Source organism: Clytia hemisphaerica, unplaced genomic scaffold, assembly GCF_902728285.1.
Source record: "Clytia hemisphaerica strain Z4C2 unplaced genomic scaffold, Clytia hemisphaerica genome assembly, whole genome shotgun sequence".
NCBI lineage: Eukaryota > Metazoa > Cnidaria > Hydrozoa > Leptothecata > Clytiidae > Clytia > Clytia hemisphaerica.
In genome coordinates, this window is record NW_027104390.1 from 2,695,438 (window position 1) to 2,767,526 (window position 72,089).

The 72,089-nt window shown below is 34.1% G+C and overlaps 5 protein-coding genes and 2 long non-coding RNA genes across 7 annotated transcripts; 2 read left to right on the forward strand and 5 right to left on the reverse strand.

The window, feature by feature from the left end:
- Nucleotides 1-7,303: 7,303 nt before the first annotated feature.
- LOC136819786 (uncharacterized) lies at nucleotides 7,304-9,035 on the reverse strand. The gene is made up of 3 exons (XR_010848484.1): nucleotides 9,007-9,035; nucleotides 8,703-8,802; nucleotides 7,304-7,621 (listed from the first exon to the last, which is right to left on the reverse strand). It is a non-coding gene; the product is annotated as an uncharacterized lncRNA (long non-coding RNA).
- Nucleotides 9,036-9,227: 192 nt separating this feature from the next.
- LOC136819787 (uncharacterized) lies at nucleotides 9,228-10,704 on the reverse strand. Its single transcript, XM_067076028.1, has 2 exons — nucleotides 9,938-10,704; nucleotides 9,228-9,674 (listed from the first exon to the last, which is right to left on the reverse strand). The coding sequence occupies exons 1-2, from the start codon at nucleotides 10,636-10,638 to the stop codon at nucleotides 9,245-9,247; spliced, it is 1,131 nt and encodes a 376-aa protein (XP_066932129.1). The 5' UTR covers nucleotides 10,639-10,704; the 3' UTR covers nucleotides 9,228-9,244.
- A 25,057-nt stretch (nucleotides 10,705-35,761) lies between these two features.
- Nucleotides 35,762-36,265, reverse strand: LOC136819830 (ATP-dependent DNA helicase RecQ-like). The gene has a single exon (XM_067076071.1). The coding sequence runs from the start codon at nucleotides 36,263-36,265 to the stop codon at nucleotides 35,762-35,764; it is 504 nt and encodes a 167-aa protein (XP_066932172.1).
- Nucleotides 36,266-36,580: 315 nt separating this feature from the next.
- Nucleotides 36,581-37,934, forward strand: LOC136819743 (uncharacterized). Its single transcript, XM_067075987.1, has 4 exons — nucleotides 36,581-36,719; nucleotides 36,951-37,026; nucleotides 37,215-37,477; nucleotides 37,663-37,934. The coding sequence occupies exons 1-4, from the start codon at nucleotides 36,597-36,599 to the stop codon at nucleotides 37,675-37,677; spliced, it is 477 nt and encodes a 158-aa protein (XP_066932088.1). The 5' UTR covers nucleotides 36,581-36,596; the 3' UTR covers nucleotides 37,678-37,934.
- A 664-nt stretch (nucleotides 37,935-38,598) lies between these two features.
- Nucleotides 38,599-39,458, forward strand: LOC136819766 (uncharacterized). Its single transcript, XR_010848482.1, has 3 exons — nucleotides 38,599-38,675; nucleotides 38,969-39,079; nucleotides 39,267-39,458. It is a non-coding gene; the product is annotated as an uncharacterized lncRNA (long non-coding RNA).
- Nucleotides 39,459-54,993: 15,535 nt separating this feature from the next.
- On the reverse strand, nucleotides 54,994-56,369 carry LOC136819845 (uncharacterized). Its single transcript, XM_067076089.1, has 2 exons — nucleotides 56,276-56,369; nucleotides 54,994-56,081 (listed from the first exon to the last, which is right to left on the reverse strand). The coding sequence occupies exons 1-2, from the start codon at nucleotides 56,353-56,355 to the stop codon at nucleotides 55,046-55,048; spliced, it is 1,116 nt and encodes a 371-aa protein (XP_066932190.1). The 5' UTR covers nucleotides 56,356-56,369; the 3' UTR covers nucleotides 54,994-55,045.
- Nucleotides 56,370-56,849: 480 nt separating this feature from the next.
- Nucleotides 56,850-58,801, reverse strand: LOC136819765 (uncharacterized). The gene is made up of 4 exons (XM_067076008.1): nucleotides 58,672-58,801; nucleotides 58,174-58,373; nucleotides 57,764-57,952; nucleotides 56,850-57,490 (listed from the first exon to the last, which is right to left on the reverse strand). The coding sequence occupies exons 1-4, from the start codon at nucleotides 58,771-58,773 to the stop codon at nucleotides 57,016-57,018; spliced, it is 966 nt and encodes a 321-aa protein (XP_066932109.1). The 5' UTR covers nucleotides 58,774-58,801; the 3' UTR covers nucleotides 56,850-57,015.
- Between the last annotated feature and the right edge of the window lie 13,288 nt (nucleotides 58,802-72,089).

Genomic DNA, 72,089 nt, shown 5'->3' on the forward strand with positions numbered 1-72,089 from the left:
GGGGAAGTCGATGTCATTTGTTAAGCCAAATTTGAAAAACTGGGCTCCTTTCATGAGGTTGAGGTCCTTTCATTAAGGTTGACGGGGGAAAGTTCAAAAAACCTTTTACGAAACTTTAGGTTCACTCGGGAGGTTGGCTTACTTTTTCATGCTTACATGGTATTATGTATTATGTAAAGTTTCTCATCAGGGCTGAAAGCTGTAGGGATTACATTGACGGGATTCTTTCCTTCAAACACGTGCCGAATGTGATTGTTATTGATATGGCTCATATATTAGCCCGTCATGCTAATGGAGCTCGACGAGAAGATACTATACGATATGGAAAAGGAGACGAGGAAGGTAATTTATTTCACCCATTTGATGGCATGGTTGAAGATCCAGATGATCGTGATATGGTGGATGCTGCAACTAGTGGCGACTTAAAACGATCTTTTACGTGGATGAAGAAAGAAAACATCTACAGTGTCATGCAAACATCGAACCAGGTTGTCACCCTGTGACTGGTAGCGAAAGACGCTTTTGTTTATTTGACAGGTTTCACGAACGTAACACAAATTCGGAAATTGAAATCTTGAGAAGAATTGCCCTTATTCCTGAACTTGATGGATTAATAAACAGTCAAGTAGAGGAACAGCTACACCGGAAATTCAAAGAGTCAAATCATTTTTTGAATATGTGTCACCCAGTGAATCACATTTTTTTGCTCCGCTCAATGCTTGGTCATACCAACAAGCAAAGAGACCAAGAGAAACTAAGAAAAGTTTCGATTCGTTTGGAAGGGTTCATTGCGGAGAACCGGAAGCCCCTGCAAGTCCACGTTCTCCGAGTCTACAGTCTCAAAGTTCCCCGCCCTGGAGTCCACAACCTTCGAGTTTCCAGCACCAAAGTTTTCCACCTTGGAGTCCACAATCTTTGAGTTCCCAACCTGCAAGCTACAAGCCTTGCAGTCCACAATCTCAGACCTCCCAACCTCTGAGCCCAAATCCACAATCCTCTTCAGCAGGTGAAATACCTATGATTGTGAATGATCCAGATTGCAATGCCTTAGAAATACGCAAAAACCCGAAGAGGAATAAGCGTAAACGATTCACTGACTTTGTACTTTAATCGTATAAATTTTAGCGAGACTAATTTTAGCGTTTTAGCGAGTTTTCCCTATTTTCACTAAAATTAATCTCGCTAAAACACGCCTTATCGACAGATCGCTAAAATTTATCCGCGCTAAATTTTTCCAAAACGCAATTCGCTAAAATAAATCCAGTTTTTTTCTTCTTTTTTTTTACGATTTTTGCGAAAACTAATAAAGATATTTATTTTTGTCGGTCCCTAGAGTTCTGGAAGAAAATGTAGGCTTAAAAACACACGCTTATCTCGAACCTCCGTTATATCTCGAACTTTCACCAAAATACATCTCAAAAAGTTATTTGGAAATGGCGATTCGCTAAAATTAATCCACGCGAAATTTTCTCAGACAAGTATTCGCTAAAATTTATCCACGCGAAATTTTTTGAAATCGTGATTCGCTAAAATAAATCCAAAAAAAATCAAGATTTTCCTGACTCGCTAATATACGCTAAAATTACTCTCGCTAAAATTTCTACGATTAAAGTAGTTGATGAACAGATAACAAAGCGGAATCGTGTATCGGTAACTGAACATCGTAAGAAACTCGATGACGTGTGGGAGCTTCGTGAAGATCGATATGGAGGCCAAGCCACATTATCTGTAAAAGATAAGTGTTGCATCCTTTCAGGTGATGAATTTTCTGCTGCGTTGATGAATGTTGTTTTCGACTTGTTCACACTTCCAAGAAGAACGGATCTTCAATCTATAGGGAAAGAAGGTGGTTTTTACGCAGCTGAGGATGGTTTCTTGCAAATGATTCATCTTTATTCTAGTCAATGGCTTGTTGTCTGTAGCAATTTTCCTGCAACTTTTGGTCGACAAGTTCCAACAGAGACAATACATATTTTTGACCCTTTTCGTTTTCCATCGGAGAGAAGAGAAGAAGGGTTAATACAATATCCATTTTCATTTGTTAAGGAGCTCCGCTCGTTGATAAAATACCCTAGACAAAGTATTCGGTTCGAAGTGATGGATGCACCCCAGGCACAGCAAAACTCAGCGGTATTTATTCCTTGTTTTTTGTATACCTTTTATCTGAGGGCAAGAATCCAGGCAGCTACATTTTTAGGAATGACGAACTGTTGAGTTCGTTTGTAAGATTTTTGGAAATGGGAGAAGGCCTTGACGATGCGATTTTATTGCAAACAATGGAAGAACATAGCTTTACTGAAAGTGTGATACTTTACGAGTGGGAAAATATATTGCACTGTATTTGCTCCCAACCGGAGCCTCGCACGACTGGGGTGCGTGAATGTAAGATATGCAATAAATCGTTCCATGAAAATTGCATTGTTAATGAGATTAGTAAGAGTAATCGTCTAAAGTGGGAAAATTGGGCTTTTAGATTATGTTCCAATCCGGACGGGTCAATGATCAATGGATTGCCAACCAAAATTCTTAAATATATTTTCGTAAAGGTTTGTTATCGAAAAGAGGCGATGCACAGTACTATTGCACGAGTTTGTAAAAAATGGAGAGAAATCGTCGATAATAATGTATTTCGAGCGATCGTTCAAAGGAAGTTTTTGGATATAGACTTTGGAGCAGCAAAATGGGACGAAGAGACAAGACGTAAATATTAATTCAGGTGTCATAGTAGATTTTTGTATGAAGTGTGGTGATTCTTTTAAATTCGAATCCGGTTTTCACCGGACCCCTGGGGGTTGCGTGAAAGTCTATACTAACCTAGAAGAGACGAATAAGTTCGTTGGTTATTGCTGGCACTGTGCTTTCAATTTAGAAAAGGGAGATTTTCAAACTGAATGAAATTTGTTATCTTAAATATGTTGTTCATAAAAAATTATACAACTCTTTGCCAGAATCTTCTATGGCGGTTTCCAGACCACCCTACTTGTTGTTGAACATTGTGGAAAAAAGTTATCATCTTAAGTGTTTCCATGATAATTATCTCGGAAGATAGAGTTACAATCCCACGCGGTTTTGTGAAATATTAAGGCACCTATTTTTGATGTTACATGTCTCACCACTACACCTCTGTTACACATCTCATATGAAAATTCTTTCAAATAATACCTGTTTATGGGACCTCATTTAAATTTGTCATTACGTATGTGTTTTATTAAAGCAACACCTTTCCTTGGTCAAAACTATCGAAATTTAAGAATTGATTGAGACCTATCCCTTATTTCACGGCAGATGAGCAATTTGCGATACAACCTTCGGAGCTATGTGTGATTCCTATTAGTTCTCGGTGTAAAACTCCAAAAAATGTTTGTTTCGAAACCTCTAATCGCTCAGAAACAAGCCAGTAAACATTTACGTTTTCCAAGTAAGAGCCATCACAACTCGTTGAAATTAAGGTCTTATTTCCCTATTTCAAAATAATTTTGAGATTGATTTCAAAATTTTCGTTTCCATAGTGATGCTATTGTTTAAGGCCGGTCTTGAGTTTATCAAATCTTCTAATTTGTCAAAGACCTATTGATTAGGAGTCTAATAAAAGAAAAACAAACAAGTCTCATAATAGCTTTTGATTCTATTGATTTGTTGATATAATGGATTTTCTAACCTATAGACAGCCTACAGCAAATAAAACGTAAAACATATGGGAAATAAAATATTTTTCCTTTTTCCTATCAAATTAGTAAACTATCGAATAAAGAACTGTACAGACAAAAGTAGTAAAAAAGCTCTTGGATTTGGCGGTAAAAGAGCGAAAATTAAAATTTTTGCTAATTTGCTAAAAGGCTTGGAGACACGAGAAGTTTTCTATTCGCGGTACAATGCAACATGCCCCATCCCACCAACCTAAAACACTTTCGTGGAGGCACCCCATTTTCCTTCTATCTATAAAAGGCAAAACTCACTTTTGTCCCTGGGTCAAAATCAGTATGTCTTTTGGGTATTTCCCTCACTTTTTGTCCCATGAAACAAAAAAAGAAACCATGGGACTTTTTTCTTGTGTTGGTAGGTGGGCTGGAAAATTGCACCAACAAGGAAGAACTTCCCATGTCACCAAGCTTTAAGATGACATAAGAGCTACTGAAGAAATGCTTTTCTTTTTACCCTGTATCTATGAGAGAAATACACGTTTTTTTATTAGAACCCAGTTTATGAGAAGGAATTTTACCAATTTTAAGTGCTCTTTATTTAAGAACGCACTTAAGAACATCTTAGGCTGAAAATTGCTGAAAAAATAAGCACATCCAAGCTTACGCTTTTTTCTATTTGAACAACTTCATAAGAATATGGGGCTGAAATTTACCAAATACTAAGAACAATCCGACCCTGAAACTTTAAAAACACCAATTTTTTTTCCAAATACCAAATATTTTGCCAATGATATTCGAATTATTGACGTTTTTGCAGCAAAAAAGTTACTTTTCAGGTTATTTCTCTTAACAAGTTTTGAAACTGATCAGGCTTATTGAAAGTAATAAAAGCTTAAGAACATTTAAACATGAAAAAATAAGAAGGATTGAAATGAGCCACAGCCAAATTTACTGGCTCTTATAAAAGAAGCGTGTCTACCGTCGTTTTTAATAGATAAAATAAAAAATGAATTGTGGTTAGTAAAATTCTGAAAAAATTAGCTAAAAATATGAACTATCGTTTTTAAGATTCCAAGTTTACGTGAAACCATTTCATGATAATTTTTGTTAGAGCCTTTAAGTGCACAGGATTTATAGTCACACTTTCTCAGTTCCTCGTGTTCGATTTTCTTCTTTCGTTCTTGAAGTCTAGATATTTCATTTTTCACCATTACCTCAAGTTTAGCACAAATACCCTGAAACTTTTCTTTGGTTAATGAACTGAATCTTTTACTTTTCACTGTAAGCCGTAATATATCATATTGATTAATGATGTCCACTTTTCCGAATACTGACTGTAGGAGCTTAGCGCTTTTACTTTTATATTCACTTCTATCGGTTGGCCTTTGAACAAAGGTTTTAACTGTAAAATGAATATCATCGACTTTTTGTAGTTTACTGACTGGCTTTGGTGATTTTTGTTTTGAGATCAGTGGTTTTTGAGGCGCTTCTGAATCAGATGATGATTTTTTGACCGTTAAAATGCTGGTAGAAGGAGTATATTTAGCTTTTTTGTAAGGTGGAAAAAGAGGCGTACTTTGAGAAATGGGAACGCCCAAATCTAGTGAAGATGACGGTGAATTTGCTTCATTAAGTAGTACAGTAGATGATAGTGATCGATTAGAAGTGACTGGTTCAACACGTGTCTCGGGTGAGCTAGGAATAGATTCTGATAAGGTTTTGAGGACGACCAATTTACCTTTGGTTTCGATGATGACTTTGAAAGCAGGAATCAAACGGTCTCTGTCTTTTAAACAGTTGGACCAGCATTCTTTCAAGTATTGGATTTCTTGTTTGATTGTAAAGCTACGAAAATGAATTTTGTTGAAGTTTTTTTGAATTGATCTTGGTGATGTCGAAAAACTTAATACCATTGTTTGTTTTAATCCAATAAAGGTTTCCAAAAAGTAAATAGTCAGCGATACGCTCTAAATGTGTCTGATAGTCACGCTCGTGTTTTTGTATCTCCTCAAAATAAAAAAATGAGTCAAGCTTTGGTGGAAGGTTGCGAGATCTTTTTGAGATTATGTTTCCTTTGTAGTTTGTTGGCTTTGGTTCTTGGCTTTTAGCTTGAGATCGGATAAAAGAATTGTAAATGATGTGATCTGCATGGTGATTTGACGTATGATTTGCAAAGGACTTTAGATCGTTGAAACTATGCTCTTCTTCTTCGGCGTTTGAGGAGATACCGTCAATGATTCGATATTGAAGAGGGGCGTGAATGATCAGAGAATGGTAATATTGGCCATAAAATTTTCGTGGTGTTAGTTTAGTTGGTTGTGGGAATTGCTCTTTTAAAAGGATATAATGGCGGAAACTAACGTTGTGTAGGCGTAAAATTGACTGGACTGTGCGTTTATCTTCATATTGATATAGAAGCTCGGTAATTTCACAAAGCGTCTCAAGCAATTCTATGTAAGGGAAACTTTTTGGAAGGGTTTGACATAAACTCACTATGCTCTCTCGATAGTCGCAACCTCTCTTTGCTTCCTTTCCGTTAAATGATATTTTCTTCAAATCTTTAAAATGTTTTTTAGCATTACGATCTAAATGTTCAGGAATCTCATCTAGAAGGTTCTTAATGTGTTCTTTAATTACATGGAGTGGTTCTACAGGTAGAACTTCGTAGGAATCCAAATTGTGATCAGAAAGAGGTTTAGTTGGATGGTTAAAAACAAGCGCCAGGACACGATGGTTTCCACACATTTTTCAGACAATTTCAACTTTAATTCTTTCATAGTAGGCTTTTTTGTCGATTCAGCGTCGCAGATAGGAATTTTTCTGCCTTGTAACTCGTTTTTAAGGTCTGCCATGCTAAGTTTTGAAAAATAATTGTTCTTTTTGGAACGAGCAGCTTGTTTAGAAGTTTTAGTTAAAGTCACGTTGTTTATGCGATCTTCAAGTGTGAGATAATCTAAGTTGTTTGAGTGTGTGAAGTCATTAGATCGTGATGCTAATATAGGACAAACCCAACAAAAATAGTTACCACCTTTTTGCTGCCCACACTCAGTCTGACAAGCTGGACCGTCACCTGAAAGATTTAAATATAATCTATAAGTAATCTATTGTGGGATAATTAGCTCAACTAGCTGAATTTGGCTGAGTTTAATGCAAGTGATATTGTAAATGAATGTAAAAGATGTAAAAGAATTAACTTTCAAAGGCTAAAAGACCTTCAAACAACAGGGAAAGTTTGTTTTTATTCATTGAGTAGTCTCATCAGAAAAATATATAAGTTTTATAATAAACACCATGGGTTTTTTTTAAACAAACCTTTAAAAAAGCGCATGACATCTTTAACTATTGTTCCATCTACTTCTAAGTCAAAGCTCAACGACTTGATGTCTTCCAAACGTGTTTCGCTATAGAAAAGTTCCTCTTCACTTGAAGGACATCTGGCTAGCAAATACATCTTTGGAGATTTAATTTTTGCTTGAACGTTCACGCTTTTATCTGAAATTATAAGAAAACATTTTATGCTTTCATTAACTGACTAGCGTAATTACCATAGCCGTAGACAAGACTGAGCTGATGTAATACGTTTTAAAAACGAGAAGTTAAGAAATAGAGGAATAGGAAATGCATGGGTATGTTTAGTTTAACTTAAAAATACATACGGAACTTTTCACGGTACTCTTCATTCGTATAAAACAAGGCCTTGTCGTAGGTAACGTTAAAAGTGATTTGAAGGTGACCATGATTCGATATCGATGAACCGTCGTGCCAGCATGTCAAGTGACGTTTACAGTGGAAATTTTTAAGACGTTCGATAAGTTTATCTTTTGGCAGGTCTCTTTCAAAAGGTTCATCAAGCCTCTCAAAGTCAAATTCAAGTTTTTCGATACTCATGGAGCTATAATCCTCGTCCGAAATCAAGCGTAAGTACTCCCGGTGATAGCGTAAAAATGACTCCCGTATTTCTTTAAGAGGAATCTTTCTTCCTAAAAATAATAAGATAATTAAAACTCAGTGATGGACCTCAAGGAGATTAACAAAAGCACAGCGAATAATCTTCCACAATGAAGTATCTCGCTGGACATTCATATTCCCATTAAAAATTTTATTCTGCAAACACAATTCAAAAAATACTTCAAACACCCCCTTCTCACTGGGAGCTCTTTCCACTGGAAGAATTGACAAAAATTTCGTCCCAACTAGACAATTATACTCAATTCTTTTCCCAAGTGAAAAATGATGTAACAAACATACCATCACTGCACACGGCGATTTGAGTTAGGAACTATGAATTTATTGGATTCATTTCTTTTTCTTCAATTAGCATAGCTAAAACCAAGTTAGTAATATGTTTTTATTTCTTAAACTAACTCCTTTTAACACTCCTAATGAGAATTTAGACCAGTTTGATTGATTTCCTTTATGTTTCAGGTAATATCTGAAAATTAGACTCAAATTTCCCCCGAAGGGATACACAAGTCCCCCGAAGGGATATACGGCATCGGAATTCAATTTAAGAAAAACGAGATGGAAGAAATGACCTGAAAATTGGTGTTATATTAGCATCTTCATGGTATTCAACGAATACAAAATAAAAAATTAAGTTGACAAAGCTTTTCTCGATGCTATGCCCCTTCAAAAAGCAAAATTGAATCCGATTGAATCCGATTCCAAATCGCCGTGGCAAAAAAAATGTGCTATTTTTCCATTCCCACAGAATGTTTAGCCCGAAAAAAACCCAAATCTCTAGCTATAAGAAACATAGATAGGAATATCAATCCTCACCGAGTTTAGTTGGTTTTTTGGTTTGGTTGGTCTGTTATTTTTACGGTGAAAAATCCAAGCAGGTCTGGGATAGGGGGTCATTAAACAAAGGAGATCAATAGTAAAACACCCTTTTCTCTGTGTCCCGATTGGAGTTTTTTTGAAGACCAGTTGGGCGATAGTAAGAAAATGTATTGTTATTTAGAATAAAGCGAGCTATTTAGAATATTGTCTAGAAGTATGAAGTGTGAATTGAATGACAAAAGAAATGGGCCACTGAGACAGGGGTGAAATAGATTTTACCTTGAACTGAGAAACTTTCGATAACAATCTCGCCATCTTTTAGAACCATATGTTTCTCGAACGTATGTGGCATCAATAACTCTCCAACTGAATAAACGCCCTAAATTTTAGTAGGAAAAGATTGGAAACAGAATGAACAGCAAGGGTTGATGCATTTTCTATTAGATTAGCTCTTACCTATTACTCAGCTCTTGTTGCCTGAACTGACCAATAATAATTACAGGGCCTAAAATAACGGTCGAACATCGCACGCTATATTTTAATTATATTGTAGCAAAAAAATAAAATACCAGGATATATATACCTTTGCAATTTCTTCACGTAAAACTTCAGGGAGAGTTTGAGATTGGTCATCTCAATTGGTACAGAAACGTTCGAATTGGGTAACCTGATGATGTAAAGAGAACATGCGTGGTTGGATACTTTCACAAGACCAGATCAGTACAGACATAGAACTAACAATTATTATTATTAACGCACTAATGAATCACGAAGGATTTCAGAGGTAGTCAGTGGTAATCTGCAATTCTAATTCTATAAATTTAGAACTCACGAGTTGAACTTATATCGAAATATACATACTTTAATCTAGCTTTTCTTGCTTTACTTGTACGGTTGATTTTTGCGGGACGAAATCTTGAAACGTCAATTTTGTTTTTGATCAAAAATTGTTTGACAAGTTGGCCTCGGTTTCTAGCAGATTTTCCATTTTTGTTCCTCAACCCATATGTTTTTCCAAGTACCGAATAGTTTATCACGTCCCCATCTTTCAATTTCTTAACCTCTCGTAAACATCCTTCTCTATTCCAATCGTAATTTCTTTCGTTACCATGGTTATTCGGCTTTTTCTTTCCAGATTTTATCTTCTCTTGTTCTTTTCGAAACCTGTTTTCGGCCTGCTCATCGGTTTCGAGTGATTCTTTCGAACGGACCCTCCCTCGTTTTCGGAACGATTGGTTGGTTGTCAGCACCCTAAAATGAATTATAATTATTTTAAACTTAAAGGAGCAGCATGATTGAGCCATTTTTACTTTATTGAGAAAAACAACTTTCAAATGTTTGCTCCAGTATGCTCCAGTCCGGGGGAGGCACTTTATTTGCCAACTGACGGCATGTGTGGCGAAAAAATTGCAACCCTTTCCACCGGGTACGAGTTTTTGGCCTATTTTTCCACCGGGGCGGGGGGTCTACCGGGTCTGTGACACAGGGGTGTATAAAAAATAAAAGAACCGTACCTGTTGATAGCAGAAGCATTTTTGATAGTTTCGCACTCTTTTATAACTTGTCTCTTTATTTTGTCCTGCTGTTGTTTGGTAAAATTGCTAATGTCAGCTAATGGTGTGCGTTTTGGTTCACGAATCAAGCCATTTTTCTTTGCTTTGGCATAATGAACTCTCGCCTTTTTACTGACTGGAAATAGGGAAAGCCCTGTCTTAAATGTTCGAAAGGAAAGGCAACCTTTACAGTCTTTTAACGAGTGTAGTTCTTTTTCACACTGTGACAACCTTTTCCAAATCTTTTCGGAAAATGTATTCAAAATTTCTTCTTTAGGTGGTCTTGCTACTGACGTCGACTTCCCAATATCAAGTAATATCTTTCTGATGCCAACTAAATTCTTTGCATAGTAAGCCGAATTTATATCAAAAGTTTCAACACCACAAAAATATTCTTTAATTTCTCGACAATGAATTTCATAAGTATTACTTTTGTCAACTGTACAAGCACTTAATTTGCCCAATTTATAACAATCTCGAACCAATAAATTAAAGACTTTCACTTTCAAAAATCCACAAGTCAGTGGGTCGTTCGCTGTCATTTTTTCTAATGAGAATGGAATAAGAAAAAGGGGAAAGGGATCTTTTCCCCGCCAAAATTTTTTCCCGCTCGAAATACAGCTGGAGGCTAGAAACAAAAGAGTAAATTCTAAAAGGGCCATGGGATCTCTATTGAGATAATGAAACCATTTAACAATTGGATAAAAACATTTCTTTATTGTATTGTGGACCATTTGTTTGCTTATTAACAAGAAAACTAATTGTAAAAGGGCCATTGGATCTTTTATCTATTGAGGTGATGAAGCAATTTAATGTATTTTAGCTATCGGAGTTAATTGAATATACATTTCTTTAATTTATTATGGGCCATTTGTTGCGTAAAAAATATTCTGGAAATTAGGTTTGTAAAATCTCTACAAGCAACGATCTACTAGTAAATTACCTTAAAATTGTTATAGCGGGATTAATTTCAAAACTTCGACGAAATTTTCTATTTCATTCAATTGAAATTATAATAAATATACGAAGTTTGTTCAGGAGGATATGGTTTCATATCTATACTTAGAGATATAAAGGCTTTTATCTATTGAAATGATTAAGAAATCGTCTTTTTCAACTTTTGACCGCCAAAAATTCAAAGAAAAAAAATCGAATATAAACCCCCTTGACAAAAACTGATAGAAAGAGTTCGGCTCAAGACATTGTCAAAAATTCAAGATGTAGAATTTAAAAATAGTCCCACAGCTTCAAAAATACTGAAATTTTTTTTATTAAGGACATATTTCCACAATTTGAATTTATAAAATTTCTTCAACATTAATTGTTATGGGTACCATTAAAAAGGAAAATTAATGTAGATTTTGAATATATCGCTTTAAAACGAAAAGTTGAAAATTTTTATGGTTAAAAATCGAATTAAAAATATCTCATGAAAAAAGATATTCACACCGGAAGATACGACCTTAATAGCATCGAGAATTCTTTTTTTTCTAAAAGGTTACAATCCTCAACCTAAGTATATTATATAATTACACTGCATTTTCCTTGTACAGTTAATGCTTCTTCAGCATTCTTTAAAATTTGATTGATCACGGTAAACGTATGATTTCTTTGCTAAAAAACTGATCTTAAAATTTTGTAGATATTTGTATTATATACGAGGTTTATATTTTTCTGAAAAAAATCATTACTTTGTAAAAACTACTTGTTTCCTTCTAATACCAACCATTAGATACCGTAGTACTTCGAAATCAAATAAACGCCCCCATGACTGAACGCCCCTCCTTAAACAAAAATTTGCAAATGAAAGTCTCATAAATTGCGCGAAATAGCTCCCTTTTTCAATGAAATTTCATAAAAGTTTAGAAGGAGCTTTGGTTGATCAAGATGAAAACCTATTTTCACTTTTCCATAATTTCGATAACATTCATCTGGAACTTAGACTCTTTAAGATGATCAAACCTTATTTTTACTTTGCCGTAATTTCGACATTTAGCAGCAAGCAGCTTTGGTTAATTAAGATAAACCTATTTTCACCTCGCCGTAATTTCGACAACGTTTAGCAGGGAATGGCAGGGAACTCTTGGACCCATTAAAAAATAAAACCTATTTTCACTTAGCCGTAATTTCGACAACATTCAGCAGGGAACTTAGGCTCGTTTAAAGATAAAACGCTTTTTTCACTTTTTCGTAATTCCGACAACTTTCAGCTGGATGAACTTCGGTTTGTTTAAAGATAGAAACTATTTTCGACAACATTCAGCTAGAACTTAGGCTCGTTTAAAGATAAAAACCTATTTTCACTTTGCCGTAATTTCGACAACATTTAGCAGGGAACTTGGGCTGGTTTAAAGATATAACCTATTTTCACTTTGTCGTAATTTCGACGTCATTCAGCTGGAACTTAGACCCATTAAAAAGATAAAACCTATTTTCACTTTGTCGTAATTTCGACGTCATTCAGCTGGAACTTAGACCCATTAGAAGATAAAAACATATTTTCACTTTGCCGTAATTTCGACAACATTTAGGAGGGAACTTAGGCTCGTTCAAAGATAAAACCTATTTTCACTTTGCCGTAATTTCGACATTTAGCAGGGAACTTGGGCTGGTTTAAAGATAAAACCTTTTTTCACTTTGTCGTAATTTCGACGTCATTCAGCTGGAACTTAGACCCATTAAAAGATAAAACCTATTTTCACTTTGTCGTAATTTCGACGTCATTCAGCTGGAACTTAGACCCATTAGAAGATAAAAACTATTTTCATTTTTTCGTAATTTCGACAACATTCAGCTAGAACTTAGGCTCGTTTAAAGATAAAACCTATTTTCACTTTGCCGTAATTTCGACAACATTTAGCAGGGAACTTAGGCTCGTTTAAAGATAAAACCTATTTTCACTTTGCCATAATTTCGACATTTAGCAGGGAACTTGGGCTGGTTTAAAGATAAAACCTATTTTCACTTTGTCGTAATTTCGACGTCATTCAGCTGGAACTTAGACCCATTAAAAGATAAAACCTATTTTCATTTTGTCGTAATTTCGACGTCATTCACACAGGAAAAAATCATCAAATCACACACGTGTGAAATTCAATAATCACAAATTATGAAATTGCTATTTCCCACGCAAATCACACGCGTGTGATTTTGCAAACTTTCACACGAGTGGGAAATACTAAAAACTCAAACGTATTTTTTGAACTGTGAAATTGGATATCACATGCGTGAAATCAAGTATCCAAAAAATTTAGATTAACCGCACACGCGTGTGTTGTGCTATTTCCCAAATGTGAAATCGAGTATCCCAAAAGGTTTTGGTCGAGGGCACACGCGTGTGTTTTTCTATTTCACAAATATGAAATCGAGTATTCCAAAAGGTTTTGGTCGAACGCACACGTGTGTGTTTTGCTATTTCGCAAATGTGAAATCGAGTATCCCAAAAGGTTTTGGTCGAACGCACACGCGTGTGTTTTGCTATTTCACAAATATGAAATCTAAAAATACAAATCAGGCAAGCAAAAGGAAATTCATGGAGCTTTTAAATGAATTTAAAATTTCCGTTTCTTTATTTATATATTGCAAATAACAATTACACTGATGAAGAAATATTAAGTTACAATTTAATCAAAAAACAAACTTTTAGTGTTTAGAACTTTTTTCTTTCACTTACATAAGCAAAGTTTTCAGGAACAGATGAACAGTTCATGTATCCGTCGAGTATTTACAAACAACTGCAACTTCTATTCTAGTACGCTTTTCTGCTAGTTAGTTAGTTCTCATGAGTTTAGTATAGTTCTCTGCTATCACTTAGTTCGTATCATCGGTATCAAGATCTCCATTCGTCAAGCAAGCAATTTCTTCAGTCTTCAGCTAGAGCAAATGAGTAAAATTCCATTAATTTTAAGTCTCAAACTCAAAAATATCAATCCGGTATGCTAAATTTGTTTTCCAACCAGTAAAAGTAAACTTACGTAAATTGACCAGATTGAAATACATATTGCGAATCCATGGTGGTGTCTTTTTCAGTTTCCATAATTCATAATCCAAAAGGCAAGTCGGAATATTTTTTATATATGTTATCTAAAGAAAAAGAAGAAAGATCATAAGAAAAAATACTCGCCCCATCTCAAAACACTGTTCTCCAACATTTTCATACGTTTCTACTTCCAACTCGAAACACACAGAAATGTCGAAAAATGATAAATTAATGAAAAAAGTTTCAAAATATGCCAACGAAAGCTGATTGGACTAAGTCTTTTTAAATTCCGAAAGCTGATTGGAGCAAATTCTTAATTACGTAATCTTAGAATTCTTTCGCCTATTCATTTTCCTCACAAAAGTGTTATGAAATAAAATTTCATTGTCAAATTTGATATGGAAAAACTCGATTTTTAATTCTAAAACCCATAAAACTAATTAAAAAGTGATAAAACTTACCAGTAAAAAAGTTTTAGTGTCTTGTAATGTTTTATTTGCTTTTCTTTTAATTCCTTTAAAATAGAAAAAAATGCAGCAAGTACTTTTACACCTTTATTTAATAAGTGAACTCGTTGCTTTTTGTAAACAAAAAGAAAAAAACTCCTTTCTTTCTCGTTCATTTTGTCCGTTATTCCATGTTTGCGAATCTCCTTATAAGGAATACTATTATCTGTTATCAACAGCCAATTCTTTTCAGCGCGAAGTGTTTGATTTTTTCAAAAACTTTTCTTTTGAGTTTGTATATGTGTGTAGGTGAATGAAGCAGGAGGCGAGCTAGACAGTGTTTTTTAGCTAGAGGCGAGCTAATGAAGACAAACCAATTCTTTGCGTTGGGATATGGGCTAGGGAAACAAATGTCATGCTGGTTTGTGACCTTGTTAGCTTACAAATTTTACTGATTTCTTGTTGAGAAAGGGGTCACTATAGTGAAGTTTTCGAAAAATACGTCTATAACCCCTCTTTATGTCGAAGCTTTCAATGTTAATGATATCAATAATAGTGATTTTGATATACGTTTCTCAATAATTAGTGACACATTTTTTCTCAATCGTTTCAATTTTTGCTTGTGGTATTGGGCTCTTCCAGAAAAAATCCGTTCATGGGGGGTGGAGGATATATTATTTTTTTCATGAATTACCCCTGGACATTTTGATATTTGACCCCCTGGACACGGGTTATACCCCTGGACAAACATCAAATCAACCCCGTGGACACAAAAAATTACCCTTGGACAATGAAATCTAACCCCTGGACATTGCAATTTTTTGGTATTTTTTCAATACCCCTGGACAATTCATCCTCCACCCCCCATGAACAGATTTTTTCTGGAAGAGCCCATTGCTCTTGTTGTAAAGCACATGAAGGTTTGGATCTTGCCAATTCTTTCGTTTCGAAAGCTCTTGATTCCAAGCCCCATGTTAATCCTTTCGTTCAAGAGTAATATTACAGAATATAATAGAAAAAAAAAATCTTCTTGACTTAAAGATCACATTGTAGATCCAAGTTCTTTGTCAGCAATAAAGCCGAGTTCAGTTAAATTAGGGTCATGGGATACAGTAAAATAACGAATGTTCTGTGCGTGATGAAAAACAAGTTACGTGAAGCTGGGGTCAGCCGTTCTATTCCTTCACAACAAGTCATGTAAGCAAGTTTTTGACTTCACTTGTCCTCGGTCGGGATAACACAGCGGTTGACCTTGATTAAGCTCTTGTTGGTGTATTGCCAATGGCGGGGAGCTAATGGTCATCGACGCATACCTTTCCTACCGATGAAATGCCTCTCCCATGATCCTAATGGTGTGTAACACATGCTAGTCTTGAGTTACCATAACGCCTTTTTCGGCTCTAAAATCTCACAATTTCATACAGTCACCGTGCTGGGTATCAATTAAAACACAATATTTAAAGGCTGACAAATGTTTTGCTAAATGCCAAGGAACGTACTTCAAATTTTTATTTGTCGTTATGATTTAATATCACAAAGTCATATTTTCAAATTTGGAGAAAGATTATATTGTGGAGTTTATAGTGGTAAAAACAGTGTGATTTTGGAAAAACCGCGCGTGTGTTAATTTGTCTGTTACTTGGAGAAAAGACATTCGTTATTTTTGAAAACACATGCGTGCTCTTCATTTCGAGGTTAAATGAATTTGACTTAGTCGTCGTGTGATTTTGGAAAGAAACACGCGTGTGTTAATCTGCTTGTTACTTGGAGAAAAGACATTTTTTATTTTCGAAAACACACGCGTGTTCTTTATTTCGATGTTAAATGAATTTGACTTAGTCTTCGTGTGATTTGGAGAAAAAACATGCGTGTGTTGATCTGCTTGTTACTTGGAGAAAAGACATTCGTTATTTTCGAAAACACACGCGTGTTCTTCATTTTGAGGTTAAATGGGTTCGACTTAATCGTCGTGTGATTTTGGAAAAACCACGCGTGTGTTTATCCATCCCGAAATGTGAAATACGTATATCCCAAGACCTCAAAGTTCTAAAAAAAATCACAAACTGAAAATTTTAAAAATCACACGCCAACAGAAAATTTCTGTGCAGTAATGTTGGTTTTCACACGCGTGTGATTTATTGATTTTTTCCTGTGTCAGCTGGAACTTAGACCCATTAAAAGATAAAACCTATTTTCACTTTGCTGTAATTTTGACAACATTTAACATAGAACTTGTTTAAAGATAAGACCAATGCCGTAATTTCTACAACATTTAGCTGGAGCCAAGATATTAAAGTTCCTTGCTGGAGATGAAACGAGATGAATTCTGACAGCACTTTCGTTCTTTAATAACCTTGCGTTTAAGGATCTTTATAAAGATATTTTCAATACAGTGTAGCTTGTCACGCCTTATAAGAATTAAAGGTGTCTTTAGATTAAAAGCGTTCTTATAATAAAATTCACCTAAACAATAGATTTACTCATTTGTGAAATCCTTAGCAAGAAAACCCTACCCCCGTGTTAGAAAAGTCACAACGTAGGAGAGACAGTAAATAGCACATCTGTTAAGCTATTGTTTACTACTTTTTCCCTCTCTCTATTGAAACCCATTTTCACTTCAACACCTATTCTCACGCAATTACCTATTTCAACCCAAGCGCTGAAAGTACTTCTCGTTTGAAAGCTCTAGAAAATTTACATAAAAGATTTGTCATCGTTCCTATTGATAAAGCATCCAGTAACATCGCTCTAGTTTGCAAAAGGTTTTATGCACAAGTTTTGGTTTCTGAACTAGGTTTTGACAATGAAACAGACTGTTTTACATATGAAAAGATCAACACCAATGCATTAGACTTGATTGAAAAAGATTGCAAGAAACTTAAAGATTCTTTTAAACTCCAAGTTTTGGAAGAAAGTCGGAAATTACCAAACATTTACTGGACACGCAAATTGCATAAAAACCCGGGGGGGGGGGTACTTAGGCAAAAATGGATGATGGGTATGTGCGGACGGTAAGGAAGTTCAAAATAGAAAATTTCAGATAACAGTCCATCCGCTCCGCCAGTTTCTTCTCCTCTTCAATCGCAAAACTTTTTTTTCAATAGCTCAACGGATCAGCGGGCGGGCGGAAAGGGACTCGATGGTTGGCGTGCGCGGGCGGTATGATTTTTCTTTCCTGGATCACCCAAGGAACCGCTTCATGAAAAATCGGGGATAAAATTCGGGGAAAAGAGGTATTCAAGTTTGGGTGATCGAGAAATTTCCGCCAAAAGTTTTCTTTTGAAAAACATTTTTTCATCAAACCTAAATCATAAGATGACACATGTGCTGGATGATGATGGGCAAGACTTTTCTGTGGATTATTTCTTGAATGTGATGGAAAAAGCCTCTATTTTTTAATTGGTTGTTTTTTTAAACAGAACAGCTAGACTAGAGACAAAACGTGATAGTAAAACATTGAAACCTTTGAATATTCTTGTCCTGATTTTGCTGAAATTTTCCACATTTTCCACATTATTTATTCACGGTATTTATTCCTTTGTTGAATCCAAATCACAAAGATATGATGAGTTTTATTTTCCTAATATTTTTGTTATTGTTCTTAAAGCTAGATACGTACTTCAAATTTTTATATAGACAGTGTAAGCCGGTTAGGTTTTCTACATTTTGTCCTTTGGCAAATAAATTACTTTAGGATATTCCTTTTCCTTTTCAAAATCAGAATTTTTGGGTGCTTGGCAAGCTGGCATCAGTTAACATACTTATCTAATTCGATGAAATTTTGATCAAGGGGTCAATTTTTCGATTTCTAAAAATAGCTCAGGTCAAATTTTAGCCTGTACCAAACCTCCACAGCAGGGTAGTAGTGGAGCTGTTTGCTAGAAAATTTTTTTCATTCTAAAATTCCAACCCCCTGCTTATTAAATTTTGAAAAACTTCTTCATTTTGCCCAAATTCTTCTATATAGAGCCCTGTTTTAGTAATTTTCCATTCAGGAAAATCTTATTCAAACCCCCGGCATCTAGTTTTTGAAAAATTTTCCACAACTCCACTCCAGATCAATCTATAGAAGTCTCAAATCACAGAGAATTGCATTATATGGACATTCTAAAAGATGCAAGAAATTCATGCAAAAATTATAATGACTTGATGAAATGGAGAGAAAGAAAAAGGAAGAGCATTGATATGTATAAAATGGATGGTATAATCAGTGAATTCTCTAAAATGGATGATACAAATAGGTGTAAAATGTGGAAAAGGTTTAAAGAAGACGAGATTTCATCCATTTTGATACCAAATGATATGAAAGAAACGTTTATGCCTATCTATTGCTTAGGTGATGGAAACTGTCTATACAATTCTGTATCAATGCTTCTTGTCGGTGACTATCAACTTAAGTTTGAACTCAGAACCAAAGTCTTGGTGGAATTAATCAGTAACAGGGATTTGTATGATGATGCTAATATGCTGAACTATGGTTCTTTTGAAAACTTTTGTTTTGAAGATGAAGTGATGGGCACAATGCACAATGGAGCATATTCTTTGATTGTCCATTTAATTGCGCTGACCAATATATTGAACCTGAAAATAAATTCGATCTATCCATTAATCAAACATTGTGGCCTCAATCGGGACTTCTTTAATAGAATGGTTATTCCGCAAACTGAAGATTACTATGAGTTAACATTGGATATAATGTGGACACATACTAGGAATGTTGATGTTAAAAATTGGACACCAAATCATTTTGTTCCCTGTATCACAAAGAATATGTTTGAAAAAATTAGCAGCATTGAGAAGAACAGCTCAAATAAAAGAAAGACAAATTATGACATTCCAAAAGAAAATCAGCCTTCTTCGTCTAAGCGTCGTCTAGTACTATTTGAAGATTCAATCCCAAAAAGCATAGGTACAAAACAAATATCTTTGCTTACATATTTAAAATCTGATTCGAAAGTTAATGAGACCTTGAAACTGGAAGGAAGGAAAAAGGAAGCATCTCGCTCATCAATCATTCAAAAGAAACTAAAACAACAGAAGTCAAAGAAAGCTAAAGATGATTCGGAAGATAACCTAACAGACGATGAAAAGCAAAAGAAAAAAGTACAAGATGGTAAAAAGATGCTTGGAGCTGCTAAATATTTGAGCAGTTTTGACAGAAAATGGAGCTTAGAGATGCTGTTCATACAACCTGTCAAAGACAATGAACATGCTTTCTTTTGTACTGTGTGCTCTGCAAAATTTAGCTGCAGTCATCAAGGTAAGTTAACGAATTTTTAGAAATTATAAGAACTTATTTTTCTCTAATTTGAATGAAATTACTTTCAAGAACTGAAAGATCAGAATGATACCCAGCAATACTACTCACTATAGAAAATAATTTAAAATTCTTTACCTTTTTTGGATTTTTTTCTTGAAAGTTGTAAAATATACCATTTATTTAGAAAAACGGTTATTTCTCTATCAATAGTTGCTATCTGGGCCCTTTTTCAAAGTAACTACTTGGGAAATGATAAAATTTCACTTTCAAGAGGGTTCACAGCTATTTTACCAAGTGGGTTTAGCATTTGAATTTTCCAGGGGGCTTTGTAGTTCTTCAATACCCCAGTATAATTTCTTTTGGAAAGCAGCCTAATAGCAACTTTTCCACTGTAGGCAAATCTGACATAAACAGACATTGTGCATCAAAAAGACACAAGGATTTCAATGAAGATCTCAACATTGTGCATAAAAAAGACACAAGGATTTCAATAAAGATCTCAATTCTCAACCAAGATTTGAAGTGTTCCATCTGACACAACAAGTGAAAAGGTGAGTTTTTATCATACATTTCTTTCAACCACAGCTGATGTATATTGCTTTCCTTGAAAAAATGATTAAGTTGGCTTTGGAATTACGTATATTTTAAAAAATCAACCGAAATCCAATTTTGGTTATTAATTTAATAGGAATAAGGAACAAATACATTTTCTCCTGCTTGTACTTGCAGACTATGAAAATTTTAAAGCCAGTTCGTCTACTAATCACTCTGTTTGCTGACACTTCAAAAACAATATACCCAACTCCATTAAAAATGCAGACGATTCATTCCAATTCTTATTCCGTATTGTTGAATTCAAAACGTTGTAAACTTTCCGGTCGTTAATAAAATCTTATTTCAAAAACATGCCCGTTGGAAGCGGGGAGACTGGCTTCAGGCTTTAGTCTCCTCGCTTTTGAGCGAACCGTACGATATCTCTTTATTTTCTTTATTTACTATTTTTCTCTATTTTAGCGAATTTCAACTCATTTCAGCCTTCGGCCTCCCTACTTTTACCGTCGTTCCGCCGGTCCTGAAAAAACACTCATTCTGACATTGAATTGAACAATTAAATGGCAATGCGCGGGCTCTGTTGTTTTGATGATTGGTCTGAAAAAAATGCAATATTTTTTACGACGTCAGTATCTTTAAAAATAACGATTTAGACCTCAAAAGCATTGTTAGTCGCGTTCACACTGGAAGGTTTCCTTAATTAAATCCATCAAAATCAAACAAAAAGATTTATGATAGATGAATACACTGGTTTATAACAGTTCTTTGTAGCTTCACGAGATCTATTATAAGACGCTAATTGATTTTGCTTAAGGCTTCTCATTGGTTGATTTTTTTATCAATATTTCCTATTTTGCCTGTGATTGGTTGATATTAATATTCATTCATCATTCGAAATCCGTAAACATATTTGTTTTAATGGTTGTACTCAATAACTGCACTCGCTTTACACATCAACAATAACTGTTTGCACTGTTTTGAGATTTTTTCTCCAAGTCATCTGTGTTTGAAATAGCAAAACCTTTGCGTTCATTGCACGCATCTTTTGTTTAAGCTTCCTTAATAAAATCTTTTGTGTTAAGGGAAGCCCCTACCCTACCTTTAAGACAATGGGACTTATGACTTTTAATTAAGGAAGATCTATTAAAAGTTACAATACAATACTACGCGTTCGACTCTTTGTGGTCAACAAAGGATTCTCCTAACTATATTTTAATTAAGGAAGGTCTGCAGTGTGAACACGACCTAAGTGTTTGTCGACCACATAGAATGATGCCTTATTTCTTTTATTAGGTCATTAAAGCGGAACTAAGAATGGTTTTATCTATCGTTAAACACAATGCGCCATTTTTAATGGCTGATACCTTATCACCTGTAATTAAAACATCCTTCACCGATTCAAAAGTGGCACAGTCATATTCATCTGGTCGTACTAAAAGCACACAAATGATCAACACTGCATTAAAACCATATTTCAAGTGAGTGTATTTTAATCTTGTTTTTTCCATAATCAATGGAAATTTAGGTTGCTATAGTTCTAGAAAATTTTAATAAAAGCTCTTGAAAATCTACAGTCCGTCTCAGGGTTACATCTCACCATCATCCAAAATGAGAGAGTAACCCTAAAGAACATTGATTTGTGTGTCATGTGTAACGGTCTTTCAATATTGTCTTTACAGATCTAAACTTGTTAATCAAATGAAGCAAGGGCCATATGCATTATGCACAGATGGATCAAATGCCGAAGGGCTATTCAAATTGAATCCTTTACTGGTCCGAGTTTTTTATATAAATGAGAGGAAGGTTGTGTCTCAGCTTCTTGACATGTGTACCTCAAAGAAGAACGATGCTGAAAACCTCTTCAATTTAATTGACGATGCGATAGAACAGAATTGTATGGACTGGAACCACTGTGTAGCAATAGGAATGGACAATACTTCTGTCAACATGGGAGTACGCAACTCCATCAAATCAAGAGTTTTGAAGAAAAATTCTTCAATTCATGTCAATGACTGTCCTTGTCACATTGTCCATAACACAGCTGGCAATGGAGCAGAGGACTGCACTGCAGTCACATCATTCGATATTGAGGATTTTCTTGTTGATCTATATCATTATTTTGACAAAAGCTCAAAACGAAAAGTGACTCTTGAAGAGTTTTTCTTGTTTTGTGAGCAAGAATACAAGAAAATCATCAAGTATGTATCGACAAGATGGCTCTCCCTAGAAGCTGCTGTCACAAGGTCCTTAAAGATTCATCCCTCCTTAAAATCTTACTTTCTCAGTGCTGATGATGAAACCGGACCACGCTTCCATCGACTTGTTCAACATTATTCTGGAACAATGTTAGAGGTTCACCTGTTTTTCTTTCAAAGCGTCCTTCAAACTTTCATTCGCTTCAATCTTTACTTACAACGACATGATCCCCAACTTCCAACGCTGCAGAAGACGTTACAAAATTGAATGTTGATGATCCTGGAATACTAAAGGAAGGTAAGGACTTAAACATTCAACTCCGTATTGTGAATATTTTGTTACAAAATATGTTTAATGTGGGTTTAAAGTTCAGTATAGCTTTTAAGATGAATATAACGAGATCGTTCCGCTGAGGTTCGAGAAATGGGACCTACGTAGGACTAATCAATTGAAAATTTATGTTAAAATAATCGAAAAATGGGAGGATTTGTTGATAATGTGAAATTTGTTATTTCCAGACAAAGAACTCGAAGTTGGAACATCAACAAAACTTCTTCTACGTCGTGTCTTTATTAACGGGGCTATTTCACAGGATGAAGTGGATGTTTTCCATGATGGTGCACGAGCCTTTCTGCAAAAGGCTTTCAAGTACGCTCGTAACAACTTACCAATAAACGATCCAGTTTTTCTTAATGCAAAAGTTCTAAACTTCCACGAAAGAAGAGGTGACTCAGTCAACGTAGACCAACTAAAATTCTTCATTGACAGGTAGATAAATAATTACTACTCAAATTTTGATTTTACACTCAATGTGTAAATGATTATATCTTCCGTACTGAATCACTTATTATCACAGATTATCAATAACATAAGCACACACGTAGCTACTTCTTCAAAAATGATTATTCTTTAAAGGCGCCGATACGTTCGGAAAGGCTGCCACGAATTGGGCGCGATCTTATTAATGAATAGTCTTGAAATGTAGTCTTGAAAATCTTTCCCTTCTTTTGTTTCAGACATCCCTCTCTACTTGGGCACTTTAATGATCCTCTCGAATTTGATCTGCTTCGAACCGAATTCCATCTTTACTAACTTTTAAATGATAGAGATATTCCGGATTGTGTATGGGCAAAGGTGAAAACCAAGGAAGGAACGATCTTCCTCGACCAATTATGCTTTCACATCGGTACTATGAAAAATCCGGATGGAACTGATCGTTTTGCCAAACTTTTCGAGGTTGCCAAGCTCATCCTTGTTATTCCTCACTCGAATGCTGCTGAAGAATGCATCTTCTCTCAAGTGAAGAAGAACAAGACAGCATTTCGTTCCTCACTGAACCTGGATGAATCTTTGGCCGGGATAATAACAGCTAAATTAGTTATAGCTGACAAAAACATTCCAAAAATGGATTTTGATGACGAGCTGCTTAAGTTGGCTAAAACAGCTACAATGAAATATAACAGAGCTCATTCCAAAGCTCATGCAAATCGGAAATAGCGCATTGAGAGTGACTTTTAATTTGTATGATTAAATGACATCGCAAACTCTGATGAAACATTCATCTTTTCTGTTATAATTTTTAGATATTCTGTTCTCTGAAGGAGTGGTTCGAAAAATATTAAAATCCCTGATTAATCTGATGAGAGGATGAAGTGGCTGTCGTTTCTTTTAGAGTAAAAATAAATATTTTCTTTCGAAGAAGTTTATTGAACAAGTTTATTTTGATTTTGATTTTTGTATTTTATATTGTATATGTACCTAAATAGTTTTATTCTTTTTTCTTTATTAAGATCGTTTAGAAGTAGAAGGGCTTATGTATTTGATTTAGCTACATGTTTTGTACCTGTTTGTACATGATTTTGCTTTGAAAATAGGAAAATTTTACTTACTCTTCTGTGCTCAATTGTAGGGGGTCGACATTCCGGTAGAAAATTATAAAATGGGGGGGGGGTTAATTAAGGAATATTGGAGTGATTTTAATAGTATCCCCTAGGGAAATGAAGGTTTTTGACACTTTTGGGACAAAAGTCATAAAATGTATACAGTATATGGCCCCCAAAACGGAGAAGGCCCCCAAAACGGAGGTTTTCATTAATATGAAGATTCTGACTTGTAGATTTATCAGAATTAAACGATTTTTGTTTATTTTGAAAGAATGATGGTTATACTTAAAAATGAGCATGTTTTTGCTGGTTTGAGACAGATTCAAAATAACATATTTGCGTCTAAAGGAAATATTTTAACACCATAATTAGATAAAAATTGGATATTCTGTTTCTTACAAATTACCTTAAATAAGTGAATAGGTAAGTGAAGGTAAGTGAATATCATACTGCATATTTCAGGGAGGGTCAAGCAGTTAGTACAATCCATTATGCAATTGAGTCATTTAGTTTAAGAGATCAAAAAAGTCTTGATACTTTTGAAAATCGAGTCTAAATAAATTGAATTGAATTAAATACATATTTTGTTGTAAGGTCAGTTACCCTTTTATTTTTTATTTTAGCAAACAATTCGAACAGTATTACAAAGCCTTGGAAATGGACAAATTTATGGAGAAGGAGTCAAAATGTCCGACTGGAATAAATCAGAGATTTCCATCAGTCTTCCGTAAGTAGCGTTACCTTAAGGGAATAAATTAATGCAGAATTAATTAATGCGAGCGACCCCAAAAAATGTTTATGTTTTGCAGAATGAGTTAATGCGAGCAGTCCCATTTTAGGGATTTTGCGAAATTAATTAATGTGAAATAGTGTTTCAATTGATTTTTTTCCTTTTCTTTATTGCGTTTTAGCAACTGGTTTTGGCACTTATTAATGATTTTTTTGAATGGCCAAAATTCACAAGAATCATAAAGACAATTCATATACAACGACAAATCCAATTAGGTTATACTAGACGGTTCCCTCTTGATATAAAAAAGATTTCTATTGACTAATATTTGAACCAAAATGTTCAATTTCAGCTATTCAAAGAAGCTGTAACTTCAACAGATGGTAGTAAATCGTTGACCATGTTGAAGTCTAAAATTAGAAAAATCTTGACTGGCCATGGTACCTTCATGTAAGTTCCCATTTATATCTTTCTACAATCTGATCTCCTTTGTTCTGTCATATTAATTCCTCTAAAGGTAGTTTAAGATATTTCTTACCAAATTACAAATGCTTTATCATGACCTCTTAAATTTAGAGCGTGAGTGAAGCAAACAAGGAATCGATAATGGAGGATCTAAAGACCATAGTGCAACAAATGCCACCTGACTTTAACATGAAACCTGGGTAAATATGATAATTCATTTGAATAAGATTGGTTATATTTGGCAATGGGTATTTACGCACTATGTATTTTATAATTCTTAGAGAACTTCTTGATACAAAATTTTGAATTACCTTATTGGTATTATATTTCGCGGGTTGCGATTTGCAAAATCTTTTCTAGGAAACGTGTTTCGCATGAATTAAATTTCGCGATTGCCAAATTTTGAAAAATAAAAATTTTTCTTGTACTAAATTTCGCGATTCACTAAATTGAGCATAAAAAAATTACAAACAATTTTTATACACAAAAAAATCCACTTATATTTCAGCTCACATGTGTGGTGCGTTTATAGAACATTTTCTAAAAGACAACGCTTAGCGGAGGCAGTTATTTTAGAATATGTCAAAGATGGTAAGTCAAGTCTATCTATTTATCATTTGCTTACAAGCTTTCTTGTTCCCAAAACTTGTGCTATTATTTCAATTTGGATTTGCTCATATCCCCTTTTTTAATCTATGGGAGCATTCAAAAAGTACGTACGTTCGTCGTCTATCTTACTTAAGGTGAAATGGAATATCCTGGGGGGGAATTTGTATTTTGTATTTGGAATTTGGGTGTACTCAAAACGCTGATAAACAAGGGGGGGGGTCTGAAAATTTGGACGAATGTACTTTTTGAATGCTTCCTATATCAAAGTAAAAAACAAACCTTCAAAAAAAATTTCTATGCATAAAATTTATAACAACAACTTTGGATTCTTTTCTACAGAGAATCTTTACAAACTATGTTTGTTAAAACATGTGTCCCGTAAACACACTTCGGTGCTACCAAAAAACGAACTACCAGGAATTACCAAAAAGGAAAAACTTGCACCATTAGAGATATGTTTTTGAAAATCAAATATGTTTTCTTAGTTGATTTTTTTACACCAGGATTATGTTTAAAAGTTTTTCTAAAATTTGACGCTAACAAAAATTTTCAACATCTTTGGACTCAAAGTTGCAAAATATAATCCTTCCTTAAATTAAGTTACTCAAAAAATGATTTTCAACAAATTTTTTTGAAAATGTACCCTTTTGCAATTTAGGTTTCGTTTTGATTTTCAGAAAAAAACTATTATTTTATCATACTATAATTTGTTATTATTACTTAACAGAATACCCTCTTTAAAAAAATAACCAGTAAACAATGCAAATTTTCAAATTTCAAGATTGATGTAAGATTAAAATTAGATTTTTTGTTTAGAATGGCGACATCTTTTACTTATCAAAGACCAACACTAGTCCGTTGAAGTTGAATAATAGGTAAACAGTGAAAAAATATAAACTAAAGCGATTGTTAAACAGCATTTTTTTTGAAAACATTGCAGATGTGAATAAATCTTTTAGAATGGTAGGTAGCCTGCATAGTGGTGATACTCATTTATATTAATTTTTGTGTTGACCAAAAGAGCTTTTTTATTTCATTTATTATAAATCGGGTTACTTTTTTAATATGGCTATAAATTCAAAAAAAAATTTCAGACCCTCCAAAAAGTAACAAGACACTACAGACAACAAAGAGAAACCCAAGATTAAGCTGTTAAGCAAGAAAATAGAGATAGAAGAGCAAGATAATGAAGAACGAAAAGAAAAGATCAAGGCAAAGAAAGCAGCGGCAAAAAACCAAAAAAAGTGAGCCAAAAATAGTTGTTTGGGAAAATGCAAAGATTTTTTTGAATAGCTAATTACTTCAGCAGAAATTGTTTTGATGATAACGTCATAAATAATTAATTATTTTTCAACACAGGTGGTTACATAGGTATAAGATAATCTATCAGTTTGTAATGGCGGGAGTATTTGTTATTCCATAGACCGGTTGTGTTCTCCAAAACAACTATTTAACTTTACATTTATTTTAGCTACTGAAAAGAGACCAAAGCCAAATATGACCCAAACATTATAATTCCCAAGCTCATGGAGGCTACAGAACCCGAGAAAGGTTAGTATCACACTGGTCTCAATTTTAGTATTTCTGTTTATTCCTGTCATATGTATGTATCAAAAGTATGAAATTAAATATTTTGTAAATATCAAGAAAGAGGGGTCACTTATATCACTTATAAGTGAACAAGATTGAACAAGATTTTTTGAGATTTTGGGTTCGTTTTTTGGATTTCAGCCGGGTACTTTTAATTAAGGATTACGGGAAGGGAACAAATCTATCAGCAAGAATAAATAAAAAAAAAATTAATTGACAAAGAAAATGTTTTTAAAAAACATGAATCTTTTCGGTTTCTATCTGGGGACCCTTCTATCTATTTATATATAAATACTTAGCACTAAGAGGTCCTACTGAGTACTGTAGTAGGCCATTGACTATAGATACATTGTTGGGATATAAATTATTTTTCTTTTCATCAATTTTGAATTTTTTGACTGAGAACTATTATTTTGAATTTAAGATTTGTCGTCTACTCCAAAATTGCCAACTCCATCTAAACCATCCACCATCACAAAACAAAAACCTGGCTACACCTACACATATCGGCCACCTGTAAACGTATATAAAGAACTAGTAGTTCCTGAAACATGCATAATAGGATGCTGACGCTGCAAATGGATATATATTGACAGGTTTTGAAAACATTAAATACTCCAAGAGATCTGTTTTAGAGATATGAAAATAGTGACGTCATTTTATCAAAAATACAAAGCAGGGGATAAAAATATTGAAACATTTATAAAATATAATCCCATTGATGCTTTTTTCATTAATTCTTGCTATCATACCCAAAGATAAAATGAGATATGACATAGTGATTGTGTAATAGCTATTTTCCTGTTAGGGGGCTGTTTTTGGAATGATATTTTTGACATTAACAACTGTTTTTATAAACATTTTCTTTGTGTTTTACAGTACTTGAGGCTGACCTGTCAACACTGACCTGTGACCTGTGATCCGTGACATGTGACCTGCGTTTTACACTAACCGCACTAGACACGGCTAAATTCCTCAGATGGTATATTTTCATCGCGTCTTTAGAAAATTCACCATCTGAATAGCATGTTAAGTGGAATGCAGCCTTAAAAGAATTTTCGACCAATTATAAACCCACACTAGAAAGAAAGACTAAGATACACACCTTTTCTTTTATAAGCAACCTGGTTGCTAAGGGCTGAGCCCTGAAAATATTTTAGAATTCTGACAAATGGAAATGGTCCCACTCACTCTGAAATGCATTTTAAAGATATAATTGTTTCATTAGCATGAAAAGCTAAGGCTAAAAAAAATTTGTACAAGCAACTGGTTTTTCAAATTCACGTATTTTCCTAAATTTAGAATGCTTATCTTTCATTATTGTCTGATCTTTTGATCGAAATGAAAGGAATTGATCGAGGATTTGTATTCGTCTTGATGTCGGACAAAACAAGATATCATCATGGATTTCATGATACCATTAAAGGGTGTTTCCGAAAAACATTAATTTTTTTCAAATTTGGAGTTTTTATTTGGCGGACTAATAATATGCATCCCTTTGGGGGACATATCTAGTTATGTGGAGTCTTTTATACAAGGCCATACAAACAAATTTTTCAAGAAAGTGATTTTAAGTATTATTCTCATAAATAAAATCAAAAGAGAATTTGAGTTTCCATCTAATTGAGATAATGTTATCAAATTTCAAAATAAACAACGTTTAAAAATCTGGTTCTAATAATCCGAATGCAATATGTCGCTATTGTTTCAAAAAACCTAACATTTCAAATTCTTTTCAAAGTCGATATTACAAAATACTTTCTTCGATAACTTGGAAGACATTTGCAAACGACTGCACGCTGGACATCGAGAAAACTTTTGATCTTCTTGGGGAATCATAGTTAGATTGTGGTTGGTATTCAGTCAAATTTGCTTTTTCCGAAACGAGTAGGATTGATTTTTGGACTGCTGAGTGGCGTCCGGCTTCCAACTTTAAACCGTAGTAGAGTTGTGTTTTAAGATCGGTAAAAATACAAGTAACGCCCTCTTCGATCGAGCTGATAAAGTTACCTTTTCTCCACACTGTAATTCTGATCACTCCAGTTTTATCTTAAATTATCCCGTTACGAAGTCGTTTGCTACCACCTGTTCATTCATCACCCAGCCAATACAAATTACCAGTAACATTAACCGTACCAGATTGTTCATCTATATCAGAAATATTTGTAGTTTTTATTTAGCTCAGGTGAAAAATCCAATTGAAAGTTTGGCACTACAAGTTTACTCCCGGTTTGACTAATGAAAAAAATTGTACCTTCTTCTTTCTTCTCTTTGACATTTTTCAGTGTGACGACTTTGTTTAATTGTTTAGTGAATAGGTCATTATTCGGAAGTCCTAACTTCATAACTTTTACATTTGAAAATGACTCCTTGGACATTTTCATTTTGATATCAGAATAAGTGTTTCCACTTTCAGGAATCATATCCTCACCGACATGACAAATGAAGCCTGTCAAATCAATATTTTTGGATGAGTTTGGTGAGTTGAACCCTAAAGCACGCTTTGCTGGAGGAGTAGTTCGATAACCAGATCTCTTTGAACCTGATGACATAACTTTTCTGATTTTAATTGATCTAAACATAATTCAATTCATAATACAATAAATAAGACGCACAACAATAAATAAATACACTTTATTCAAACATTCATTCATGCCAAGAAAACCGATATCAATATGTAACCGTCGAGGCAAACAGTGAAGCCGGTGAATAGAGAGATAAACAGTCTTACGTGCAAAATGAAATGTTATAAGTTGAAGCTGTGAAACCCAGAGGTTCTATTTCCGTAAAGTAAAAGTCTATAATGTTCGAGAGAAGAATGAAAAATATGTGGCCAAATAAACATTCCAGCAAGTGACTTCCATCCTGTTCCTGACAATATCCAAGATCAAAATGAACAATTTTGCAAGCGTTCAACAGATATTAGTACCAGACAGCATTAAACAAACAAACCAAGGCAATGAGTGTACACAAAATAAGCAAAATAAGCAAAAGAAAATGTCAAAAGATTTGAAGAAAAGAAGTTACTAAGTATGATCAACAACATTGTGTTCGTATTATTTTTGTATTCTCTATTTTTTCAAGTGTTAGTTATCTGTTGATCTATCATATATGAAAATAATGAATACACAGTGAAAGAAATAAAAAAAGACAGCACATGGGAGTGTGACGTCATACAGTTCTGCATACAAATGACCGTGGAAAATTCGTTGCCTGCGATCGCTCAAAATATAAAAGAACTGTTTATGAAAAACCAAACAAAAAATTTATGTCGGCACCTCATAACTAAGAGGTATACTATGAAAGAGATCCTATGAATTTTTTAAGAAATTCGTTTTTACCACGCCCTTATTATCTGCAAACAACAATCACAGAGGGAAGGGAAATTAATACAGATGAATAGTATCGATTTCCAGGTCAATATTCTTTAGCTATCATAGTAAGAATAGTGGTGTAGGGGTGTATAATGATATCAAATAAAATGTCGCACATGACATTTAGAGTAATTTAGTAAGATTCTTTATCATCTTTTTACAAAAAACAAGCACATTCATGTTAATCCAAAAAAATTTTGTTCGAACTAAAATGTGTAACGCTTTTTAGTGGGATTTTTGAAGTTATTGACAAATTTTCAAACGTTCTTTGTTAACTTTCACAAAGTTTTCTGAATATGCCTCAAACTTATAATTCATCTTTAGCAATAGAGGTGAGTTTGTTATTCCAACCATTGCATTTCGTTAGAGAAATACTGTTTTGTTGATCTTTTAAGTGGTTAGTTAGGTACATTTTCATTAAATTCTCAGGCCACTCACTTGTATCGGTGTGTACAAAGGACTGGATTTTCTCAATATCAGCTGAGGTGTGGTTACCTTCTCGCAGTCTATTTAGCAATGCTGCAATTCAGAATCTCTACTTTGCCTAACAATCTCATCTAATTCATTAAGGCGGAATTCCTCCCAAGCAAAGCTGAAAGGCTTTGGCTCATATATTGAATCTTGTCCAACGGGGGGGGGGGGACCAGTTGAAAAAAATCACCAATCAGTAATAATTAACCCCACTGAATGATTCTATGTTATTTTCTTTGATCTCTTGCAATTTTCGATTCAAATCATCAAAGCTTCTTTCTCCAATCATGGAAATTTAATTGATCAATAAAATCTTTAAATGTTTTTTGAATTTCAATTTTATAGCATGCATGTCTGAGCCACTTAATTTTTTATTAATGGTATAAGTTCCATCTATATTAGCCGCTGCTTTCTCTGTTGATGCAGTTACAAGAACAGATGGTTATTTATCACAATTTTGAACAGGTTCTTTCAAAATCTTTTTCAGTTGTTCGGTCAATGTTTTTATTAAAAAGCTTTTTCCTACACCTGCACCACCACTTAAGAGGATTCTAAATGGGTTTGGCTTTTCAAATGAGGGGTTTTTCTCAGCTAATTTAAGAGCTATTACATACTTGAACACGTAATTGAAAAAGTTGCGCTGTTTTTCATTGAAATTAGAGCAGTTGTTGTAAAATGATTCACGAGACATGGCTTGGCAACAGAGTTTTGCATGGTCGTATTAAATGGTACTGAAAAGGTAACGGTGTTGTATGGTCCAATGTTACTTTCATTAGGTTTCCTTTTGTAAATTACCGTCAGCTTCTTTTGAAAAGTATCAAATGCAGAAAAATATTGAATTTTTGAAAGGTCACATGACGATAACAAACCATCAAGCGTAACATCTTAGAGATCTGAGGTGCAATTATTAATTTGATCAAGAACTTTATCAAAAACTCTTTTACTCTGTCTGTATTCATTTTTATCGATTTGTTTTCCTCGTATAATGCGAGTTTCTTCACAAAGAGGCCATGGTGCTTTGAATCTACATCTTGACCCGCTCTTTTTTCTACAGGTCAACGTGTGATGATGCTTTTGAACAGTGTTAACTAATTCGCATAGTTCAGGATATCCCTCTTTATTTGGTAGTGAACATGTGATGTATTTATCGATAAAATCAATAACCTCATTATCTTTACTGCTGTCATTTTCATTGATTCTGGGGGCATCTTTAATATGAACTTGAGAATGGACATGTTCTAAACCTGTTCGATGCTGAAACTCTCTTCGGTCATCATAATTTAAAATCTGTCCGATCCATTAATAAGCATCTTGTTGAAAATATGGTCAATTTGACGAGCTACAGTCACAGGATTCCTTTTGAAATATTGAACTTTTTCACTCCAATTCATATTGTTGACATCCTCATCAGTTAAATTCTCTCCATATTGTGTTGCAACTACCTTAATGATATAAGTCCACTTATACAATGCTGCTCTCCATGTAAGAAAGTAAGTACTAGGTCCAAAAGTCCTACATGTCGCTAGAACATCCAACATTATGTTATGGCACCATTGGGGTGTTCCTCTGATATTTTTAAACGAGTTTTGAAAGATTTGGCTAACATTATCAGGATTCGTTAATGCTCCAGCAGAAATATCGCTCTGAAAATGTAGCAACATTTGAGCTTTCAGTCCAATGTAATGCATTGAAAATATATTGTGGATCGAAGCAAACCGATCGTCCGAAGATTTCAATCTAGCATGCACATGCTTTGTTAGAGTTATACTTTTATCTCTTGGTGAATTGAAATAATTTTTGGCATCAGGGTAATTAATGACCTGGAAATGCTAGTGCTTCCCAATCAGGTTCTGAATATAATGACACAGGTATTTCATTTTCACACGGGGTGATGTTAAGTATTTCATCAGATGATACCACAGATACAGATTGTTTATGGGAAATATCAATAGCTTCTTCTGATGAAATTGTTACACCGGCAATACTGTAAAGCATAGGTGGCTGCGATGAATTGTCATCTTTTATTTGTTGTTCAAGATTGCGATCATTTCCTTCAATGTTATCATCGCTATCACTTTCATCATCTTGGAGTTGAGCATTTTTATCAGTCAAAAGTGACCACAATTCTGGGTCTGTTCTTAGATTTTCGTCCTCCCATCGCGCATTAGGTATGACATTCTCATAAAATCTATTAATTTCAACCAATTTTTCTAAAGATTTTAAATACAAATACAGGTCGAATGTTTTGCTTATTCACATAACTTTTATCTGTTAGGTGTCGTTTGAGAGCACAGGATATTGAAAATTCGTCGCTACATACTCTTGGTAATATCTTTTGAATTTTAGCTAGATTAGCAGGTATAACGCATTGCCCTTTTAAACCTTGCTGTCCTCCTTTATGTTTTGGTACAATAAACATGAATGGAATAATCTGTGAATAATTGGCATTTTGGCGTTCTTTATTTGACGTCAACGTGATCAGACGTCAAATTTTTTTGTGGCAGAGCTTCTAGTAAAAATACAACAAATTTTTCACAAAAAAACACAAAAATTTACAAAAAATCTGGTATTTTTACTATAAAACTAAGCTCCCACAAAGGCTACCATCATCTTCCGCCACCAAAATCACCAACAATGGATGAGGATCCACCCAGTGATATATCATCCATTGACATAACATCAACAGAGACTCCACCAAAGTGTACAACTGCAAATTGCTTCGTTCCAGACAAAGCAAACACCCTTAAATGCTCCATGGTAAAATGTGAAAGCTCTTAAAACAAAGAATAAGAGCCTAGAAAACGAGTCGTACACTGTAGATGACTTCGAAAAAAAAATTAAAGAACAAATCGACACCCTAGGAGAAAGTATCAAAACTTCGATCCTTCAAGAAATCCAGTCATCACTAACGAAAGTAGAGGATCAGGTGACTGAAGTCAAAACCTATGCTAGTGCTACCAAAGCGTCCACTCCGAACGGCTTAAAAACAATCGTTAAAGAAGCTAGGTATGAGGAAATGAAAGAGAAGCGTGATCATGATAATCGATTCATGGATTCATTCATGGAGTAACTGAAAACACGCCTGAACAAACAGAAATCACTGACAGAGCCTTTGTTGATACCCGATACCCTAATTGAAACGATCAAAATACCAAAACCAAACATGAGAGCCATCTCAAGAATCGGTACTCAAGCCACCGATAAAAAAGGACCAATTAAAGTTGTGCTTGGCAAAGAAAAAGAAAAGATGACAGTTCTGCGCAACCTATCCGCACTGAAAGATAACAAGGAATATAAAGGAATCAGCATAACGGAAGACCTAACACCAACAGAAAGGTATGTCCTTAAAGAATGGACGGAAAAAGCAAAATCTCAACTCCGATTCATTAAAATACACTAATGAAAATCTTCGAAATAAGAAAATTAACAAGTTGCTGTTCAATATACTAGTTTGATTCATATATTTTTTAATATAGGTACCCCTTGGACTAATATTCGAAGACGAGACTAGTACCAGTGGTACGATCGAAATTCTCAGATACATTCAAGAACGCTATGCTCCCTCAAGTAGAATAAGAAGATGGTACGGTAGAGGTATAGTAAATAAAAAATAAGATCAAAAAATATTTCAAATGTTCAAAATTCTTCAAGCTAGCAAAAATAAAATTATAAAATACATAGTAAATAAATTTTCAATTTATATACTCTGAAGCTTTCAAAACAAAACTTGTTTTTATAATGCCAATGCCTATTGGAGCTAAACTAAAAAACATAGAAATTAATTATGATCTAGAGCAATCGACTTTATTTAACTTCAGGTGGTCAAGAAAATTGCGTGTGGAGGAGACCCTCCAGAAGACTGAGAGTAGAATTGAATCAGCTCAGAGGTGTTTTCTTGACGGCAGAAACGATTTTGAAAAACTTCAAGGACTATGTATGGGGTAAATTTGAACATTGGTATCTCAAAAGAACTTAGTACATAGTAAGTATATATAATAACAAATTACGCTCATCATTCTTTGAGATTGATGAAAATTAAGTAAGCATGAAAATGTCTGATATTTAAAATACACTTAAAACCTATATAGTAAGTATCAATGGAATTTATTCATAAGGAATCATTTCAGTTATTTTCTGGGTGTAGTCCCTATCAACGGTTGCACTCAAGGCCAACACAGGAATATTTTCTGAACAAAATGAACGCACAGAACCAATACGAGCAAACGCCTCTCAAAAAGCTTCACCATCTTTAGAAGAGGGAGTTCCCCATGCGACCTTGTGTGCCTCATCAACAACAAAACATTTAACATTTTTCCTGAAATACTGGGAAGATAACACATCCTTCCAGCGATTGTTCAGCCAAGCTTCGGGAGTGTCAATAATCAAATTGAACTGGCCAGAAACAATTTCTTTGTAAGTTCCATCCAATGAGCAGGCACGGAGGTTCAGCGATTTACGAAGATTGTATGCCTCTTCAATCTGATTTTGAATCAGTGCCTTCAGTGGCGAAAAAACAACAATGATGGCCTGGTCTGGTTGACCAGGAAGCATTTTGCAAACTGATGGCAAAAGCTGATAAATCATACTTTTACCATAAGACGTGGGTAAAATAGCCAACGTGTCATGACCATTGATGATGTTGGTGATGACTTCCAGTTGTTTTGGTTTGATCGAAAAAGAAGAATTCACCTTTGAAATGCAGGTTTCGACAGCATCTCTGATCACAGAAGCCATCTTGATTGTGTTGTGTGTCGCTGAACTGAAAGAACTTTCGTTTTGATGTAAACATTACTCATGGTTGCACTAACTGAAACAAAAACTCAATCACGGCAAATATGAAACTCCGGGTTAGTGAGGCCAGCGCTCGAGCGGGATTCTTGAATAATTTTCAATTTATTTTAACCAATCAGATTGCAGTAGTCTAAATGGACTAATTTTCCGGGCACTTTCACCCACCTCTGTATATATCGTTTTATTTTGGTGGAAAATAAATAAGATATGTGCGTTGAGGTGGGAAATCCCAACTAGGAAATCACGTGTAATCAGAATGGCCTGTGTCATTGAAATGATGAACAGGTGCATGCTAACTGGAGTTGTTGCAACAGAAGCAAACAATATTCTTAACGATATCGTTAACACTGTTGCAATGCTGGACGGGGCTGCTGAGCACCAAGGGGAAGTGAGCGAGGTATTTCAAAATTATTTTCTGTGATAAAAAATATTTGACTTTTCAGAAAAATTTGTCCAAAATGTACCCATGATCATAAATTAAAGTGAAGAATTTAATTTTGCTAATATTTTCTTAAATACAGGTAATAAAGTGCGAGCGTTAAAGCTTCTTTTATGACAATTGAGACAGGACTTTCAGGAGTGGGCCAAAAAAGCAATTTTAAACAACCCAAATATTTTTTGCAATTAGGAAGCAAGCATCAAAGTGAGCAAAGAAAGTGTCGACCTCGCAATTATTTTGGTGAACATTTCTTTGAGCCAATCAGGTAATTTCAATTATTTAAACTATAGAATTTTAAAAATCAATGCTCTTGAGCAGGCGTCTGAAAAAGAGACAAAATCATATTTTATGATATTTCGAGTTAATGGATTTGAAAAAATGAACTATCTAAGTTTAAAAATTCACCTCGGTAGTTCTACTACTTAACTACAAGGCTACTATTGTTTATTTAAGCATGTATTCATGGTGAAAAGGAGGAAGAAATTCCAAATGTTAAAACGAAAAGTCCAGAGGCAAAGAAGAAAATGGCAAAACAGCTGATTTTGACAACTTCTGGGCAAGTAGTATCAGCCCCACTTTTGACTAAAAACAACAAAGTCACAAAATTGGCTCCTAAAGGTCATACACAGGCACAATATCTTGCAGCAATTTTCCGTCAGCTGGAAAGTGAAGGTTTTGGTACGGTCAAAGTTAGAGTTGCAAACAACGGGCATAATGTAAGTAGACTTTTAGCTTTTATTTTGAAATGCTTTAAGTTTTAACCGTGTATTAAATAATTATTATATCTTGAAAAATAAAATTGCAAATCTTCATCTGAATATAACTTGACCCTTTATCTCCAAAACAGGATTGAAGCACGATTCATAATTTTATAAAATTCAGATTTGCTTTTGATTCCTAGATACTTTACTTCTAAAAGTCAACGTATGCAGACGACATGAAGGCTCCATTAGAAGCATTAGGAATTTCTGTGGAGCAATACAGGGGCATCTTTGAAGTAAAAAACCTTGAAAGGTAAGTTGAAATTTTATTCTCTTTTATTTTTTTCTCTTTTTATCATGTAAGGCGAGACAAAAAAAATTTAAGTTATTGTTCTGCGGGCCTGACCGACCCTGTTTATTCCAAAATCCAAAAAATTATAATATTGAATTTGAAATCCTTGAGGATGGACTTTATAAGTTATTTGTAGATATTTCAAACTGATTAAGTTATGTAACTGATTGCCCTCTCATTCGGGTATCAATCATGAGAGAAATAAAAGATGTGTTGCCTCACTTTGTACTTTACTGTTAGGCCAAATAAGCAACATGCAAACTTGGTAAAATTTATACCAGTGAATTACACTTGAATTCAATCATATTAATAGCATTACCCTTATATTCATAGCGAAGCTCATTTAAAATGCTTCATGGATGCAAAGAAGAGAGGTGCAGAAGAAGCAACGGCAGAAACAGACACAGCATAAATCGCATTATAAGCAAATCAGCTGCCAGTCAGATCATTAAATGCTAATAACTAAGGGTTCTAAAAAATCAATCACTCCCACTAAAGGTTGGAAAAATGAGAAAATTTCAATTTTTGTCCCTAAAAACAATGAATTTAGTCCCAAAATATTTAGACTTTGGGTAATGATTGTGATTTTAGTATTTCTACTTTATTTCATTGGATATTTGGAGTCTGCAGTTTCATATTAAAACTTAGAGTTCCAGAAGTAATTTAAAGCGCTTAAAAGTCATTTTGCAGGGAAATCTCCTTTTGTTTAAAATATTTTGTCCATGATTAAAGGTACATTACACCAGTCAGATGAAAAATATTATTTTTCCTATTACAGTGTGGTATATGTCTCACATCCATGAAAGGTGATGGTCCTCAAAGGCCATTTGTATTGCATTGTGGACCTGTGTTTTGCAAAAGGTATATAGTAAATCTTAGAGATATGTGATATTTTTCACCTCACTTTTTCAAAAACAGTCTGCAGTTCAATTATATTAGATGAATCAGAATTAAATTTATATTGGAATCGTACTTTCTTCAATAACTTTTCAATTTAGAACAATGTAGAAGATTTTGATTTTTAATCTTTATGGATCATGCTGCTTTTAAGAACGAATTTTTGGAAATTTTACTTCCAATGCAAATTCCTTTTACTCAAAAGATTTTCAAGTGTGTCTCAGTCATTTGCATTTAAAGTGTAAATTAATTTCCAGCTGTATAACTTTATGGTTTGATCAATGGTGTCACTGTCCAGCTTGCAAATCACCTGGCAGAAGAACAACTCCATTATATGTGGATACATCTTTCTTGGAAGCAATAGAGCGGTATGATCATCTTATTAAATTTAAAAGTTCTGTTGTTTCAATACTTGAGAGAAATTAACTTAGTCTTTAGTCTCTGATAGAGACACCTACTGGGTATAACACAAATAACGACGGATAATGAGTGTAACTATATTATTTTCCCAGCAATTAAACAATTTCCTAATTATCTTTAAAATATTGTTTTCAGTATGACTGCAACTATAAAGCAGCTAATGAAAGAAAAAGAGCAACTGGAGATCCAAATTGAAGAATTGTTCATGCAAATTGTCTGCCTTGATGCAGATAAAGAGGAGTTGGAGAAGAAACAAATGAAAAACTGAAGAGTAATTAAATTTTTGCATCCTTTTGTATTATGACTAGAAATGTTAAAACATTTTGTAAATATATGTATTTTTTTTTGTCTTGTGTTAAACAGTGTCATGTTTCTTTGTCTTCTGAAAACCACATTGAACTTTTTTGTATCCAGATCGCTTATCGGATAGAATGATTTCAAAAATAAATAATTTGTGTTATACCCTACTGGGTATAACACAAATAACGACGGATAATGAGTGTAACTATATTATTTTCCCAGCAATTAAACAATTTCCTAATTATCTTTAAAATATTGTTTTCAGTATGACTGCAACTATAAAGCAGCTAATGAAAGAAAAAGAGCAACTGGAGATCCAAATTGAAGAATTGTTCATGCAAATTGTCTGCCTTGATGCAGATAAAGAGGAGTTGGAGAAGAAACAAATGAAAAACTGAAGAGTAATTAAATTTTTGCATCCTTTTGTATTATGACTAGAAATGTTAAAACATTTTGTAAATATATGTATTTTTTTTGTCTTGTGTTAAACAGTGTCATGTTTCTTTGTCTTCTGAAAACCACATTGAACTTTTTTGTATCCAGATCGCTTATCGGATAGAATGATTTCAAAAATAAATGAAAGTCAAACTGACTTTAGAAGATTTCACTTTTAATTTCAGTCATAATTGGTAATTATAACTAAACTTCACTTTCTTTTATTTTAAATGGATTTACTAAATAGTAGAAATCAATACTTGATTACTGAATTATACGAAAAATTTGGAGAAATCATGTACATTTTCCAGCCAGCATCTACATTTTGCTTCATAGAAGTCTTGGGGAAGCCACCACAGGACGAATGGGAACTTAAACCATTTGTTACCAAGGGAAGGAACATCACCGACTCCTTGAAGGGCACGTTAAATGTTAGAAAAATTGTTACAGACTTTATTATTCCTCAAGAAAAATGTAAAATATGTTCCAAAAAACTTTTGTTGAATGGTGATTACAAGATTGCAATTGGCTATTCTTAAGACAGATCAAATAAACTTAGGAGGTTTACAAGCAGGTGCAAATTTTGTAACCTCACAGATTTTGGAACATTTTATTCAAGAGCTGGAAAACGAATTCTAAATTCAGAATTCTTGCAAAGCAAATGGTTAATTGGGAATTGAACTTTTAAGCAATCATGATGGATTCGAGGAATATTTTAGCTAGATATCAAAAAAGCTTTTGACAACTGCGGAAACTAATTAAATCCACAGATATTAGTTCTCATGAAAATATGATTATTTAAAAAAGCATTGAAATTTTAAAAATTGTAAGTTGTGACAACCTGTGAAAATTTGAATTGAACAATTTAAACAATATTAATGCCTTATATCTTACCAATTTATAACATCAAAAAACGCACATAAAGATGAAAGGAAGCAACTTGATAGACGTAGGTTTGAAGATGCTTTTATACTGTATGCAGTGGGAAAACTAAGCACCAAGTATGACATCAAACTGGATGACCAATCCATTTCAAACAGAAACAATCTACTTGACAGTGTTACTGAGCAAATATATCAAAAGTTTGTGACAAAATGGATTGGTGAGTCATGATTTCAAAATTCATTTTACAGTTTAAAGTGATACCTAGTTTCATGCTGATACTGTTTTTTCCTTTCTAAATTATCATGACCCAAAGAGTTTTAAAGAAAAGATCTAATGTTGAGAAAAATAAAGTAAGTTTTTTCTGAAACCACTTTAAGATTTGCAACTATGAAATTACATAACAAGTTCTTTGCTATGTTTATTTTTTTCTTTCTATCAATGTTTTGTTTCATCTCTTCAAGCTCATAAATGTGACATTCCTGGTTGCAAAAATGTATTGGTGATTGATGGAGACATGAAGGCATGTCGTCAAAGATGTCACAATACTTAGCTTTGAGATAATCAAGGGTGAAATCAAAACAGGTATTAACTTTAAATGATTATTACTTCGTTCAATGAATAAAAATAGTCTTTAACTTTATTAGAATTTCTATAACCAAAACACCAGTTCATTAGAATCTGATTTATCTATGTTTTAGTCTTTTTAACTCTCAATGAATTGCATTCCGAAAATATTATAATTTATAGGATGTATGAATACTCCGATGCAAAAGTATAACGATTGTGAAGAACATTGGGAAAACAACTTTTACAGACAGTTTGGATGAAGACAAGACTATCGAAACACAAGGCATTTAGGCATTGTGAAAATCCTTGACAGAAAAAGCACAAGAGCATCCAATCTTTATCATGTACGTCAAATACCTGAGAACATTTTCCTGCTCACCTGATTTTTTGCAGATTTTATTTTGTCAACTTAATTTGTGCCCTTTTGTAGATTATTTGTCATTATATTATGAATTGAAAAAAATTGTGAGAATATTATAATTTTGAGCTACGAAAATGTTCCAAATCTTTTTCTTGAATGGTGTGATCAGATTTTAAATTTTGTTGCATTTGTCATTTTTAGGTTCTATGGCATACAGACGTGCAAACCTGGGTAAAAGAAGAAAATATACCAAATCATCTGACACAGAGTAATAATGAATTGACAATCGCAACTGGGACATGTTTGGACAGCCAACCAAACTGTTAAAATTGCGAAAGGTGAAAGTTGATAAAAAAGAAGTACTACCAAACATTGACAAAATATTTGAACCTGAGTAAGTGTCTAGTTAAGTTCCTTTAAATCGTCCAAATTTTGCAAAATGATTAACTTGATCCTGCACCAGGAAAATATATCTAATCATTGGATATTTTTTTAATTCTTGACCTCAATTTTAAGTAATAGCATGTTAAGTAATAGTAATGTCATTTTCTAAAAGATGAGAATTAACTTGTAAATTGTATGTTCTTTTCATTTGTAGACATGGATTTGCTGGGCCATCCGAAGAAGATAATACAATAACTGAAAATGATCTTCCAAGAAATCTGGACTGCCTTACTGACAAAGCATAAGCCGAAAAGAAAGAAAAGTTCAGGTAGGGTAGATCGTCAACTACCTTTTTTAGCATGATGTCAAAAAATTCAAAGTGTAGTATTTTTTTGTGAAAATTTAATCTATTGTAAGACATTTTGCGCAATTTTTAACCTCCTAGGTCAAAAATCCAGCATTCCCCAGGGGGGTCTTTGATTCGCACTAAAGCGAAAAATGAGTAAAAATGGCATTTTTTGCCCATTTTAAGACTATGAAAGCCCAATAAAGGGTCAAAATGGTTTCTAAATGGTGGCTTGTACTAATATTCAACATAAAAAGACAAAATAACCCCAGCGAAATCGCTCAATGTTTCAATTTCAAGCTAAATAGGCTGATTTTCTCCGATTCTGGGTAGCAAAATGCATGAAAGCAGCATCTTTGAGGACCCACAACTTTTAAACTTTTTAAGGTACACACTTGAAATTTTCAGTAATGAAACTCTTCAGAGAAAGCTCCAGGAAAAATCAAACTTGAGTTTTCAAAAATTTCCTATAATTATCCATAATGGCGCCCTAGAAATTGAGTTTTCATGCTAAATGCCAATATTTCAAGCTAAAACTTGGTTTTCTCAGGCTAAAGTCTCAAAAATGGTTTCAAATGGTGTTGAAAGTATTCTGGAAATACTCTTGGAGAACCAAAATGGTTTGGGATAGAAATTTGCCAAAGTCTGCCATTATGGTATTGCATTTCCCACTAAAACGCAATATTTAGAGTTGAAGTCTGATTTTCTCAGGCTACAATCTCAAAAATGGTTTCAAATGGTGTCCTGAAATCTTTGGGTGTTGAAAGTATTCTGGAAAAACTCTGGGAGAATCAAAATGTTTTGGGTTAGAAATTTGCCAAAACCCGCCATTATGGAATTGCATTTCCACTTAAAACGCGATATTTTGAGTTAAAGTCTAATTTTCTCAGGCTAAAATCTCAAAAATGGTTTCAAATGGTGTCCTGAAATTTTTTGGTGTTGAAAGTATTCTGAAAAAACTCTGGGAGAATCAAAATGTCTTGGGTTAGAAATTTGCCCAAGTCTGCCATTATGGTATTGTATTTCCCACTAAAACGCGATATTTAGAGTTAAAGTCTGATTTTCTCAGGCTAAAATGTCAAAAATGGTTTCAAATAAGGTCCTGAAATTTTTTGGTGTTGAAAGTATTCTGGATATACTTTGGGAGAACCAAAATGGTTTGGGTTAGAAATTTGCCTAAGTCTGCCAATATGGTACTGCATTTCCTACTAAAAGAAAACAAAAACGAGCTAAATCAGACCCAAAAGAATGTCCCTTAGTCAAGAAAGCAAGAGAAAATCTAACAAAAGCTTCCTCTTTGTATAATGCAGCACCAACGCGGAGACGCAAGGAGCAACTTAACTCTGCCAAGATTAAACTTGACGAGGCCTACCTAGAGGCTCAAGTTTCTTTTATTGATACTCAGCTGAAGGACATGTCTGAGCAATTTTCCAAAAATTCTCATCGCGATGCTTGGAAAGTAGTACAAGAACTAAGTGGCAAGAACTCAAAACCGTCCATCCAGCTGAAAGGTGGCTCGGATAAAAAACGCTTAGATAATTGGTTACAGCATTTCAAAAATCTTTTAGGTAAAAAACCGGTGTTAGCAACAAATAACTTTCTTCCACGAGAGCAAATTTCTCCCCCTCTAGATATATCTACTTTTTCTTTTTCCATGGAAGAGTTGACAAAGGTCCTTTCCACAACAAAATCATGCAAGGCCCTCGGCCCAGATAACATACCACCTATTATCTGGAAGGACAGAAATTTTCATGATATCCTTTTAAAGCTTTGCAACCTCGCGTTTGAAGACAAAGTTTGTACAACACACTGGTTAAAATCGACCATCGTTCCAGTACCAAAAAAGGGAGACCTTAGTCTTGCCACAAACTATCGTGGTATCTCTCTTCTCCCAATCGCAGCAAAAATCTATAATAAGCTTCTTCTAAATAGAATACGGCTTCATGTTGAACCCATTCTTCGTAAAAATCAAAACGGTTTTCGAAGTGGTCGTTCTACTTTAAGCCAAGTTCTTGCTCTTCGACGAATCTTAGAGGAAGCTAGAAACTTCAATCTTGAAGCAATTTTGATTTTTGTTGATTTCAAGAAAGCCTTTGATTCGGTTGATCGCGACTTAATGTTTGATATTCTCTCTCTTTACGGCATCCCTCAAAAGATCATTGATGCCATAAAACTTCTGTACACTAATACAAAATCTTCAGTACAAACACCTGAAGGTGAGACTTCAACTTTTTCTATTTTAGCTGGTATTCTCCAGGGTGATACCCTTGCACCATTTCTCTTTATTCTAGTTGTCGATTACCTTATGCGCGTTTCTGTTGATAAAATATCTAGCTGCGGTTTTCTTCTTCAACGTAGGCTTGGTCCACGTAATCCTGCCGTTCATTTAACAGATACAGACTTTGCTGACGACATAGCACTTATCAGCTCTACCCTAGAGGATGCACAAAATCTTCTAATTGCTCTTGAATCTGCTGCAAACTGTACAGGCCTATACCTCAATGAGTCCAAAACCGAATATTTGACTCTTAATGTTAACGAATCATCAGACAATATTAAAACAATATCTGGTACAAACCTACGAAAGGTAGAAGACTACAAATATCTTGGTTCTTACATCTCTTCTTCTGAAAAAGACTTTAAAATTCGCAAAGGTTTAGCTTGGAGTGCATGCAATAAGCTGCATAGTATTTGGTCATCTTCCTTCATCGACTCTAGTCTCAAAGTTAAAATTTTCAAGTCAACTATTGAGCCAATTCTTATGTATGGTTCAGAAACCTGGTCCCTTACCAAAAAGTTTGAAAAGCAACTAGACGGTACCTATACCAGACTTCTGAGAAGGGTTAAAAATCTCTCTTGGCGTGACCATCCAACAAAACGTACCATATACGGTTCCTTGAAACCAATCTCTCTCCTCCTTAAAGCCAAGCGCGTTCAATTTGCTGGTCATTGTTTCCGTGCCTCATCTGAGGTTATTTCCTCCCTATTGCTTTGGAAACCTAAACGTGTGGCTCAGAGATCGAGAAAACTTACCTTTCCGGATGTGGTGAGCAGGGATACAGGCCTTGATCTTAGCGACCTGGGCACTGCTATGCGCAACCGCGACTCCTGGCGACAGCGAGTGGAATCCATTGTCTCGACTGCGGTCGAGCAATGATGATGATGACTAAAACGTGATATTTAGAGATAAAGTCTATAATTTTCTCAGGCTAAAATCTCAAAAATGGTTTCAAATAGGGTCCTGAAATCTTTTGGTCCTGAAGTATTTTGAAAGTATTCAGGGAACACTCAAGGAAAATCACAGTGGTTCACGATGGACATATATATGCCAAAGTCTGCCATTATGAATTTTATTTCTTTAGGAAGAACACTCAAGCTTACTCAAAATATTGTGTTTTAGAATAAAATACAATTCCATAATGACAGACTTTGGCAAATTTCTGACCCTAACCATTTTGGTTTTCCCAGAGTATTTCTAGAATAATTTCAACACCAAAAAATTTCAGGACCCTATTTGAAACTACTTTTGAGATTTTAGCCTGAAAAAATTAGAGTTTAGCTCTAAATATTGCGTTTTAGTGGGAAATGCAATTCCATAATGGCGGACTTTGGCAAATTTTTAACCCAAACCATTTTGGTTCTCCCAGAGTATATCCAGAATACTTTCAACACCAAAAGATTTCAGGACACCATTTGAAACCATTTTTGAGATTTTAGCCAGAGAAAATTAGACTTCAACTCTAAATATCATGTTTTAGTTGGAAATGCAATGCCATAATGGCAGACTAGGGCAAATTTCTGACCCAAACCATTTAGATTATCCCAGAGTATTTTCAGAATACTTTCAACACCAAAAAATTTCAAGACACCATTTGAAATCAGTTTTGAGATTTTAGCCTGAGAAAATTAGACTTTAACTCTAAATATTGCGTTTTAGCGGGAAATGCAACACTATAATGGCAGACTTAGGCAAATTTCTGACCCAAACCATTTTGATTCTCCCAGAGTATTTTCTTTGAGCGATTTCGCTGGGGTTATTTTGTCTTTTTATGTTGAATATTAGTACAAGACACCATTTAGAAACCATTTTGACCCTTTCCTGGCCTTTCATAGTCTTAAAATGGGCAAAAAATGCCATTTTACTCATTTTTCGTTATAGTGCGAATCAAAGACCCCCCTGGGGAATGCTGGATTTTTGACCTAGGAGGTTAAAAATTGCGCAAAATGTCTTACAATAGATTAAATTTTCACAAAAAATATTACACTTTGAATTTTTTGACTTTGCCATTTGACGATCTACCCTAGTGCAGGTAATTTTGAAATTCATTTACAAGTTAGAATGGATACTACGACATTCTTGAAAAACACTCAAATAATTTCATTATTTGACTTAACCAACCCTATCTAAATATTTCACTCTTACATAAATATTCGCGTCCGCATTCGGCTGGGATTCGGCTATTGCCGACATAAATTTGGCTTTTGTCAACGTAAAAGTACTGTACTATAGAACCCAGATTTTCTTGCCAACGCAAATAAATCTGAATTAGAAAGGCTGAATTGTCTATATATTTATTCTTAAAATGGTTGAAAAAGTACTACAAAGATTGCCTTCTGGTCCAAAGCCAATTTTGATAGACAAAATCCATCCAAATTATTATGCCTTTAATTCTTTTAAGTCATCTTATGAAATTAATAATATTAACTGCAGCTAGATGTAGGAAAACTTAAGATATTTTACTCAATTTTAATCTGTAGGTGTTCTGGTATTTGCCAGTCCATTGGTATTGTGCTAAACATCAGAGAAATATATGGATGTGAATCCTTTAAAGGTATGAAAATTGACTTTGATTTATTGAGATAATTAACCTTAAAAAACTTCCGAATTGAAACATTTTCTCATAAAGAGGAACCAAAAATCCTTTTTATTTTTATTTTTTGCAATATATTTCGATCATTTTTAAGATCATCATCAGGCTAAAAATTAGAATAAAAACAAGATTAAAATCTAGAGTAAAAACATCATATACATCTCACACTACAACTACACATAACTATGACGTGCCGCGCGTTGCAAAATTAAAATAACGAAAGGGGGGGAATGAGCTAGATCTTCGCTTCATCGCGTAAATAATTTTTAATTTTTCGCTTTAATAGTTTCAACCTTTCGCGTCAATAATTTCTAACTTTTCGCTTCAATAATTTTTTAACTTTTCGCTTCAATGTATTTAACACTTTCGCGTCAATAACTTCCAACTTTTCGCTTCAATATTTTTTGAACTTTTCGCTTCAATGTAATTTACTCTTTCGCGTCAATACGTTACAAATTTTTGCTTCAATATTTTTAGAAATTTCGCGTCAATAACTTCTTACTTTCGCTTCAATATTTTAAGAAATTATTTAACATATTCGAGCAATGCAATGCTCTGTGTAGGGTAATCCTCAAATTTGGTTAGAATTTTATTGTTGTTGTTATGAATTTTTGTTGAAGTTGTTTTTAAACCGTATGATGAGGTCATTAGTTGAAGATGTCAGTCAACGAGGTTTTCGGCCCGGTTCGCTTCAATATTTTTTTCACGTTTTTAACTTTTTGCTTCAATCTTTAATTCCTCTTCCCGATGCAACTAAGTATTTCTTAAACAACCCACGTACAAGTACTGCTTTTCATCGCAGATTATTTGAATATATTTTGTCAAAAGTATAAGGTTGCGAGGTGACGGGTCTATACGAGCAAGAGTTCGAAAATACGACCTTCCTCACTTGTTAAAAAAAATCGCGTCTAATCACTAGACGCCCGCGTCTAAGTGTTTGAGACCTCTAGTTAGTCTGATTCGCAGACTTCTTCCTATGTTTAGTACACTCGTTAGACGCTGGCGACTAGTGTTAGACGCCTGTCCATTTTTTGTTCAAAAAGCTGCTAGTATGGCTAAAAAATTAAACGCCTGCGACTAGTGCTAAACGCCACTTTTTTTAACAAGTGAGTACAAATTTTGGACATTTTTGGGACCCCAAATTTTGATCGATTTTCTACAAATTTTGTTGATTTTTAGCATAATTTGGTCGACTTTTCGGAAGTCGCAACTCTTTGAGAGAGAAATTTCTGATTTTCATGATTTTGGGACCCTTTCAGAAAATAACTTATGAATTTGTACCCCTAGAGAAACCTTTTAGGAATGAAAAAGGGGACCCTTATGGCTCGTCACCTGTTTTGCCCAAGTCCCATCACCCCCGGGATTTTGAAATTTTCCCGACCTTTAGTGCTTTAGCACGGCGATCTGGGCCCGGCAATATTTTTCTTAAGTCACCCTAGAACTCAGAAAAACCTAAACAACCTCATTTTTTTACTTTTATCCTTTGAATATCATTAAAATGTTGATTAAAATCGCTATTTCCTGTTTTTTGGTTCAATCGATTTTTCATAATATGGATTCCGATTCTCGTGTATCCCTTAGGGAATTTTTATTTTCAGGCCCAAAAATTAATTCAAAGGAAATAGTAATGAAGCCAAAATTGTTGTATTCTCATGACGCATTTCAATGAAAAAATACATCAAATGACCATTTTTAGTCAAGTGAGAGAAAAGAGTTATCATGAATCCGATTTTCTCCAAGGCCAGATCGCAGTGTAGCTTGCCGAGAGAAGATTAAAAAATGGGTGTTTGATAAGAAAACGTCGTTTTTATCATCTCTTTTATCACCAATTTATGGTATAACGAATAAAAATGAACAAAATGTACAGTTTAAAAAATCTTTTGCTTATATATGAAAATATAATAGAGAGAATCTCAAAATCTACACAAGGCAATGAGTTTAGGAGAAACGTACTATGGCGACGTCTAGCCAAATCACCTTGGGGAAAGGATAGTTTTCTGATACGGGGCCAATCCGTAACAGGACTGACCTTTCCTCAGAGAGACTACACCAGCCGTCTTAAAACAAGGAATCGCCTAAAGTTGACACGAGTGAGAAAAAATTGAATCAAGAGCTAAGGAAGGTCTAAGCCAAGCTTGAAGTAGTGTATGCAAGAGAATCCTTTCTCGTTTACGTTTCAAATTAAATAAAATATGTTGAATATCTACCTTGGCTAAAAATAAAATAAGTCTAAAAATACGAAAAGGGCATTCCTACTTGGTTGTGCTGTGGGTCTCCACCCTATAAACATTTTGAGGGAATATATATTTACATTTTTTGTCTCTAAGTTTACTTTAGGCGTATAAACTTTCGCGAATTTTAGCCCTTTTCGCGAAAGTAAATGCCTTTGAAAATTCCCGGATTTATTCTCGCGAAAAATTCTTGACAAATAAGAAAACCTGTAAAACGTAAAATTTTGAATTAAGATGTAAGATTTTTCAGTCTGTTTAAGTATTTGTCCCTCCAAGCCATTTTTTGATCAATTTTCACACCAAAAATGGCCTAAAAGTAACAAATACTTTTTTGAATTCAATTTAAACTGTTATTTTTGACTAATTAATGACTAATTAACGAGGCTTCTAAAGCATAAAAATGCTATACATACTAGTTTTTATATTGATTTTGAAGCTTTAAAGATTTTCAACTTTTTCAATAATTTTTCACGAGCATAAACTTTTGCGAGTTGCCCTCTCAAGAATTTTCATAGACATTTACTTTCGCGAAAAGGTCCAAAATTCGCGAAAATCGCGAAACTTTCTGTTCGCAAAAGTTTGTACGCCTAAAGTATAATAATCACAGGATGGTTTTGATCCTACATTTAACATCTTTGAATAGATTTATACCAAAGTTTTCTTCTTCTAGGGGATTGAATTCCAGATCTAGTAAATTTTTAATTTCATTTGACCTATCTGGAAGGTTAACGTTTTGAACTTCAACAATTGAGTGGTCATCATCAGGCATTATTCCGAGAGATGGGGAAGGTTCTACACCAAAGTTTTCACCTTCACCAAATTGTGATGCTAAGTATGTTCTCACGCCTCTTTGATTTTCTTTGTTCTTATCCATCATTCCAAGCAGCCATAACTGATATGGAGTCTGGTTTTTCTCTGTAGATAGCTGGTGATTGTTCCATGCCTCTTAACTTTGAATTCATTTAATGATCTCTGAATAATTGGTAGGAAGACAAAATGCAGGGCATAAAGATAAATTTCAGAAGACATATCTAACTCCAAGATTTCTTCAAGATGGTAAAAAATAGCTTTGAAATGACTAAGAACACAGTGGGTTGTGTCATAATGAAGACGTTCAATCCTTTGATTGTGAACTGATTTTCCTTGAATATAAGCACCTTCATAGCCTTGTTCTTCCCTCATAAATCTGAGAATACCAATATTTTCTCCGCCTTTATCCCCTCTAACTCTGGCTGGTAGACCATATTTTTTTGCCCCTTCCAAAAATCCAGACAAAGTTGTTTCAGCATAATTATTTGAGGCACAAATAAGTGAGGTGATCATCCTTGAAAAACCATCGCACGGCGATCTTTCTGTGGAAGTATTGTGCGAAATTAATTCCGTTCCGAAAAATAGTCAACATTTTTTACCTTACGTAATGTTAAGATTAGCGCCTTTTCATTGGACGAAATGCCGTATAACCTATTTTTGCATAACTCAGCACTTTTAATCGTCTTCAGAAAACGTGAATTTTCAGAAAACGTGAATTCAAAAAATTGTGCAGCAGAGTAGTTTTTGTGGTGAGTCTGTGGTTGGAATTTGATATTATTATAATGGATTACAAGAATTTTTTTACAAGATACGTATCATACACAAAGAGTTGTCTGTTCAAGAAAATGAAGGATTCAAATACAACGAAAATAAGCTTTGCAAATCCTCATTATAGACAAATAAATTTGAGTGGTGTAGACTCTACCATGATGAAATCAATGATTTCTTTTGAAAAGGAGGAGCATGTTGGCAACGAAGAGTACTATATATTATCAATGAAGAGATTGAATGAGCTACTCCCAATCGAAGCTATTATGAAAGTTCATGCATCAACAGATATGAGCTTTGTTGCACCTTGGCTAGTTGTTTCCACTGAAATTGGAGTTATTTTCAAAGGAGGTAAAAAGACTTCAGTACCAAAAGGAAAATTGGCTATCCCACTTCAAAATTTTGATAACAGTACACTTGTTTTTCTTCCATGTGGTGGACTTGACGACAACGATAACGTTCCTGGATGGGTAGAAGATTTTGATCCTACTACGTTTTTCATGCCCCCAGCCCCACAACTTTACTTCAAGAGGAATGGACTAGGGACTATTACCGTTGACAAAACAGAAATTGAAATTGTTGAATTCCCTTTGCATCAAGACCTGGAAGATGGAGATTTTATCAAAGTGCGAAATGTTTTTTATTCAGTGAAAGGCTTTTGTCAATCGTATGCGAACAAGAAAAATTATTCAGTACGTGTCAATGAACGATTAGAAAGAAATGCTAATTTTGCTCCATATTCATTGATTAAGCCTCCTGTCATTAAAGGAAATGTTGTTGTTTTATCAAATGAAATACTCGATGTGTATCGTCCTGTTAAATTATCCCTGAAGAAAAAGGATTCAAATGGCTTTGGACAGATGATTGTTGAATTTCAAAACGCGTGTTTTAACATGTTTGGGTTTATGACTCATGATACTGCTATATGATTATGTATATGAGCTAAACTCTGAGAGATAGATATTATATATAATATATAGATTGTAACAGTCCATCTTGTATCATGTTTTTCATTGTAACTGGCTGTTATTCCTGATATTTTCCATACACATTCACGTTTATGCTATTTTCTGACATAAATTTGAGCTTATGTTTAATTTTTTTTTGGATTTAGGACACAACATTTATTTTGATTTGTTTTTGGAAACAATTAGTACATAATTATTGACCTTTTTGAAAACACCAGTCCGGCTTTACGCGTTCTGTGTAGTGGCCGGCAGAAGGGAAGCTTGCGTCAGTAAGCATCCTAGTTTTCATTATCATGTTGAAGTTTAACTCTTCAATGATCTTATACTTTTACATACTTAGAACTTTACTTTATTAATCATGTTTTTATTTGCATATTTGTTTTTTTATTATAGTTTGTTTTTATTTATAGAGAGGTTTATATTATTTAGGACTTTCGTTATAATTAATTTTGTCAATTAAATTTTTTATTTGCATATTTAATGTTTTACATATTTTTATCTACAGAGAGTTTATATTATTTATCAAAGTAGAGATTTATTACTTTGAACTAAAAGCACTAAAAGCTCAAAATTATTTAGCCCGAGTAACGTCTAGGTTTCAAAATATTCAATTTACATCAGAGTTTATTATAATGCATTTTTATTTGGGCACCTGATAGTACTTCTTTCCCTATACGATTCTTAAGGAACATCAAAAGCCCCAAACTGGAAGACTGTAAATCCTATCAATCCTATAAATTCTCGAAACACTTGTCCAGCTTTATGCGTTCCTGTATAGTGGTTGGCTAAAGGGATATTTGCGTATGTATATGTCCTTGTTTCGATCTATAAAAGACTTATAAACTTTGGCACCTAAGGAGTTAAACTCCTAAATAAAATTTACGTCCATTTAGTTTGAAACGAAGCTCTAGTTGGAGTTGTAACAAAATATTAGACCGTAAAGTTTGCCTACTTGAGAATATAGTTTCTTTTAGGCCAGAAAGTGGAATATTTCCTTTCATCATTATGCCCGAAAGTTCAATATCTTTCTTTTGGTATTGTGTGTAAGGTCTCTAAACGATCATTGTTGTATTTTAAAGGTCTAAAACTCGAAAACATTTATGTAAAATAAGTTTTATTTGTATATTTTTTCACAGTTTTAAATGTACAGGGTAGTGTATATAACTTCTTTAAATAATGAGTAATTTTTAAGGCCCACTCACACCAAAATAGAAATAAATTTTGGTGTTGATATTCACTATACATATTACATCTCAATTTCTCTCTTCCGCATTCCAGCATTCCCGCTTAAAATTTCAAACATTTATATACTCGAATTTCGTGAATTACTCGTCAAAGTGGAGCGCCCTACACAGCATATTTTCTATAATTCAATATTCTCCGTTTGAGTTCGATTCAAATTCTCTAAAAAATTTTTGATCAAGTGCACTTCTTGCTTCCTGCAACAAAAAAGAAAAAGCCTTAGCAACCTCAGGCCTGAACTCAAAATCGCAGTTGCTTATAAAAATGTGTGCAAACCACGGATACACTCCCTCCCCGATTATATGCTTCCGATTTAAACAACTGAATTTTTGAGAGATTTATCTTTCTTTTAGATGTCTTACTATAGGAATGTGAAGTTGGGAATCCTTCTTTGCTTTCGAACAGTTTTTTTATCAAGACACGTTTTTCTCCCTTCCAAAGCTTCTGAAAAATTCGCTGTCTAAATAATAGCTGGTCCGGTAAGCCCTGGAATCGAGGAGTGTTTGAGTCACAGATCTGTAAAGCCCGAAGGGCTAGATTTGCGGCTTTTATCGAAAAGTGAAGCCTAGGTTTGGAAGGATTTCCTACCAAAGTCACGTGACTAAAATATGCAATTTCACCGGTTTGAGAGATGTGAAATAGCGTTTGCCGCCTACTATTTTTTATCTCGCGCTCCCAAAACAATTAAAATGCTAGATCCTATCCATCGGCACGAAATCTATAAAGTCAAATTTTTGCTTCACTTTTTTTTTGCTGGAGAAAGCTTAAAGTTGCCTATCTAGCCCTTCGGGCTTTACAGATATCTGTGGTTTGAGTGCCTTTTTACCAAAAACTTATCAAATTCAAACAACACAATTTCTGCAATGTGGAAACCACTCTCAAGGGAATTAGTCTAATTAAGCTGACATGGTTTCTACATGGTAGCAATAATAACCTCCGACTTTTTACCCCGAAAGACATCTTTTTCGTACACTTTATGAAAAATAATTATGAGGGTCAAAAGTAAAAGTTCTTAGTTAATACATTAATTAGAATAATTAAGCAATCATCACGCGTACCGAACTACATTGCGGGGGGAAACTGCCCGTGTCCTCACCATATATCACAGGATTCCTTTAAAACACATTGCCGACTAATCACCATTAATCTTTTCCGACCTAGAGAGTTCTAACGTTACTAAATATTCCATTTAAGTTGGCAGCTTTAATGATTCAATGGGTACTTAATAGTCGGGGGGGGCGCTAATTAATTTCTCACCCGAGACATTCTTATTCCACCCCCTCCCCGGCTTATACATTTTAAGAAAATATTTTGAAAGTTCCCTCTTTTGCTCAATATCTGCTGTATTAGCCTCATTTTCCAAAAATTTCCACTCAGGACATTTTTAATACACCCCCGCTTAATATGATTTGAGATTTTTTCCAATCCAACCGCTTATTCCAAACCCCGGCTATTAGATAACCGAGAGTAAGTGACTAAAACTTTCTCCGGTCAGTTTAAGAAAGGTGGTGACAAAAGTTTTGGCAAAGTGACTAAACAAACTGAAACAAATCCCGGATTATTCAATCCCCACTGAATTTTTCAATTGTTTGTGCCACAAAAAAGTCTGTAAGAAATTACTGTAATAATATTCATGGTCTTAGTGGTAAAATTGGTAGTTTTTTCCATTTTCTTTTTAATGAAAAATGCTCGATAGATCGATCAAAATCATAAAATTTACATTAAATGAAAAATCTATGATAAAATCTAGTTAATTTTATATTTCAATCGCTCAACTTTCAAAACAGCTTGTGGTAGCGATAGACGTTCGATTGGTGGTTGCTTCATCATATCGTGGCAGATATTCGCCAATTTCAAATTCTTCAGAGTGTTACTCAGTAGCTCCAAAATGTAACCCAGAGAATATATATCCGTTTGAATGGTTTGTGGAGAGCGAGGAACGTTACGGAGTTCATGTGCTAAGTGAATATGCCGCTCATTATACAGTTTCTGTTTCGCCGAGCCTGGCTGAAGATTGTAAATGACAGGGTCATCGATAAATGTAGCTTTGCCGAAGTCGATTAATTTGACATATTTCAGATCGCGTAGTAAAACGTTTCCTCCGTGCAAGTCGTTATGGAGAAAACCACTGTCGTGTACAAACTTTACTGCCAAAAGAAGATCGACCAAGATGGGAAGCCATTCAATTTTTCTGTCTTCGATCTGGAGAGCAGAGTGGAGAGTTAGACTCGAAATTGAGTTAGAGCCAATGAATTCCAGGAGAATCAAGTTCGGTTTTATCCAACCAAAAAATAGCGGTAGATTTTTGTGTCCGCTCAATGACATCATAATCTTAGCTTCTACGTAAGCACTCAGTGAAGTGTTTTGGCCAATTATTTCCTTGACAGCTAATTCTTGGCAGAAGTTCGACAATCTACCACGGTAAAGTTTTCCATAGACACCTTTTCCTAAGGGCTCCGGGTTTAACTGAAGTTCATTCCTCTTGAATTCGGTAGGTCTGGCGGTCAGCTGTTGATTTAAGCGAACTGCTTTAGTTCTTGATGAATCCAGAATTGATCTCGGCAAACTGAATCGCGATACAAATGTTCTTGTCGGTTGTTTCTTTGATTTTAACTCACGGCTTAGAATTGCGTTTTTGCTTTCAAGTTCTCTAATCTTCGCATCCTTCTCCAATTCTGTTTCAACTTTCTTGGCATATTCCCGTTTCTTCTTATCTTTCTTATTCTGATTTTTCTTTGCATTTCGCCTCTTCTTTCCAGCCTCGCTTCGCACGTGAGTTACTCTGAAAAATAAAGAAAATGAAGTAAATATTTTCGTTTTGACTATTTTTATACCACCTACTCTTTCATCGACCAAAGGCATTTAATTTAGATACGAACCATTGTCAAAACTTCAGAGCTTTCAATAGAAAACCGTTTTTCGAAGCTGCGTAACCAGGCGTAACAATGAAAGTTAATTTTGAAATCTTATGCTTACCTATACTTCTTTTTGGGATTAGTTAGATCTCCATTGTCTCCATTACAAGATTCAGTTTGTTTACTTTCTTTTTCATTCATTTTTGATTATTTGACTTTTTCTACAACTGAAAATAAAACAACAGCTTTAAAGAACAGAAGAAAAAAATACATTTAAACAATTTAAATTTTGACTTTTTTCCGCTTAATCCCCTCCTTGAATACTTTTCTGGGAGCTAATGATAACATTCAAAGGATATAATTGTATAATAGATATAAAGGTAAAAGAAAATTACAATGGTAGTGTTAAATTTCAGAAAGAAAAGATAAAAACAATAAACAAAGTAATTATCATCTACACTAAATCAAATGGTGCTAAATTGTTATGATATATGAAATAAAAGCTACATAATTAGACTACAAATAAAGTCATCTAAGTATAAATAATCAAGTTCGACAAGGTCCGACAAAAAGGAAGAAAGATAAGAAGCCTTTAGAAAATTTCTAAAGAATGATAAAGCCTGAAAACATCTTTTTACAATTAAAGCAGAGACAATTAAGGAGTCAAAGTGTTAATTAAATAAGGTCACCTCAACAGAAATTTATAAAAAAAGGGTTCGTAAAATAGCTAGCTAATGATGAAAAACAAATTCCAGATTATGCAAAACTAAGCTAAGAAATAAAAAATCTCAAAAGGCGTCACAATATATGAATTTCAAAAATAACCCCAATTATAATGAGGTGTATAATGCTGAAATAAAATCACTGTTCATCTTTGCTTTCTTCTTCAGAGTCCTCAAATTCGATCCTGGGATGACTGGAGTGTAGAGGGCATGATTTATTTTTTCGATTATGCCCACTTTGGTTGCAGGCAGAACATATTATAGTTTTTTCCTTCGGATAAATTGATTCCGTGTATTCAAACTGTTTCGATCGAATCATTTGTATTATGGTGTAAAAACGTTTAGAATCTAAGTTTGTATGGTGCATCTCATACTGCTTTATCACTTTGTTTAGATGCTCGCCGGCATTTGTTGAAAATATTCCATAACCCCAGCCAAAAAGTCGACTGAATAACTCCATTTCATCCGCTAAGTGGTGGCGAAGGTAGTGAAGATAAGGCATTCCATTTACACTATCTGTAGGTGCATTATGAACAAACAATCGGAAAAATTCTTCCGCTCGTTTACCAAATGACGAAATCCGTTCTTTATCAGCGTGCGTTGATCGTATATCCCTATGGTCAGAAACGCAAAATTAAATCAAAAAGGAATAAAGTGAACGTAAACGTTTATAGTTTTTTAAAACTCACTCGCTTATTCAAGAAAGAGTTTCTATCAATTTCATTCACCCATTAACTCATTTGAAACTGATTCTGTTTTCTTCTCCTGTCATTAGATGACAATTTTGTGCCGTGATACCCGTAAAAAATATAATTGAAATCACAATTAAAATCTACATAAACTTAATAGCTAAAAATAGCAAATGAACAAATGATATAATACTTTACCTAGCAAGATCTTTGAAACGTTTGTAGAGCTTCAGCACGTGCCGTAATCTTTCCGAACTTTCGTCATTCCAACTTTGATTACGTTCCGCAATAAAAACATTCAAGAAGGTGTCAATATTGTCCTCGAAAAGCTTACAGTCGTTACCGATCATGCGTAAAGTTTCTGAGCCATCATAGTATTTCTTCTTACTATAAAGAAAAATAGAAAACCTAATATATATCCCATATCCCCCAACTTGATGTATCAGTAAACAGGTGTCTGTCCAGTAGTGTCATATTTTATTAGACGTTTTTATTTGTGCAGAACGCCTATGGTAGTTAGATTTAAAAGCATATGTACTCCGTCGAATAAAAATACCCCATGCTTTTAATACACGACTTGCTTGATTAATTATGAAGAGTATACACACCTTTTAAAATAGGAGTCTAGTTGAAACGCAAGATAATGGCAACCAATCTTTCGGAGGGCAGGTGCGATCAACTGCTCTTGTTTTCTGGCCATGATGGTCCGATGAAGAACCTTCCAGAGATACCGGTGATGTGCGAGAATCAAATGGAGACCACATGGTGGCACGAACTCGATAATTGTGCCTTCAAACAGAACAGAGCCCTGAAAAATAAGTTAAAGTTTGTTGCTGTATTATGGTAATTTTTGCTGCGTTGTCAATCTTTGCAGGCCAATAACTATCTATGATACAGATTGTTTTCCTTTTAGAACATACATTTCTGGAAAGTGGAATTCTCAAATTGTTCTAATTGCTCAAAGCGACATTGAATAGACTATAACAGAAAGGTCAGTCTGAAAAAAATCATTTGAGCCATGCTATTCAGAGCAAGATGTTACATAAAAAGCAATACCTCGTACATCAGCATGTACATCACTCAGACTAGTAAGAAATATATTTTACCCATTGACCAAATGATTGATGGGTGTACTTTTTGTACTTCTGGGAATCTTTATTTGGGTCCTCGCCAAGGAATTCAACAGCTTTCTTCCCCTCAGTAACCATAGACGTGATTGACTGTGGGTTACCTGATTCAAAACGAGAGAAAAAAACATCACACTGATATTATAAAATAACCTTAATAAAAATAATACCACTGTCCTAGTATACAAATAATTGTCATCAGTACGATCTGGTACGATATGCTGAAAAAAGCAGTTGTTATTAAAAATTACTTAAAACTTTCCTAACCTTTCTTTTTGACTGGATGATGCCATTGAGATCTGGGTAATTTACAGTGGAAGCAACCATACTCATGCGAGGGACTGCATTTTCCAAGGATTTCTTTGGTGAAGCAAAGATCAGCCACAAACAATACAATAACATTGAAATGCTCAGCATAACCTCCAAAGTCAACATCAAAACCATTTTTTACTAAGCACGTAAGAGCTTCGTAATGGAATTTTACGTGGGTTTGGAGCATCTTTCTACTTTCTTTACCTCTCCACAAAGTCGAAATGAACTGTCCATAGGGACTGGTTGAGAATTCAGATATATTTAGGATGGAAAAAGATGTTTGCTCAGTGGGGTACCTTCCTGCAGCTCTAAAATTGTCACCAGTTTCTCTCAAAACAATGGTTTTGCTTTCAACATCAAATTTCCCGAACAATGAACTGTTCTTTGACTTAACAAAGTCACTAATAGAGTTTTGCTGATCACGGGTAAAAAACTTCATTTTTGAACTCAGCGATGGCGTTGAAAATACTTTCTGTAAGCTTTCATTGATTTCAGTTCTATATCCCATACAGCTACAATCAGAATTCTCCGGATGGGCAGGACTGATTGTTCCAACATTTAAAGACTTGCAAAAATCTCTCACATTGTCATACGTTGGCAATTCTATGTTGTTGCTTTTCAAAATCATTTTTAGCGAATTGAAAGCCCTTTGGGAGATATGACACTTTCCCATCAATATTTTGGCAGTTTCTTTGCATGTCAGAGTTTTTGGAAGCGTTTTCAGCTTTAAGTTACTCACTAAATGGGTTATATAGTCAGTGTCCTCGTCAAGTGCATTATCAACTATATCAGGGTAGTTTTGCATCAAATACTCAACATAACCTAGAGCAAAAAGATATTTAGAACATGAATTTTACAATGGAAAACAATGACAATGAAAAAAACTGATTCAAAAAGCAATCCATTCATATTTTCTAGCTCGCTTAGTCATATTTTTGAAAATTCTATCCTATTTCCTCTAAGTAACTTTTCAAAATATTTTCCACCCAAGCCAAAAGATAAAAAGAAATATTTGCTTACTCTGAACATCATTGAAAGATGCATATTTGACTAGTTCGTGAATAAACTCGTTTCTAGATTTGATTGACTTTTTACAAAGTGAATTGGTAGAACCAGCATTTCGTTTCCGGATGTTGTGTAAAGTTCTATGTATTTCTTCATTAAAAATGTCTTCTTCATCTGAATCCCTGTCTTCATCAGCAAATTCATAACTAGCAGGATTGTCAATAATTGTAAGCCTTCGCATTATTTCTGGTTTCATAAAACCAAAATACTCAAAACCTGTCCAATGTTTTTTTGGTTTAATTTCAAGCTTATTGAAAACTTTTTGGAGACAGTCACTCAAATCTTCAGACTGAGCATCAATTATTGGATCTTCAGAGGTATATCCTTGGTATGATGGCACTCCATGGCAACTGTTTACTTTGAGATTTAAAACTATACTTTTATCTTTAAGTTTTACAAGTCGTTGGCAATGATAGCCAACACGGATGTAGCATTTCACCTTTCCTAGCATCTTGACAAAGTTTTCATCGTCCAAAATTTGTTTTCCAATGTTCTTTACTCCTAGCCAATCAGAGCCTCTGCTAAAACATGTGTCCAGATCTGTTGGTATGTCAGAGTCTTCATTTTCTTCAAAGACACTACTTTCACGATCATTTGACTGTTCCTTCAAATATTTGCATTTTAATTTATATTCTTGTCTGTACATACCAAATAAATAATTCCCCACAATTGTACCGCGATAAGGAATCTCTAAATACTGAATCACCTTTTTGCAAGCTGCAGTTGGATTAGTGCAGGAAAACCTTTTGATCAATTCATCCAAATTATTAAGAGGATAAATTTCAGTGATGAATAGTGGTGTTTCCAAGGCATTTGAAGCTTTTATTTTGCAAATGATTATCTTATCTTTAAAAGATCGTTTTAAAATATAACCATTTAAATACACACCACCACCGAACTGCCATTTTTTCATTATAAGATCATCAGCACCATCATCAATATTCTGAACAAATATTTCTCCATAAGACAGCACCTCATCAAGTTTTAATGTGTCATTCTTATCCATTTTGCTTTTCGTACTATTTTTCTTATGTTTTTTCTGTATTATTTGATAAATTAAATTAACAAATCAATTAACTTTAATACTGAAAATCAAATAAAAGCATTTTTTTCAATACCGGGCGGTTACCGTAACTTGGTCTAATGTCGACATCCCTCCTCTAATTCCGACACCCTTTTTATCAGCTGAAATTGATACAAAGGTTGACACTGTTTTTCTTTGCTTAGTAGTCAGAGAGGAATAATGCTTTTTCAATCAGTGCAGTGATTCAAGTTTTCATATCATTCCTGTCTTTAAAAAAGGGTGTCAAAATTAGACGAGGGATGTCTTTATTAGACCAACTTACGGTACCAAGCACACATCATTATTTCAATTTAACGCAAACATTGTTCATTATCAATTATTCCATATCCTGCAATAAGTTAGGGCAGAAATATTATAATAACAAATTACAATAACAAAAATCAAAGAGACAATTTTTACCAGGAAATATCAATATAAGTCAATTAAATTTGATTCTTAAAATCAAAAGTCGGTTGAATCAATCAAAGTTAATCAAATTCAATCAAAGTCCGTCAAATCACTCAAAGTTTATAATTGAAGTCAATCAAAGTGATTATTAAAACAATTGACATCAAGCAAAGCTTCAAAAAAATATAAATCTTTCATTGACTTCGATTGATTGCAATTGGCGTTGACCAATTACGAAGATTATAATACAACCCTGGACACCGCCGTACATTGCGTGGTGGAGTCCGGTGGGTATACCGTTGGCAGAGCCTAACCTATTTTTACCACCGTACCTGTCCCACTGTACACGAAAAATACCACCGTACATTGTACGGTGGGAAGTTGATCAGGTTTCTGAATTCCCACCGGACAATCGTACGGTGGCAATTCCGTGTACGGTGGGATTCTGTACGGTGGTGTTGTACGGTGTTTTCGATCTAACCTAAAATACCACTGTACACCCACCTGACGCCCACCAGACTCCACCGCGCAATGTACGGCGGTGTCCAGGGTCGTATTATAATTGGCTTCAATTGATATTGGTATTGACATATTGCTCGGCCAACTCACGCTGGCTTCTCTGAATTCACTTTAAGTTTTTGTTTCTTTTACTGATACATTAATTAAGTCCTGTTTGAGTTTTTATCAAGCTGGGCCTTATAAGTTGAATTTTCAAGTTGAAATTTAGCAGCTCTACTCTATCATTTTTGTTTTGATTTAACTTAGTATTTTAATGACCAGCCAGGTCATTCATTTGAGCGCAATGCATGTTAGCCTCCACCCATGCATGCAAGTTACCCAATCTCACGGTACGCCTTTTGTTTGAGCCTATAACCTTGGAAATAATGGGCCGTTACAATTATATTATACCCATTTGGGAAATTCTGTCCATCTGATTCAGATTTAATCAAATGCAATGTTTTCAACATCATTATTATTCAATCTACTAGCTATTAATTCCATTTTGCTTGGCACGTAGCTACTTCTATTTTGCAGGCTTGTTCTACCATTTTGAATTGTATTTCTTCAACTGAATCTAGCAATGTATAAAATCCATAACAGATTTTTCATAAAAACATAGGTCACTAATAAAATCCAAAATAAACCTTTAAAAACACATTTCCACAAAAGTTTAAGGCATATATCCAAAGATTAGTGATAAAAGAACACTATAAACATTAATCAATCCCACGAATGAAAGTCCATAGGCAATGAGAACCGACCAATACTCATTTCCCCTGAGAGTATAAACTTTTTCCCCCGAAAGTATAAACTTACTAAAATGTCAAAATTTCAATACAAATCCATCTAAAAAACCAACTGTAAAGTTGTACCATAGCTCCATCTACCATTTTTACGAAATGAAAAAACATTGTTGTTATAAGTTTAGCCGAGAGCTGTAAATTTGAATTGTTAGGAGGCTAGTGTGAGAAATCCGGAATAATCTCGGAAACGAACTTCCGCGCTACGGGCAAAGGTCGGAACTCCTAAGATCGCCGTGTTACAATGAGTGTTCTAATAAAGCATGATAGGCAAGAATAAACAATCCTTCAAACTTTACAAATATAATGAAAGCCTAAAAAGATATTCAATTTTCATTCAGTATATGGATTGGCAAGGTAAACACAAAGGAATCTTTGTAAAACCAACCTTTCCAAAGGATGTTTCACCGTCTTGCTACATTTGTTGTATAAATGAGTCTTCCAATAAAGCATGATAGGCAAGAATAAACAATCCTATAAACTTTACAAATAGAATGAAGGCCTAAAAAGATATTCAATTTTCACTCAGCATATTGGTTGGCAAGATAAATACAAATTAGTATTCGAGAAACTGATCTTTCCATAGAATGTTCGACCGTCTTGCTACATTCATGGTATCAATGAGTGTTCTAATAAAGCATGATAGGCAAGAATAAACAATCCTTCAAACTTTACAAATAGAATGAAAGCCTAAAAAGATATTCAATTTCCATTCAGTATATGGATTGGAAAGGTAAACACAAAGGAATCGTCGAAAAACCAACCTTTCCAAAGGATGTTCCACCGTCTTGCTACATTTTTGGTATCAATGAGTCTTCCAATAAAACATGATAGGCAAGAATAAACAATCCTAAAAACTTTACAAATAGAATAAAAGCCTTAAAAGATATTCAATTTTCATTCAGTATATGGATTGGCAAGGAAAACACAAAGGAATCTTCGAAAAACCAACCTTTCCATAGGATGTTCCACCGTCTTGCTACATTCGTGGTATCAATGAGTCTTCCAATAAAGCATGATAGGCAAGAATAAACAATTCTAAAAACTTTACAAATAGAATGAAAGCCTAAAAAGATATTCAATTTTCACTCAGCATATTGATTGGCAAGATAAATACAAAATAGTCTTTGAGAAACCGACCTTTCCATAGGATGTTCCACCGTCTTGTTACATTCGTGGTACCAATGAGTCTTCCAATAAAGCATGATAGGCAAGAATAAACAATCCTAAAAACTTTACAAATAGAATGAAAGCCTAAAAAGATATTCAATTTCCATTCAGTATATGGATTTGCAAGGTAAACACAAAGGAATCTTCGAAAAACCAACCTTTCCAAAGGATGTTCCACCGTCTTGCTACATTTGTGGTATCAATGAGTCTTCCAATAAAGCATGATAGGCAAGAATAAACAATCCTAAAAACTTTACAAATAGAATAAAAGCCTAAAAAGATATTCAATTTTCATTCAGTATATGGATTGGCAAGGTAAACACAAAGGAATCTTCGAAAAACCAACCTTTCCATAGGATGTTCCACCGTCTTGCTACATTCGTGGTATCAATGAGTCTTCCAATAAAGCATGATAGGCAAGAATAAACAATCCTAAAAACTTTAGAAATAGAATGAAAGCCTAAAAAGATATTCAATTTTCACTCAGTATATGCATTGGCAAGGTAAACACGAAGGAATCTTCGAAAAACCAACCTTTCCAAAGGATGTTTCACCGTCTTGCTACATTTGTGGTATCAATGAGTTTTCTAATAAAGCATGATAGGCAAGAATAAACAATCCTAAAAACTTTACAAATAGAATGAAAGCCTAAAAAGATATTCAATTTCCATTCAGTATATGGATTGGAAAGGTAAACACAAAGGAATCTTCGAAAAACCAACCTTTCCAAAGGATGTTTCACCGTCTTGCTACATTTGTTGTATAAATGAGTCTTCCAATAAAGCATGATAGGCAAGAATAAACAATCCTATAAACTTTACAAATAGAATGAAGGCCTAAAAAGATATTCAATTTTCACTCAGCATATTGGTTGGCAAGATAAATACAAATTAGTATTCGAGAAACTGATCTTTCCATAGAATGTTCGACCGTCTTGCTACATTCATGGTATCAATGAGTTTTCTAATAAAGCATGATAGGCAAGAATAAACAATCCTAAAAACTTTACAAATAGAATGAAAGCCTAAAAAGATATTCAATTTCCATTCAGTATATGGATTGGAAAGGTAAACACAAAGGAATCGTCGAAAAACCAACCTTTCCAAAGGATGTTCCACCGTCTTGCTACATTTTTGGTATCAATGAGTCTTCCAATAAAGCATGATAGGCAAGAATAAACAATCCTAAAAACTTTACAAATAGAATGAAAGCCTAAAAAGATATTCAATTTTCATTCAGTATATGCATTGGCAAGGTAAACACAAAGGAATCTTCGAAAAACCAACCTTTCCAAAGGATGTTTCACCGTCTTGCTACATTTGTGGTATCAATGAGTCTTCCAATAAAGCATGATAGGCAAGAATAAACAATCCTAAAAACTTTACAAATAGAATGAAAGCCTAAAAAGATATTCAATTTTCATTCAGTATATGGATTGGCAAGGTAAACACAAAGGAATCCTTTTAACCCACCTTTCCATAGGATGTTCCACACGTCTTGCTACAATTCGTGGTATCAATGAGTTTTCTAATAAAGCATGATAGGCAAGAATAAACAATCCTAAAAACTTTACAAATAGAATGAAAGCCTAAAAAGATATNGAATAAACAATCTAAAAACTTTACAAATAGAATGAAAGCCTAAAAAGATATTCAATTTCCATTCAGTATATGGATTGGCAAGGTAAACACAAAGAAACTTCGAAAAACCAACCTTTCCATAGGATGTTCCACCGTCTTGCTACATTCGTGGTATCAATGAGTCTTCCAATAAAGCATGATAGGCAAGAATAAAACATCCTAAAAACTTTACAAATAGAATGAAAGCCTAAAAAGATATTCAATTTTCACTTCAGTATATTGATTGGCAAGATAAATACAAAGGAGTCTTCGAAAACCAACCTTTCCATAGGATGTTCGACCGTCTTGCTACATTCATGGTATCAATGAGTCTTCCAATAAAGCATGATAGGCAAGAATAAACAATCCTAAAAACTTTACAAATAGAATGAAAGCCTAAAAAGATATTCAATTTTCACTTCAGCATATTGATTGGCAAGATAATAAAATACAATTAGTATTCGAAAACCATCCTTTCCATAGAATGTTCGACCGTCTTGCTACATTCATGGTATCAATGAGTTTTCCAATAAAGCATGATAGGCAAGAATAAACAATCCTAAAAACTTTACAAATAGAATGAAAGCCTAAAAAGATATTCAATTTCCATTCAGTATATGGATTGGCAAGATAAATACAAAGGAGTCTTCGAAAAACCAACCTTTACATAGGATTTTCCACCGTTATGCGACATTCATGGTATCGAATGAGATTTCCAGTTAAGCATGATAGGCAAGAATAAACAATCCTAAAAACTTTACAAATAGAATGGAAAGTCTAAAAAGATATTCAATTTTCATTCAGTATATGCATTGGCAAGGTAAACACAAAGGAATCTTCGAAAAACCAACCTTTCCAAAGGATGTTCCACCGTCTTGCTACATTTGTGGTATCAATGAGTCTTCCAATAAAGCATGATACAGGCAAGAATAAACAATCCTAAAAACTTTACAAATAGAATGAAAGCCTAAAAAGATATTCAATTTTCACTCAGCATATTGATTGGCAAGATAAATACAAAGTAGTATTTGAAAAACCAACCTTTCCATAGGATGTTCGACCGTCTTGCTACATTCATGGTATCAATGAGTTTTCCAATAAAGCATGATAGGCAAGAATAAACAATCCTAAAAACTTTACAAATAGAATGAAAGTCTAAAAACATATTCAATTTTCATTCAGTATATGCATTGGCAAGGTAAACACAAAGGAATCTTCGAAAAACCAACCTTTCCAAAGGATGTTCCACCGTCTTGCTACATTCATGGTATCAATGAGTCTTCCAATAAAGCATGATAGGCAAGAATAAACAATCCTAAAAACTTTACAAATAGAATGAAAGCCTAAAAAGATATTCAATTTCCATTCAGTATATGGATTGGCAAGGTAAACACAAAGGAATCTTCGAAAAACCAACCTTTCCATAGGATGTTCCACCGTCTTGCTACATTCGTGGTATCAATGAGTCTTCCAATAAAGCATGATAGGCAAGAATAAACAATCCTAAAAACTTTACAAATAGAATGAAAGCCTAAAAAGATATTCAATTTTCACTCAGCATATTGATTGGCAAGATAAATACAAATTAGTCTTCGAGAAAACTGACCTTTCCATAGAGGTTTCGACCGTCTTGCTACATTCATGGTATCAATGAGTTTTCCAATAAAGCATGATAGGCAAGAATAAACAATCCTAAAAACGTTTACAAATAGAATGAAAGTCCTAAAAACATATTCAATTTTCATTCAGTATATGCATTGGCAAGGTAAACACAAAGGAATCTTTGAAAAACCAACCTTTCCATAGGATGTTCCACCGTCTTGCTACATTCATGGTATCAATGAGTTTTCCAATAAAGCATGATAGGCAAGAATAAACAATCCTAAAAACTTTACAAATAGAATGAAAGCCTAAAAAGATATTCAATTTCCATTCAGTATATGGATTGGCAAGATAAATACAAAGGAATCTTCGAAAAAAACAACCTTTCCATAGGATGTTCCACCGTCTTGCTACATTCGTGGTATCAATGAGTCTTCCAATAAAGCATGATAGGCAAGAATAAACAATCCTAAAAACTTTACAAATAGAATGAAAGCCTAAAAAGATATTCAATTTTCACTCAGCATATTGATTGGCAAGATAAATACAAATTAGTCTTCGAGAAACTGATCTTTCCATAGAATGTTCGACCGTCTTGCTACATTCATGGTATCAATGAGTCTTCCAATAAAGCATGATAGGCAAGAATAAACAATCCTACAAACTTTACAAATAGAATGAAAGCCTAAAAAGATATTCAATTTTCACTCAGCATATTGATTGGCAAGATAAATACAAAGGAGTCTTCGAGAAAACCTGAACCTTTCCATAGAATGTTCGACCGTCTTGCTACATTCATGGTATCAATGAGTTTTCCAATAAAGCATGATAGGCAAGAATAAACAATCCTAAAAACTTTACAAATAGAATGAAAGCCTAAAAAGATATTCAATTTCCATTCAGTATATGGATTGGCACAATAAATACAAAGGAGTCTTCGAAAAACCAACCTTTACATAGGATTTTCCACCGTTATGCAACATTCATGGTATCAATGAGATTTCCAGTTAAGCATGATAGGCAAGAATAAACAATCCTAAAAACTTTACAAATAGAATGGAAGTCTAAAAAGCATATTCAATTTTCATTCAGTATATCCATTGGCAAGGTAAACACAAAGGAATCTTTGAAAAACCAACCTTTCCAAAGGATGTTCCACCGTCTTGCTACATTTGTGGTATCAATGAGTCTTCCAATAAAGCATGACAGGCAAGAATAAACAATCCTACAAACTTTACAAATAGAATGAAAGCCTAAAAAGATATTCAATTTTCACTCAGCATATTGATTGGCAAGATAAATACAAATTAGTATTTGAGAAACTGATCTTTCCATAGAATGTTCGACCGTCTTGCTACATTCATGGTATCAATGAGTTTTCCAATAAAGCATGATAGGCAAGAATAAACAATCCTAAAAACGTTACAAATAGAATGAAAGTCTAAAAACATATTCAATTTTCATTCAGTATATGCATTGGCAAGGTAAACACAAAGGAATCTTCGAAAAACCAACCTTTCCAAAGGATGTTCCACCGTCTTGCTACATTTGTAGTATCAATGAGTCTTCCAATAAAGCATGACAGGCAAGAATAAACAATCCTAAAAACTTCACAAATAGAATGAAAGCCTAAAAAGATATTCAATTTCCATTCAGTATATGGATTGGCAAGGTAAACACAAAGGAATCTTCGAAAAACCAACCTTTCCATAGGATGTTCCACCGTCTTGCTACATTCGTGGTATCAATGAGTCTTCCAATAAAGCATGATAGGCAAGAATAAACAATCCTACAAACTTTACAAATAGAATGAAAGCCTAAAAAGATATTCAATTTTCACTCAGCATATTGATTGGCAAGATAAATACAAATTAGTATTCCAGAAACTGAATATAATAAATAATACTTCCAATATCAAATTAAAACAAGACGACTTAAAGTCGAAAATTTCGCATAATATTAGAACATCAACGACGAAAACGTGAAACGTGACTCCGGCAGCATTATGGATTTTGAATGAAGCGTTACACAAAATATACACATTGTATTGTACACACAGGTCGTACCCTGTTTTCTTATGAAAAATCTCAATCCGTTAAAAACAAAAAGATTTTTTTTAAAATGCGACTAAAAAATAATTCCTTTTTATAAGCGTAATAAAGATCTTTATATTCAGAATAAATCAGAGAACTGCAATATACAATTTTATAAATTTTAAAGTTTTTTGAAAATGAAGAAGAGGGGGTTTGAGGTTATAAAATTTTTTGGAAATTTACCCTGTGACTTTTGACCCACAAACAGCAGGTCTAACCTTCAGACAAGCATCAATTGACCCCATGGACAATTAAGAGGCCATTAAAGGCAAAAATCAGTTTAGTAGTTGAGCTCCAGCTAGTTTAGGTATAAACCTATTTCTTTTTTTATGATTTTTGTTTTGTTTTCGCCAACAAAAATCATAAAAAAAGAAATAAGTTAATACCTAAACTAAGCTCCAGCTTCTGAACTAGAAAATGGCAGAGCCAACTTTAAAGAAATAATACTCTTTGAGATTTTCCAAAATCTCAACGCAATAATCCATATTGGGGGTTTACGATTTATTGCCCCCTTTGAAAATTCTTTTATTGTTTTTATCGTTTTAATAGATCCTTTTAATTAGCCTTTTTATTCTAGAATCAACTTTTTGTATGATATGTAGATACATTTTTCAACCTAGAAATTTCATTTTTAACCTGATGATGAGCAGTTAAGACTCGAAAAGCTTTGTTTGAATAAAATCAAATTTTTGTGTTGTTTATTTATTTTGAATCGTGATTTAGTGGCTTGGAGAAAGTGAAAATAATCCATATAAAAATATATTAAGAAAAGCTCGTAACTTAAGGATACAGACTTCGGTCAAGATAGAATATGGGGATTTATTTACCACCACCTGCCACTCAAATTTTCCCACCAGATACAAATTGACTAAACATCACTGAAAGTGATGCAATTATTTTCAATCTTTAATTATTTTCTGATGCTATAATAGAGCAGAATAGAGACCTTTAATATTAATTATTTCTAGGTTGACCGTAAATCTTTCAAAATCATAAAATAAATGTATACACACCAGTGAAAGTAGTAAGTGCTAAAAACAGTAAAAGAATCAATATTATACGTAATCAATTAATGGCCCTTCTAGCAAATCACAACAATGACTCCTTTATAACTCCTCTAACTGCATCCCATTAAAACAAACCCACCCCAATCTCTTGCCAGAAATATCTCAAAATAGATATAGGGGAAAGATTCCAGCGTGCGGAAATGGGAATCTCATACAAAACAACGGTACCACTGGAGTTTTTAATGATTCAAAATGAAAATCCTGATTAGCAAAAGGGGTATCAAGATCGGTGAAGTTTGATTGAAGCTCAATTAGTTTGATTTATTACCGTCAACTGCTATAACTTGGGACTATCTGACCAAACATGGGACGGCAATTCGGCCACCATTTCACCGAACCTCCAAAGTCATTTGATTTGAGTTAAGGAACGGCGTATTTAAAAATACACGATTTCTCTTTCGATTTTACAGTTAGCGAAAATACAGACCAGATATGCAGCAGTCCCATGCTTCGACCAATCGTCCAAAGTTAGAGCAGTTGACGGTACCTTGTTGCCCATTCTTTTTACACTACTCTGACAGTTTATTAGCAGACACCCACACTAAACCTTAAAAGGACATAACAAACTGTATGCATCGGATACAAAATCAAAACAAATGTATCATGTCAAAATAAAAAATCAAACCAAATATTGCTAATTTTGATTGTTCAATTGTTTTACAAGTTTGTTTTGGACACGTGATTTTAATTGTTCTCTTTAATGACACGTGGTTTGCGCAATGTTTACATTTTACTACTTTAATGTCCCTTTAAAGAGCAGGCCAATATCTATCATCCCATCGGCCAGGCGATGTCAATCGAACTGTTCGATTACCGAACCATGTGTTTGATTAAGCTGACTGATCGAACTTAAAACCGAACTGTGATAGCTATAATCAAACATCAAACTGAAGATTTTCCGGTAAAGTTCAATTACTGTTCGATCAGGTTCGATAATCGAACACCTATTATTTGATTTCGTTTGATGAAATTTGATGATTCGGTTTCAAAATTGGTTTGATAGGGTTCGGTTGACATCATCGCCTGGCATCAGGGAGGAAAAGCTGAAACTTAATCCAAACTCATCGAACAACAATCAAACTTCATCAGATAAAAAACTGTCATCAAACTTACATAATCAAACGAAAAAAGGAAACAAATATCATACCTGTGCTGTTTGTAGTTTTTTGAAGAAGAGGGTTATGTGTTGTTATGTAAAATTAACTCTTTTTGTACTTACTGAGCATTATCAACTATTGGTGCATTCACTAACTACACAAACATAAAATACTTAGTAGTAAACGAATAATAAACCTCTTTAAATACTCTACAAAAGACCAGAAAACATGATAAAAATTTATACAGCAGCAGCAAGTTTCAAAAGCATGTGCAATCAAGCAGCCATTATTAAAAAGTTCTCATGATGAAGATGAATGTTTACAAAGGCTTGGTTAAACGTATTGCACTAGAGTATTTTAATTATCAAGAAAAGCGCTGTTTTTTATCTTTGTGAGTGAGTCCACCTTTAGAATATTGGCCGTAGTACGCCCGCAGCCAAACGCCCACGCCATAATTTGCGCCCAAAAAATTTTCTCGCCACACACACACACAGAAAGACTATCGTAATACTTTCGCTATGCGAAATTAACTAGAATGAAAAAGTAAGCTTTTACTTAACTACTATTAAGGTTAAATAACATTAAAGATAGAATATAAAT

Coding starts and splice junctions, on each gene's coding strand:
- LOC136819787 (XM_067076028.1), bottom strand. CDS start 10,638: ATGGCCCTTTTAGAATTTACTCTTTTGTTTCTAGCCTCCAGCTGTATT. Junction 9,675..9,937: donor AATGCTTCTGCTATCAACAG/GTACGGTTCTTT, acceptor AATTCATTTTAG/GGTGCTGACAACCAACCAAT.
- LOC136819830 (XM_067076071.1), bottom strand. CDS start 36,265: ATGGCTTCTGTGATCAGAGATGCTGTCGAAACCTGCATTTCAAAGGTG.
- LOC136819743 (XM_067075987.1), top strand. CDS start 36,597: ATGATGAACAGGTGCATGCTAACTGGAGTTGTTGCAACAGAAGCAAAC. Junction 36,720..36,950: donor ACCAAGGGGAAGTGAGCGAG/GTATTTCAAAAT, acceptor TTTTGCAATTAG/GAAGCAAGCATCAAAGTGAG. Junction 37,027..37,214: donor CATTTCTTTGAGCCAATCAG/GTAATTTCAATT, acceptor TGTTTATTTAAG/CATGTATTCATGGTGAAAAG.
- LOC136819845 (XM_067076089.1), bottom strand. CDS start 56,355: ATGAATGAAAAAGAAAGTAAACAAACTGAATCTTGTAATGGAGACAAT. Junction 56,082..56,275: donor AATCCCAAAAAGAAGTATAG/GTAAGCATAAGA, acceptor TTTATTTTTCAG/AGTAACTCACGTGCGAAGCG.
- LOC136819765 (XM_067076008.1), bottom strand. CDS start 58,773: ATGGTTACTGAGGGGAAGAAAGCTGTTGAATTCCTTGGCGAGGACCCA. Junction 58,374..58,671: donor ATCAATCATTTGGTCAATGG/GTAAAATATATT, acceptor CTTATTTTTCAG/GGCTCTGTTCTGTTTGAAGG. Junction 57,953..58,173: donor CTAGACTCCTATTTTAAAAG/GTGTGTATACTC, acceptor TTTTCTTTATAG/TAAGAAGAAATACTATGATG.